The 72,089-nt window shown below is 34.8% G+C and overlaps 5 protein-coding genes and 1 pseudogene across 14 annotated transcripts in view; 4 read left to right on the top strand and 2 right to left on the bottom strand.

Annotated features, from left to right (window-relative positions):
- LOC144546746 (protein SPA1-RELATED 2-like) overlaps window positions 1-2,662 on the top strand; it is a 7,204-nt gene extending 4,542 nt beyond the window's left edge. For both annotated transcript variants that reach the window (XM_078295290.1, XM_078295291.1), the window contains exons 5-8: window positions 1-96; window positions 589-906; window positions 1,916-1,975; window positions 2,155-2,662. The exon at window positions 1-96 is cut by the window's left edge and continues 51 nt beyond it. In XM_078295290.1, the coding sequence (XP_078151416.1) occupies window positions 1-96; window positions 589-906; window positions 1,916-1,975; window positions 2,155-2,346 (666 nt within the window). In that variant the 3' untranslated portion in view covers window positions 2,347-2,662. The remainder of the gene's footprint in view (window positions 97-588; window positions 907-1,915; window positions 1,976-2,154) is intronic.
- Window positions 2,663-21,217: 18,555 nt separating this feature from the next.
- On the top strand, window positions 21,218-23,651 carry LOC144546863 (umecyanin-like). Of its 3 annotated transcripts, none has more exons than XM_078295449.1 (3): window positions 21,218-21,738; window positions 22,294-22,494; window positions 23,097-23,651. In XM_078295449.1, exons 2-3 carry the CDS (start codon window positions 22,314-22,316, stop codon window positions 23,399-23,401), a joined length of 486 nt encoding a protein of 161 aa, XP_078151575.1. In that variant the 5' UTR covers window positions 21,218-21,738; window positions 22,294-22,313; the 3' UTR covers window positions 23,402-23,651. The 3 variants fall into 3 exon arrangements, with proteins under 3 accessions (XP_078151575.1, XP_078151574.1, XP_078151576.1); XM_078295448.1 differs by having other exon boundaries at window positions 22,290-22,494; window positions 23,097-23,650; XM_078295450.1 differs by lacking the exon at window positions 21,218-21,738 and having other exon boundaries at window positions 22,290-22,494.
- A 4,290-nt stretch (window positions 23,652-27,941) lies between these two features.
- Window positions 27,942-29,345, top strand: LOC144546881 (ethylene-responsive transcription factor CRF2-like). Its single transcript, XM_078295466.1, has 2 exons — window positions 27,942-28,461; window positions 28,790-29,345. The coding sequence occupies exons 1-2, from the start codon at window positions 27,946-27,948 to the stop codon at window positions 29,102-29,104; spliced, it is 831 nt and encodes a 276-aa protein (XP_078151592.1). The 5' UTR covers window positions 27,942-27,945; the 3' UTR covers window positions 29,105-29,345.
- An 11,827-nt stretch (window positions 29,346-41,172) lies between these two features.
- Window positions 41,173-49,693, bottom strand: LOC144546757 (uncharacterized). Its single transcript, XM_078295308.1, has 5 exons — window positions 48,869-49,693; window positions 47,521-48,079; window positions 46,999-47,406; window positions 41,362-41,417; window positions 41,173-41,277 (listed from the first exon to the last, which is right to left on the bottom strand). Exons 1-5 carry the CDS (start codon window positions 49,691-49,693, stop codon window positions 41,173-41,175), a joined length of 1,953 nt encoding a protein of 650 aa, XP_078151434.1.
- A 13,585-nt stretch (window positions 49,694-63,278) lies between these two features.
- Window positions 63,279-64,297, top strand: LOC144546880 (sphinganine C4-monooxygenase 2 pseudogene; annotated as a pseudogene). 2 transcript variants are annotated; one of them, XR_013508897.1, is made up of 2 exons: window positions 63,279-63,506; window positions 63,722-64,297. The product of XR_013508897.1 is annotated as a sphinganine C4-monooxygenase 2 pseudogene, transcript variant X2 (transcript). The 2 variants fall into 2 exon arrangements; XR_013508896.1 differs by having other exon boundaries at window positions 63,279-63,516; window positions 63,726-64,297.
- An 896-nt stretch (window positions 64,298-65,193) lies between these two features.
- On the bottom strand, window positions 65,194-69,893 carry LOC144546803 (putative glucose-6-phosphate 1-epimerase). 5 transcript variants are annotated; one of them, XM_078295361.1, is made up of 9 exons: window positions 69,000-69,831; window positions 68,834-68,908; window positions 68,069-68,125; window positions 67,651-67,820; window positions 67,344-67,496; window positions 65,937-66,042; window positions 65,726-65,825; window positions 65,416-65,634; window positions 65,194-65,330 (listed from the first exon to the last, which is right to left on the bottom strand). In XM_078295361.1, exons 1-8 carry the CDS (start codon window positions 69,108-69,110, stop codon window positions 65,444-65,446), a joined length of 963 nt encoding a protein of 320 aa, XP_078151487.1. In that variant the 5' UTR covers window positions 69,111-69,831; the 3' UTR covers window positions 65,194-65,330; window positions 65,416-65,443. The 5 variants fall into 5 exon arrangements, with proteins under 5 accessions (XP_078151487.1, XP_078151489.1, XP_078151490.1 ...); XM_078295363.1 differs by having other exon boundaries at window positions 65,244-65,634; window positions 67,344-67,478; window positions 69,000-69,893; XM_078295364.1 differs by having other exon boundaries at window positions 65,244-65,634; window positions 65,937-66,039; window positions 67,344-67,478; window positions 69,000-69,883.
- Between the last annotated feature and the right edge of the window lie 2,196 nt (window positions 69,894-72,089).

The raw sequence follows: 72,089 nt of genomic DNA, 5'->3' as shown, positions 1-72,089 counted from the left end.
AAAAGGGCTTGGTCTGTAAGTTTCTCACAAGTGGACCCAACCAATCTTGCCAGTGGAAGTGATGATGGTTCTGTTAAAATATGGAGCATCAACGAGGTATGTCTCTCTTACTGGTATTATACCAGGATGAATACCCCTAACATAATGGAGTCCGGCTATGCTACTTATATAAGCATATCATATATACATTTTCAAGGTACAAATAGTCGATCCAAACGTTCAACACGATCTCCATATCAAAATGTGCTTGGACACCAAATTTTACATTTTTTGGAAATTGTTTACTACTCTTTTTTTTGAAAATGAAGATTTTTCAGAAAAATAATACATTAAGATGCGCACAAAAACATTCATTTTTTTTACCACTTGATTTTATACTAAATGATTTTGAAATTTTTAAAATTTTATATGCAAACAAAGCTCTCAAGAGGGAGATCAGTTTGAACGGTTTGGATTTGTACATTTGGACTTTGAAAATGGATAGATGACTTATAAGCATATGTCATGATATGCTTATATAAGTAGTGTAGCCGGACTCTATATGTACTGTTGGTAACATAAATTACAGTGTTGGTTGTTTGGATGCAGAGGAACACTGTAGACACAATAAAGAGTGGGCCAAATGTATGCTGCGTGCAGTACTCACCGTACTCGTCCCGATTACTTGCGTTTGGGTCGTCAAATTACAAGGTGTTCTGCTATGATTTGCGCAACACGCGCCTCCCCTGGTGCACCCTTTCCGGCCACTCCAAGGCCGTCAGCTATGTCCGCTTTCTTGACTCAAATACTCTTGTATCTGCCTCCACTGACAATACTTTGAAAGTCTGGGACCTTACGCGCACCACTAGCAATGAGCTCTCCACTGATGCCTGCCAGCTCACTCTTAGTGGCCATACTAATGAGAAGGTATTATTTCTCTTGCTGTGTGCAAGTGGAGTAGATTTGAATTTGCCTGATTATAAATTAGAAAATGAAACAAAAAATCCACAGATATATTCATTGAGGGTTAAAATGCCATGTGTCTTTCATGCCTCATCGTGCCTCATCGTGCCTCACATTCTTTATCTCTGTTTTCAAAGTCTAAACAGTCGATTCGAACCGATCAACATTATCTCCATGTCAAAATGTGCTTGGAGACCAAATTTTATATTTTTTTGAAATTTTTTACAATTTTTTCAGATAGATACAAAATCATGGTTTGGACCATCCAAAAACATTGATTTTACTATTTTATACGAGGCACTATGCATAGCGCGGATTGGTTTGTACTATTGATCAAGATTTTATAGTCCAACAGTCGATCTGAACCATTTAACATGATCTCCATACGAAAATGCATTTGTAGATCAAATTTTACATTTTTTAGAATCTTTTTTTACTATTTTTTTAGATATGTAGAAAATACTTGATCAGAAGATTTTAGACCATTCAAAAGTAGTGATTTTCTATGGATCTAAAAAAATTCTAAAAAATGTAAAATTAGTCTGCAAGTAAATTTTCATATGGAGATTGTATTGAACAGTTCTCGACTATTTGGAACTTTGAGAACAAAAGTATAAATTCATAGTACGGACCAATCTGCGCTATGCATAGTACCATAGCCTCATTCTTTCCCTTTTCTCTATACTGATAGGATACATTCTCTTGCTGTGTACAAGTCGAGTATTCCTGCTGTTGTCTTGTAAGGGTGGTAGATTTGAATTTGGCTGACTATAAATTAGAAAATAAAACAAAAAATCCACAGATAAATTCATTTGCTGTGTGAATATTTGTATGCTTGCAGGCACATTTGCTAATTAAATAGTCAATGCAAATTGATGCATGCTCAATAAATGTCAATTTAGCTTAATCCCCATATAGGTTTTGTAAATTTTGTCTGTATATTTTATTTGAACCTAATTTTTTTTTCTTCCAGAATTTTGTAGGTTTATCTGTCCATGACGGATACATCACTTGTGGGTCTGAAACCAACGAGGTAATTTTTTTTTTTTTTTTTAAAGTAAGCCACAGCTTTATAAAAAATTTCATTAATAGAAGTTGTTTGTTTTAAAACTGAAGTTCTCTTTCATGTCAGTGGTGAATTTTTATGATACAGCCCTCAATTCTTCCATTATTCCTTTTGCATTAATTGTGTTTTTTTTTTCTCACCTGCAGATTTATGCTTATTATAAATCATTTCCCATGCCAATAACCTCTCACAAATTTGGGTCAATTGACCCAATTACTGGCCGAGAAACTAGCTCCGACAACTCACTGTTTGTCTCCAGTGTTTGCTGGAGAGGAAGGTCAAACATGGTAGTTTCAGCTAACTCCAGTGGAAGCATTAAGGTATTAGAACTTGTATAAGAATTTAGTGGCAACATTGGAATCTCGGAAGTAATTATTGGAGTTATTTACTATTACTTCTGACTGAGGAAAATGGATGAGAGTAAATGGAGCGTAGGGACCGTGTGGACCGGGTTTTTGCACTTGAAAACAGGTGTTTTTTTGCCTCGGTGTCCACCAGATGAGAATGTGCTATCACAGTATGTACAGACTAGACTTAAAATTATTTTTCTTCTTTCTTTCTCTATGTAAAGGCTCTCTAGGGAGATTCCGATCCAGTTGATGTAACTATTTTTTTCGGCTGAAAGTTTTTTGGGGCTGAGATGCCTGTTCACTATTTCGTGAAAGGGGTGTGGATGCATACATACCGATTTTTTTATTAATAGAAATAAAATAAAATAAATATCGAAATACGGGATTACTTTTGGTTATTTTCGAAATATAGGATGACGGGTTGTGTAAACCCGTCCACCGGACGGGTCTAATTATCCCGTCCGGGTTAATTAATGGTTAGCGTCAAATTCAACGGAGAAAAGAAAAAAAAAAAACAAAATCCGGGCGGTACTACACAACCCATTCCGAGTCAAAAAAAAAAAAATCTGGACGGTCTACTTCAACCCGTCCCGAGTCAAAAAAAACGAAAGTGCTTCAACTCTGTCTGCTGCGCCCAATTTGACAGTTGATGAGGCCCTGTAAGTGCTTCTCTAGATACATGTCTCATGGAGAGAAAATCCTTCATGGACTGTGCAATTCTGACACATTCAGCTCCTATTTCATATGCCTTTCATGAGGGCAAATCTTGGAGATTGTTACCAGTAACCACATGTAGTCTAAGAATAGGTTGTCCTTTGTTGTTTCCCTTTTTGCCAACCTATATATACATCTTGATTGTGTTCAGTAAAGCCAAAGCTTCTGCATGGAAGGGATCCTCCGCATGCATATAGCCAAAAGCCATCCCTTCATCCCATCCTGCCCTTTTAGAACTGTCCCATGATGCATCTTTGCTTGAAAAATAAACTCGCTGCATGCTTTCCAGATACTCAAAATGAAATTACACAATGTCCTTCACCTCCACGGCCTATGTGAGATCCATTAAGGTTCTTGTGAAATCAAGTGACAGTTGATCCACATGGAGTGCCATAGGTGAGGCATACCAAGTAGCTTGGGTTAACGGGCAAAAAAAAGATTACATGGTTTACAAATTTGTTTTCTTGGCCACACCTAGTACTGTAGTACATGTCGGATTAATCGATTGTATCCTCCAATTTAAACCTGCCATCGTGGACACCCCTCTGTGTCTGGACTTCCATAAGAACATTTGGCACTCTTGATATTAATTAACCCTTTCCAAGACCAGACTTGTTTCCTGCCCTCTAGTTTTAAGTCATCAGTGTACCTGATGGTGGTTCTGTTGTACCAGTATTAAGTACCCTTCCTTGGTCTGAGCGGTATATCTTTCTTTTTTTTTTTTTTCTTTTTTTTTTAAACCGGGACGGGTTGAAGCAGACCGTCCAGATTTTCCTTTTTTTTTTTTTTTTCTTTTCTCCGCTGAGTTTAACGCTAACCATTAATTAATCCGGACGGGATAATTAGACCCGTCCACCGGACGGGTTTACACAACCCGTTGTACCTATATTTCGAAAATAACCAAAAGTAATCCCGTATTTCGATATTTTTTTTTATTTTATTTCTATTAATAAAAAAATCGGTGCATACATATCGTTTTTCAATGTTTTGGTTTAAAATAGTAGATTTGCAATTGTCGAGATGGCAATAGAAAATAAGAAGGTAGTTTTTAGGAGCCAAGAAGCAAAGAAGCTTTTTTATTTTAGCCGTGTAACAAAAAGAGTATTTTTCGAGATAAAAAAAAATGAGGATTAAGTTAATTAATTTTAAATATCTACAGGAGAATTTTAGTTGGATTTTGAATCTACGATATTTTAGACAGGAAAATATTTCAATCGCTAAATTAAAGTTCGTTTTCACTTTTTTTTGCACAATTTGTTAGTTTCATCACAATCTTTGAGGAACGAAATTAAGTTTGTATTTTTTTTAATAAAATAAGTTTGTATTCAATTGTCATTTTTTTATTGCATTACTCTTTGTTATTAGTTGCAAGCCCTAGATTTTTCTTTTAGGGCTTTTAATAAAGGGCAAATGAAAACGAAGACGGTGGTTTGAGAGTCGGTTTGTGACCAGTTGCATAGCTCGCAGATTACGTCGCGTTGAGTCCTTCCTTGAGGACGAAACATTTTCTTTTTTCCGAATGTTGCCCAGAGAAATTTATAGTCAAGAGGCACTGAATCAAACCGGATCGGGACAGTCATCACTCAGAGAGTAGGAAGAAGAGGGCACTAAATCAAATCGAACTAGGACAGTCACCACTCAGCTGAGATGGCACTAAATCAAACGAAAACCGGAAACTGAATTAACTGGACTGAGACAGTCACCACTCAGAGAGGAGGAAGAACAAAAAAGAGAGAAGGAATGAGACAACTCATCATCAGCAGACAACCAAAAAGCACATACCTTATTCACATATAGATATAGTAGGTACTACGGGGTGGAATGGATTCACAAACCCTCAGTCAAACCCGAAAAGTCAAGATGAACGGAAAAAACAATAAGCGGTGGAACCCTTAAACGGAGCCATTCGCTCAATTGAGATGAAATAAGATGAACCAAGCAGCAGTGTTGTAAAAAACACCCGTTTAGGTCGATTAGTCATTGGCGGTGACCAAACAGTTATGGATTTTTCCGACTAATCGATCATTTATTCCCGATTATGGCCGATTATTCCCGATTAATCGCTTGGCGGTACCCTGTCCATCCGACGACCGCATACCGTTATTTACAACACTGCCAGGCAGACGAGGGGTGGAGCAACCGGCCACAAATCGACTCTCAAACCACTGTCTTCGTTTTCACCTTCTGAGTCGCTTTTTCTAGCTCTGTGCGGAGCTCCTTAGGGACAGCGGAGCTTAATCAAAACTTTTGTCGTAAGTTACGCTATCCCAGGGAGCTCCGCACAGAGAGAAAAAAGCGACTCAGAAGGTGAAAACGAAGACAGTGGTTTGAGAGTCGATTTGTGGTCGGTTGCTCCACCCCGCCTCTCCACCCGCCCCCCCCCCCCTCGTCTGCCTGGTTCATCTTGCTTCGTCTCAATTGAGCGGATGGCTCCGTTTAAGGGTTCCGCCGCTTATTGTCTTTTCTGTTCGTCTTGACTTTCCGGGTTCGACTGAGGGTTTGTAAATCTATTCCACCCCGTAGTACCTACTAAATCTATATGTGAATAAGGTATGTATTTTTTGGTTGTCTGTTGATGATGAGTTGTCTCTTTTCTTCTTCTTCCTCCTCTCTGAGTGGTGACTGTCTTGGTCCACTTGATTCAGTTCCTGGTTCCGGTTTGATTCAGTGCCATCTCAGTTGAGTGGTGGTTGTCTTGGTTCGGTTTGATTCAGTGCCCTTTTCTTCCTACTCTCTAAGTGGTGACTTTCCCGATCCGGTTTCATTTAGTGCCTCTTGGCTGTGAATTCCTCTGGGCGACGTTCAGAAAGAAGAAGACGTTTTGTCCTCAAGGAAGGGCTCGAAGCGGCGTAGTCCGCGAGCTATGCAACTCGAAGAAATTACTATTGTGTCTACATTCTCAACAAAGAAAACCGGAAGGCCCACCTACTTACTATTTGGGCACGAATAGACAAATTCACATTCTCTGACTTCACGTATTTTTTTATTTTCTGACACAACAAATTAGATGATTGTACAAGTAGCTCAATGTATAGGTTTTAATGCTTCTTAATTTAAACGAAAGAAACATATGTAATAGCTACTTTGTAAATTATTGGATCAATGCAATCGGCTACATGCTTTCAACCAAAAAATAAAATAAAATAAAGGGCAAATGAAAAGCTAAATGATGTAGGGTTCTAATAGAAAGATGTAACAAATGCCAAACGTGAAAAGGCAATATTTGAAGAGTAGGTTTAAAATGTTTTAGTATTTTCATATCCGATTATATCTAACATTTTTATTTTATTTTTAAAGTTCAAATAGTTAATCTGAACTATCTAACATAATTTTGATATTAAAATATATTTGAAGTCCACATTTTATATTTTTTTTGGATTTTTTAATTATTTTAGTTAGATACAAAATGAAAAATAATAATTTTGTATTTATCTAAAAAGTAGTAAAAAAAATTTAAACATTATAAATTATGGTCTCCAAGAATATTTTAATATCAAAATTATTTTGAACAATTCAAATTAACTGTTTAAAATTTAAAAAAGACAATAAGCATGTGAGGCATGATTAAGACACATAAATAATTATGAGATTTTTAACTCTATTCCTATTTAAATGTGCATTGGATGGTTTTAAAGAAGAGCCAACATAATATTTGTTTATACAGGTTAAATTTCTTCTCTCTCTTAGTCTGTGTTAAGGATTTTCAAATTCTCTCATACATTATATGCGCACAGCATTAAACTATAGCAGCATTAACTAATGCAAAAATAACAACATTTCATCATGCTTGTAGACTTCATTCTCAATACAACATCTTCTTTCTTTTTTGATACTATCTTCTTGAGCGGAAAGGAGAATGAAAGAGAGGGGAGGAATTGGAGCCGAGCGGAGTCGAAAGTGTGGTATCATCGGAGCTCGGTGCGTAGAGTCTTATCTTGATCGGAGCACGACGGTGGATCCGGTTGTCGGAGTGCGACGGCGGTTGGAAGAGCGGATCCGGTCGTGGAGCGAGATGAAGATTAAGGTATTAGAGTGATTATGAGTGTATATATGTAAGATTAGAAGAGTAGATCTAAGAATTTAGAGGGTGATTAAGAGTGATTAGTATAATTTTGAGTAATTTAGAGAATTTTGTGAGAATAAATGAATATATTTAGGAATTAGAGTCGCTTGACTTGTTGTAAATACGATTTTTTTATCAATCAAATTGTTAGTAAGCATTGAAGCCGCTAACTTAAAAAAAAAAAAATTCATCCGAAGTTCGTATTTTATACCCTTTTTAGCCGGTATACTTGTACTTTGTATAGCATGTTGCTAAAAATTTGCATGAGTGCTACAAAGTCTTTCATTGTTATATATAAAAAGGGTTATTTTTTTCAATCATTAATTATAGAAAAATAGAAGAACTTTTAGTTTAATAGCAAAAGACAATGTCATGAGAGATCCCGGTTTGAAATTTCATAGAAAGTTCTTTATGAATATTAAATTTTTTAAAGTTAGACCTTATCTTTCTCTAAACCAAAAAAAGTTGAAAAATCCGTAAAATTTTTGTGGTAAAAATCCTGCGAAATTATATCGGGTCTAAATTCACTTTTCTATTTTTCATAACTTTTGCAAATTAATGATGCACAACTAATTGTAAATGTGAAACTGTCTCGAAAAATATATCTCGCATATAAAAATATATCGAAAAATTCAATTCAAAATTAATTAATATCACACTAAGTGTTATCTCACATATTAATAAACATTTACTAATATAAATTTATGTAATAAGCAGCCATAAAATTAATTTTTAATAATAATACTAATAATAATGGTTTATCTAACAATTGAAAATACTTAATCTGATTTGCTTTATAGGTTCTTGAAAGTCAACAATTGCCACGCATCCGTGTGTCAAATGAGATGTACATGATTAATCACAGAGAATTTCAATTCCACGAGAGAGATTTTACATCACATCTCTAACAGTGGAAGATCGGCATGCTTTATCAAGATAGACTTCGCCAAAGCGTTTGATTCAGTGAATTGGGATTACCTCAAGCGGGTAATGGCTGCACGAAGTTTCCCGACAAGATGGATAAGATGGATAGAGGTTTTACTAAATACAGCATCATCAAGAATGATCATGAATGGAGGTCAATCTGATTTTTTCTTTCATAAGAAGGGTTTGAGACAAGGAGACCCGCTATCCCCAATGTTATTCAACATAGTAGTGGATGTCCTAAGCCGAATGGTAGATACTCTAAATGGAACACTACATAGCAGCTTATCAAGAAAATTGAAAAAATCAGTAATTATTCACCAATATGCTAATGACACGGTTTTTATTGCTAATGCGGAGCCTAGTACTATTATCACTCTCAAAATTCTATTTCGGCTATTCACTGCAGTTTCAAAGCTTGCTATCAATTATGATAAGAGCATTTGGATACCGATTAACATAGCAAATGTTCATCTTCAGGTAATTACTGCAGTTCTCGGTTGCTCTATATCCGACTTCCCCATAGTGTATTTGGGACTCCCATTGACCTTGAAAAGACCTCAGAAAGAATTATTTCTACCCTTGATTGAAAAAATAGAATCTAAGTTAGCTGGCTGGAAGGGTCGGCTCATTTCAAGAGGTGATAGATTACAATTGATGAATTCAGTCTTGAGTTCAATCCCGATTTATTTTATGTCTTCTTTTCTTTTGCCAATTTGGGTGATTAAAAGGATCGACAAGATACGACGGGATTTTTTGTGGGGGAAAACGGATAATAGAAGAGGGATACCATTGATTAATTGGGATATGGCCTGCCTTCCAAAAGAATTAGGCGGGTTGGGAGCTGCTAATTTGATTATTAGAAATAAGGCTCTACTTCTAAGGTGGTGGTGGAAGGTATATAGGGTACCTGAATGTCTATGGGCATCAACAGTTCGCCAGTTATACAATCTGGCATATGACGGGCATTTACACCTTGTATGGCGAAAACAAGGTTTTTTTTTTCTGGTCAAATTTACAGAAAATTAGGCCTCTGTTTGACATGTCGGTTAGATGGATTATAACTAATGGTACGCTGGTATCATATTGGTTTGATTCGTAGACTTATCCAATAAGGGCTTCACAATCCACACCTGACAATGCGACCAGAATGATCTCCCTTCAAAATGCAATCTCCACTGGAATCTGTCAGACCCAACTGTTACCGGGTATACTGGTACCGGGTCAAACACAAGACCGAATTCAATGGTTATGGACAGTGGATAAGGAATACACTGCCAATTCATATTATAAAATGATAGTATCTACTGGTAATTTGAAGTGGGAATTCGGTTTCATTTGGAAACTTAAAATCCCATCTACTGTCAGAGTTTTTGTGTACCTGTTATTGCATGGCAGGCTATTAACTCATGACGTAATGATACGTAGAGGTTTGCAATGTGATACACGATTCGAGGCTTGTCAACAGTGCCCCTTTGAAACATCTCTGCATTTATTCTTTCAATGCAATCATGCAAGACAGGTATGGATGATATTGAGTACAATAATAGGTTTCAATATAGTATCCACTGGAGACGGTTCAAGCTGTGATTCATAACTCAATAAGGGCATGCCAAAGGAGATTTACAAAAGGACAATGGGGAATTTTGTTCTTTGCTGTGTGTTGGTTCCTTTGGCGAAGCAGGAATAGGAAGATATTTGATGGAATTGAAACAAGCCCCTATTGGATAGCTCATCACTCCTTTAAAGAAGCCGAGCTATGGAAAAAATTATGTTGATTATTATAATGAGGAGGGTTCAAATGCCTCCATGTTTTTGTGCCTCCATCATGCCTCCATCTCTCTCCATCATTTTCAAAGTTCAAACAGTCGATCCGAACCGCTCAACTTAACCTCCATACTAAAATATGTTTGGAGACCAAATTTTATATTTTTAGGAATTTTTTTACTATTTTTTTAGATAGGTACAAAAATACTGTTTTTAGATGGTTCAGATTTACTGATTTTGTACCTATCTAAAAAAATAGTAAAAAAATTCCTAAAAATATAAAATTTGGTCTCCAAACATATTTTAGTATGGAGGTTAGGTTGAGCGGTTCGGATCGACTGTTTGAATTTTGAAAATGATAGAAAGAGATGGAGGCATGATGGAGGCACAAAAACATGGAGGCATTTGAACCCTCCTCTATTATAATTGTTAGTTGTTTATTTTTTTTGCATGTTGTTACAGCTGTTCTTATAGGCAGTAGATGCTAGAAGTTGTAATTCTCAAGTTGTAATTTTACCCTGATAGCTACACTATCAGATATATCAAAAAAAAAAGAGATGTACATGATTAATTTATATTAACAGAGAACATTTAGAGGCGTGTAAATAATTTAAAAAATCCAGAACCGTTAAATTCTTCATATCGTCTTTCATTTAAATAGCAACGAAAGCAACTTCACCTTTAACTAAAAGTCTTAAAACACGTAACTTAATTAAAAAAAATTAACGAACAAAAATTCTTAGATCAATCAGGAAACAGTACATATCCCATATTCTAATCGGAAAATATAACTATAAAACTGATAATTATTGACGATACCATTAGAACTACCAACTTTCCTCATTTTATTCATTTTATTAAATAATTTAAATTTAATCTAATTTAGTCTATTGTCAGATAATTTTCATGCTCCATTTAAATTGTAAAAATTATTGTAAATACTGATGTGGTAATTGTAATGATAAGTTCATATGATCCAACATTGTAAACTACAAAATAAAATATGTTGAGGAATCATAAAGGTCAAACAATTACGCATTATCCAGAAATCAAACAATTACATCTTATCTAGGGGTCAAACACTTACACCCCGGGGAAGGAGAAACAGTTTTCCACCTTAACCTAAGGATCGTGCTATGCCAAAGAGACCCAAAACATAAATCATAAGTGCGGAACATAATACCTGATTCCATGTCGTTTGTCATGGAATAACCAAAGTCATAGCAGAGCAAGCCGTCTCCGTGAGCATGAGACAAGTCTTCAATGGCAAGAAGTCATTCTCGCCTTTTGTCGTCGGGTCGAGAAATAAGTCTTCCAAGACAGCAAGGTGTAGCCCTTGAGAAATCTTCTCCATATTTCCTAATATATTTCTCTTCTCTATTCTTTGATGGTGGAAGAAGAAGAGAAGGCACACAGAACTGTATTTTTCTTAAGAGAAAAACATATGTTCAGTTTCTGTGTTTTTCTTGGTTTCCTTGTAACCTTTATGGTTATCTGCCAAATTGAAAAAAGGTATAATGTGCTGTGCATCAAAAATTGTGTGACTGCATCGATATTCGTGCGGACAGCACAACCCTCCATAAAGGCAGATTTCTGAGTTGCAAATTTCTAAATCAATCCATCAATTATTTGATCTTTGCCTAAATTGTTCTACACATTTATGGATCACATTCTAATGAATATATTAATTATATATTACCTTATTTGATCACTTTAATTGACAATCATATATGACAATAAACAATACATAATTAGATTACATATATGTTCAATGTTGACATTAAATCCAACGAGGTTAACAATAAATCCAACAAAATAACCTCTTCTTTCTCCGTTTAAGCACTTGCTAATGTTTTTTACTCTGTTATTCCATCCTTTCTCCGAATCCAAATATGCACAAAGATAGTTCAGCTTTATGCGGCACACACACACACACACACATATATTTTTATTTTCATTTTGTCTCTATTGATTGTGCGCTGCGTGAAGCCAAAATGGCTTTGTAAATATCTTTACCTCCTAATCTTTAATGATAATATTCTTAATTTCTTAGCACAACTTATATTACAGGCTATTGACGTGTAAATCCATCCAATACTTACAACATGCCAACAACTAGTTAGCCAACAACTTGTAACAAGTAAAATCTAAGACTAGTAACTCAAGTTATAAATTATTACGATGACTTTGAAAAGGTAATGTGTTTAAAATTTCAATGGACACACCATAATTAGGGATTTATAAGATTTTTTTTTTCTTGCTCAGTTTCATATAAAACTTGCGAGGGATCTGGATGTGTCAAGAAGTTTGTAAAGAAAAACAAGTATTCTCATTCTCCTCCAAAATCTTTTATCTATTACGAATAATACTTGGATTACTAGACAAGACACCTATGACCAGAGACGGATCAAATAAGAGGCCTGCCTAGGCATGAAATTTTTTACTTATAGAAGTTAATATATAATAATATACGATATTAGAATGAGTATAGGTTGATTTAGAAGTGGTAGTCGGAATCGTAAAAAAATATTCGGCTTCCATCTTTGGAGCAAATTATTTTTTCAAATCCAATAAAATACATCACACACCATAGATGTTGTGTAAAGTATTCATTTAATTTTGTGTTGTCAAGTTAATTAAGTTAAAGCGAAATAGATATAAAACACATTAAATCATTAGTTTTTTTAATGGTAGGGAACATATCTTGTATTGAATAAAAACTGAAATTTAATTATCCGTATTCTAATGAAAAATCCCAATTAATGACATGCTTTAACATTACTCCAATTATAGAGTTTAACTCGCACTAATGATGACTAAATTAAGTAAATTACATGAGAAAAATTGGGAGTTTTTAAATAAAATGTGGATAATTACAAATTTACAATTCATAAAGCATAAACCACATTAAGAAAACATCGATTTTTAATTTGCTGCCGTTTTCCTTTGGAAGGAGGATTTAAAAACAACAGGAAAAAAACGAATCTAACTTACAGATTAAAAAAATATCAATTTAATTTTCACGTAAATTAATCAAGAAGCATTTTTTTTTTCTGGGGATGTGATTAAAAGTGCAAGCTTTAATTTGTTTTTGCCTCTTTGACTTTTGATTTCTTCTGACATCTAGCTCTTAATTTTCAATTTAAATTATCCTTTTTTTTTAATTTCTTGTGCTGATCTCTTTGTTTTTATTTCTTTTATTTGATTTGTTCGTTATAACTTTTTGTAAGGATTTTTTTTTTATTGAACAAGACACTGTTGCTACCCTTTAAAATTTTGTTTTTTGATGTAATATCCGTGGACTTTCACTATTTTATTCCTTACTCTGCTTTTCTCTCGACACTTGTAATATCTTACTACTAAATTACATCCATTATCCATTGTTCTATTTATTAAATTACAAAAAAAAGTTACAGTGACATTCGGATTTGGATCCTATCCTTCAGCAAAACCTTCTATTGTAACGCTCCAAAATTTTGCTTAAAAGTAATTTACTGCACAACTTGTTGAAATTGTTAATACTATGCGCAAATTGATTTATTACAAGTTATCGATCCCCTTGTCATCTTGAAGAAGATAGAACTCTTTCATCATGGGGCATATTTGGTCAAATTAGCAATAATTTTGGTGGCAAACACAAAAACATTTAAATTTAATATATTTTACTTAGCAATGCAGCGCATATCAACAACAAAAATTAATGCATGCCATCTAGTTTTCCTGTTTGCATTATTATATAAATCCCACGTATTGTCCACCTGGTTTGGCAAAATCCATCCGGATATTCAACGATCTACCCTTCATTTGTTCATGCTACACCATTTCATGACAGGCGGGCCCAGTGCTTAATGGTTCTCTTTGTCAGAGAAGACGGTCTATCCTGTGCCAATTCTTACTAATAAAATTACAAATTAAAAAAATATATGGTTGACCATTTCATTAACCAAATTAGACCAAAATGCTTGATGATGTTGCCTACCTGTACATTCCAGAATCCAGATTCTACCTATTACTTATTTCACTATATATATTGCCACTAACATACCATGATCTCTACAACACAAAAACCCTAATTAACTCATAGCCTCTCTCATCTTCTTCCCTCAAAAAAAAAAAATTAACCGAATGGAAACCGTAGAGACCATCATTGCACCCATCAAGCCTGCTAAGCCGAGCCCGATCCGGCCTTTGGCCCACAATGGCATACCTGAGAGGTGCTACGAGCACTTCCAGATGCCGTTGCACTACCCCAGGTTCACAAGGGAAGAGTACAAGAACATGCCCGAGTGGAAGCTCGATTGCCTGCTTATCCAATACGGCTTGCCGAGCAATGGAAACATCGAGGAGAAGCGGCGATTTGCCATCGGTGCCTTCTGCTGGACGACTCCGACTGTCGTGAAAGTAAGCAATGGATCAATCTGCAGCTCTAAACTTTGAATATTAATTTGAGAGTTGTACCTTAATTTGTTTGGGTCTTTTTTTGCCATGTTATGTTTGTATCTGAGATGCCATGTTTGGATTAAATTGTTTGAACACTGCAATTCAGAGTCAAACATTGCAATGCAATGCTCAAACAAACGGGTGCTTTAGTTCGGTTTTGGAACTTTCTGTGTCAGTTTTATACGGCGATTATAAGTTATACGCGCGTCTATGTTGTTTTGTTCAATCTGGTTCAAGTTTTGTTATGAGCAATATTCAAATTTTAGTGTTGGTACTTGATAATGGTATGAAGATGTTCATATTTCGGCCATCTCTAGAGGAGGGGCGGTTTAGATCATCTTTTAAGTATTAAGAAGTTTATATTACTGTCGTTTTAGCATTTTTGTTGTTCAAAAAGCTTACGGCGGTTCTTTTATGTTAGATTTTAACTAAAATTTTGCAGAATTTGGTCGTCATTAATATTTAATTTGTTCTATTATTCACTGACAGAACGGCTTTGCACATTATCTAGCTAATATCCGGTTCCTTAGGTTGTGATTATGATCATATATGGAAAAACCCACTGGTATATATTTCTAATGAGTTCATGACTTGTCACGGTAAAATTATCTAATTAAGCTTGAAGGGGTAATTTCGAAATTTCAATAATTATGTCCTCAGAAATTTGGTTAGAGATGAGATGTAGCTAGGTACGTTTAACCCCTTCATAAGAAACCTCTCTATAATTAACAATGATATAAACAGAAGCTACTTATACAAAATTACACCATTGTTGAGAAACATGAGAACTAGTTTCGCATGCCACTCATCTATTGAAATTAATTTGTTTAACTACATAACTTCTCCATTAACTAGATCTAATTTTGATTGGCAACTATCTCTTTGTCACTTTAACAAAGTTCCGCTTCTTTAATTATGATTTTTGCCAATCCATCCATTATATTTGTCATTTTAACTATTTTATTAATTAGATCTAACTTTGATATCTATATCTTGTTTATATTGGTATAGATATTTTTGCCAATCCATTCATGATGCATGGACGACATGTATCAAATGCAATATACAAAATCTTGATCTATATTACAACAACAACAACAACAACAACAATAATAATAATAATAATAATAATAAATCAAAGCTCTAGAGATAGAGCTAGAGGAGAGGATGAGCATACCTGCTAATTATGCATATAAACAAACAAGAGTGAGTCTATGGTACTATGCATATCACGGGTTGTTAGCGTGCTACGGCTCTATATTCGAATTTTCAAATCCTAACGGTCGATCCGAACCGTTCATCTTGTTCTCCATATTAATATGTGTTTTGAGACCAAATTTTACATTTTTTTGAAATTTTTTTACTATTTTTTTAGATATTTAGAAAATCACTTGATCTGAAAATTCTGGACCATCCAAAAACAGTGATTTTCAATAAATCTAAAAAAATTTCAAAAAATGTAAAATTTGGTCTCCAAACGCATATTAATATGGAGAGCAAGATGAACGATTCGGATCGACCATTAAGATTCGAAAACTCAAATATAGAGCCGTAGCATGGTGCCAAATCGTAATATGCATAGTACCATAGACTCACGCAACAAACAATACAGAAACTTATCCTAGTCTTGGTCCAAAAATAAAAGCACAATTTACCCCTTCTTTGTTTATAGGCTGGAATTTGAAATAATGGGCCAATCCAGAAAGGCCCAAAATTAGGCATTTGACATTCCTTTTATTGGGATACTTTTAACGCTCCCAAGAAATTTAAAACCGCTTTTAGTTAATATAAAGGTAGCAATTAATATGGTTGGTGTATACATGAGAACAATTCACTTGCCAGGAAATTTTTCTCTTGGTGCATGCATCGATACCTCTGTTGATTACTTGATTACATGCACATGGTTTCTTAAATAATTAACGGTTGTTATGTTGAAGACAATGTCAGGCAACTAACATGAAATCAAGAACTAAAAATAATAGCAATGCCTACTGCACTTGATCATAACACCCAGAAGATTATCTCCAAAAATACATGGCAAATACAAAATTAGACAAATAATTACAAATATAATCTGAACAATACTAGCTTGTCAGTGATAAGTTATTCTCATAAATACAATGTCTCGGTTTTTATGTGTAAAATAGATATGCTAACTACCGAATTCATGTCACCTAAGGTAACAAAAAATATTTATGTTTACATCTAGACCATCTGATCAAAATCCACACGAATATTAAATGAGCTCTGTACATTTCATCTCAGATTGGATTGATCTAGATTTTAATCGAATGTTCCGAATCTAAACTGAAATATTTTGTTGCCTCAAAGGATATGGATTCCTAACCATCAATGATATATTCCTTGCTGATTGCTTCTAGAATCCAAAATGTGGGATTCATTCCACATCAGCCTCCAGCTAGGAAAATTATCAGACTAATACCAAACCTTTATTAAAAGTTTAAAACAGCAATCTGTTCAAATTCCAGAGAAAATACCACAAGATCCCAACCTGTCAACTCAAACCTTAAAGCAAAATCAAGGAACCAAACCAAATAGACACATCACACATGTCATCCAGTCAACCGCAGAGCTTTCCAACCTACACTTTGTTTATTTTATCATATTCTGGCTAAATTTAGCCCCTGAAGGCCTGAACATCAAAGTATTTGATGAATAGACATGGTCTCATCAAGTTATACAAATAAATTAAATCTGGCTACATTCCAACCATTTGTCAGCGACTATGGTCTTACAATTTACAGTAAACCAGGTCCAGTTACATTCTGATAACAGGCTGGTTAGTGTACCGACCCTACTGGAAGGCATACACATGGGTGGGCCCCACAACCAACCTTCCGTTATTTTCGTATTACCTGTCAACTGTCGGATCTCTCGCTCTCTACTCTAACCATCAACCTATAAAATGCAAACCATTACTTGCCCTCAAATCCAAGAGGAAAAAAAGAGGGAAATAATAAAAAGCAGAGAAGAACATCTCTCTCTCTCTATCTTCGGCTGTTAGTGAAGGTCAAGGTAGAGAGAGAAATGGCAATGAAGAGAGCGTCTTCCTTGCGTACCGTGGCCGTCTTGGCCTTGATACTCGGGTTGGTATTGCCAGCCGTGCAGGCTCAGGCACCGGTCGCCACAAGCGATGGTAATTTCCATGTTTTTTGTTTCTTGTTTTCCCAATTCTAGTAATTTATGATCATATAAAAAAAATGGTACAGCTTTAGAAAATCAAAAGATGATTACGATACATTTTTTAAATATCATGTTCACATATTTGACCATTGAAGGAGGCAAAGACGTCTACTACCAGATGTCAGGCGTTAATTTTCAAACAAATTGAATAAAGAAATAATCAACGCTACAATCATTAACAATTCAGGGTTAAAAAAAAACAGAGAGAGAGTTTACTTTTTCTCTACTGATCGTGTGAAATTTTTTTTTTGAAAATCTTACGATGGCATTATTATTAGTTGGTCTCTGTTCCTAATTTTCATAAAGTGATAAGAAGAAATTTTGTTGGGAAAATGTTGCTATTTTATCAGCTGGTAAAGGTATAGTTGAGGGCTCCACATTTAGAAGACATTTTGTCTAACCATATACCAGCTTTCTGTTAGCAAATAACAAAAATAGTTAATTTATCCGAGTGCTTACCATAAATATGATGATATGATACTGTTACAGTTTAAAAATTAAGTCATTCAAAAATATTTCTCATATCGAAAATTCCTGCAGTGGCAGATCGATCTTAGTGCAAGCCAAGAGGTGCTTACCAAGCATCCCTGTAATTTTAAATTTTTAATTATGATATTAAAATTCAATTATATTTTATTGTTGTAAAATTTAAATGTGTGGATGTAGCCTATAGTGGTTAGAGTTTCAGTTTGCGGTGGTGGAGACTTGAGTTCAAATTCCAATTGTCACATATTATGTGACAATATGATGTTTCTAGTTCTGCCCCTGAATTTTTGGTAATAAATGAATGCAGGAACAACGGTTGATCAGGGAATTGCATACGTGCTAATGTTGGTGGCGTTGGTGTTGACGTATCTGATCCACCCTCTCGGCACCTCCTCTTCTTCCTCACCGGTTTCCAACCTCTTCTAGATTTTTGTTTTAATGGAACAGCTAATTTAAGTACAGTCGGAAAGTTATCAGTTTGTCAGTTTTTTTTGGTTATCGCTGTACATGGTTATATCTTCATCAATCGTGTGGGTTATTCATTTTCCCCTTTTTTCTAATATATATGGATCATATGATTAATGTACAATTTTTCTTATAATTCAATTACTTTTTTTTTTTTATGAGGAGATGTAACTTTTATGAGTTGTTTTGTCCTTTTAATATAATTTTGGAGGTTTTGCATTTAATATGTTTGATATATTTTAATATGCCAAAAGAAGAAGAAAGGGTTGATAAACCTCAAAAATCTGTTTTAAGGCAATGAATTAGTGCAAAAATGCAGTTAGTTGCATGTGTAAGTGGACCCATATATTTTAATATGCCAAAAGAAGAAGAAAGGGTTGATAAACCTCAAAAATCTGTTTTAAGGCAATGAATTAGTGCAAAAATGCAGTTAGTTGCATGTGTAAGTGAACCCAGGGGCGGACGCAGGATTTTTGTCAGGGCGGGGCAATAATTGGATGCAAATAGTTTATCGGGTTCAAACCCAATAGCTTATCGGGTACAATTCAACAACAATTCAACATTTACAGGGAATTTGAAATCAACATTTTGGTTCAACTTGACAGTCTCTGCCTTTGAATTTAAAAATAAAATAAAAAAATAAAAACATTTTGGTTCAACTAATTGTCGTTATTTGGGATCAGCGCCTATTTGGGCTCCGCTAATTTGTTTCGCTCAGAGTTTATATGGGCTCCGTTCCGTCTATTAAAATTCCAGAATGGGCTACAGGGGGCAATTTGAATTCCAGGGTTGGGGCAGAGGTCCGAAAAACAGATTTTTAGCACTATTTTTGAAAATCCAGCGAGGGGCAGCTGACCCCCCTGTGCTACAGTAGATCCGCTCCTGAGTGGACCTACTGGTCAGAGGTAATTGATATGGTCCCAAAGAGTAGCAAAGAAGCCCAATTTTATTGTTTACTTGTGCATTATTTTTCAGTCTCCAACTTTGCAATTGTTCTCTACACAATAATAGTCTCTAGTTTCATGTAGCCTAATTAGACTTGAACAAATTGGCTTTATAAATTAACGTACTTAGTTCCTCGAATGAAAGGTAAACTGATGATTTTGCTGATATTTTGTAATGATCAATTATGGAAAGTCACTGACATTCACAGACCATCTGCTAAACTGTTCTTGGTGATTCTCTTATCATGCAACTCAAAGTCAAAACTAAGTGACAATGAACATATAAGTGTATCAAACTAGGATGAAGCAACCACTTATTGTTAACAAACATATTTATCAACAATTTGAAGTATTTTTTTTCTTTTTTCGTTTTTGTCTTTAGAAAAAGGTGTCAAATGTCACCTGTTTCACAGTTTCAGTAAAAATAAAACCGGATATATACAAACTGGACTGAATATACACTGTACCCTTAAATTAAGTACCTGATATTTGGTCTCAGTAACCCACACTACTATGTAATGAAAATATATTTAACCATAGTTTGTTCTATTACCATGCACCAATTGGTTACCAAGCAAATAAGGAAGTGTTAAAGTTTCAACACACACCCTTTTATGTCCGCCTGGTAACCATTTAAACTCAACCCACTAAGAGCTCTGACGTTGTCACAAAGTCAAGCAGTAACCACATGAGCAACAACACAATCTGTGACATACATCCAACACTTCAACATCAATAAATTGTAATGTAAAACTTAGTCAAAATTAACTATTCCCATCAAAAGGACCTAATAATTGGCAAGACAATTGGAATCAACTTCATCTAGCTAGTACTGAGATCACTGGGAAACTTTATGATGCTGGATTGTGGGGCCAATGTGGATAGGGATCATCTCTAATATTCAGGCATCATGTCCAGTTTGGAGCAAACTATATATCAGTAAAATGAAATTTCTAGTAGTATGAGCATTTTTCTGAGTAAAACATATTGCATTCCTACTTCTCAAGATCATCCAACAAACTGCAATTAGCCCCAGTAAAAAACAAATAAATAAATAAAATAATAAATTGGTTCTCTTTTGTTTAAGCGAGTGCATACACAATCAAATCTTCAAACAAGTTCAATTTGATGTCTCATTCTGTTTTAATCCCATTCAAAGTTGTTACAAAAAAAAAATCATGTAATAATAGCTCATGACCGTCCATTTTTGCTAGTTTCATACTCAATTTACACATAAAAGTTTGATTTAAAATAAGGATGCTAAATAGAAATGAAAAGAAGGGAAGAAGTAAAATACAATGAAAAGGTAATTCTTCTCTCTGAACAATTTATATTGTTCATTCTCTTAGAGCTAACAATTTTCATTTCTTACGGGTAATAATCAATGGAACTTTTCTCAAGATAGTTAAAGTATTTGTATCTGTGAGTAAGGTAAAATAATGTATCAGTACATATGGCCACTCTGTTAACACTATAAAAGTCACTACATGCACATTGCAAATAAATTAAGATACTGCAAGCAGTCTTAATTTCTACTAATCATAAATTAACTTTTGTTAAATTTCAATCTAAACTATTAACTAAATTTCAGGTCATTTTAATTTGTGTATATATTCTTGAAACTTACTGACACTGATACCCTTACTAAAAATATCCAAAGCTGCATATTCTCAGAACATAAGAAATAAACAAATAAAACAAGGAAGAGATCAAGATTATATACTTAAAAAGTTGTGGTCACTAGAGAATAAAAAACAACAATGAAAACGAAGATGCAGATCATCCAAGCTAAGAGTGTTAAAACAAAACATAATGTGTTTTTTTTTAAGCCTCACAACTTAGCTAACTGGACAAGGAGAATGTCCCAACAGCGTGATACAACTGTAGATGTGAGGCCACTGATACATAGGATAGTTGAACAACAAATTGACCATTCCTTTTTCACTATTTCAGAGGGTTAGCAATTTAGCATTATAGGAATGTACTACAACTGTAACCTCTGTAATTTTATGATTAATGAAATATCACCTATGGATTTTAAGAAAAGAAAAACAGAGATGAAAATAGCAATGTAGAAATCTCCTAGAATAATCTATTGTTTTCAGGTGCAAGTTATCTACTATCGGCAGGCCAAGGTTTTTGAAGCAACTTAGATAGCTTTTTGGTGAGAGGTACCGATTCTGCTGTGTTTTAAAACAACACTTCAGCTCTACTCTTGTTTCAGATCTCCTCTTGTCACGCTAAGCTCAGTTTTCCTATTATCTCTATTAGCTTCATGAATAGGTGATACAGGTCTTCCATTTTAGCTTCATCAAACAGAGATGACCAGCCGGGGGAGAGGTTAGCGACAATATTTGATATTTCGAATAAAGGGTAAACTTGTCTTTTAAATTTTTTAAGTGATTAAAATGAAGAGATGGGTGTATTTATAAAATAAGTGAGTGTAGATGGGTACAAAACTAATTTTGAAGTTTTGATGGGGAAATATCTAAAAAGAGAAGTTATGACGGGTATGTATACAAATTTCTCAAAAATTAACTAAATTTCAGGTCATTTTAACCTGAGTATGTATTCTTGAAACTTACTGGCACTAGTACGCTTACCTGAGAATCCAAAGCTGCATATCCTCAAAGATCATATTCTTAAAAAGTTGTGGTCACTAGAAAATTAAAAAAGAAAAAAACAATGAAAATAAAGATGCAGATCATCCAAGTTCAGAGTGGTAAGACAAAACATCATATTAACCAAAAATAGGCAAACTTGATGTTCTTATTAGCGCATAAATTCCTGACAGTGAGTAACCAGTGCTATATTTAGTAAAAGAAAACCAAAACCGTTAATGGATGCTGTTCTCTTATCCTTTATCTGGGGCATATCATATCTTTTATTCTGATCTCCTCCAACCCTTCTTGCCTTATATGCAGAAAGGAAATAAACAAATCGGAGAAATGGCGAAAGAGATATTACTCGTCTTGGCAGCTGTTAGCTGCCTGTTGGTGGGGTCCACGGCTCAGCCGGCGCATGTTGTTCACATTGTAGGAGGAAGCAAGGGATGGTATACTCCCCCAAACACAACTTTCTATGATGAATGGGCTGCCAAAAAGAACTTCACAGTTGGTGACAAATTGAGTGAGTAATGATTTCAGGAAAATGAAACCCCATTTGCTTAATTGGCAGAACTTTTCAAAAATGTTTTCTCCATTGATTTTTCTTTGTGCGCGTAGTAAATTTTTTTTTTTTTAACATCTTATCAAGATTGCCGGTAAAGAAATTAAGATTGCAGGAAAACCGATACACATCTGTGTTATACGAGTTATTTTCCCTTGAATTTTTCTTGGCTGAATTTTTCAAAAATGTTTTTGACTTTTGAATTTTCTTTGTGCGTGTAAGAATTTTTTTTTTAACATCTTTGTATTATATGAGTTCTTTTCCCTTGAATCTTTCTTGGCTGAATTTGTCAAAAATGTTTCTGACTATTGAATTTTCTTTTGCGTGTAATAATTCTTTTTTAACATCTTATTGAGATTGCTGGTAAAGAAATTAAGATTGAAGGAAAACAAATACACAATCCCCTGAATTCCAACCAAGAATCAAGATCTAAAGATTAATATTTCTTTTCATTCTTATGTTATCAATTATAATTGCTTTGTTCGATGATTCTCATTATTGCGATAAAATTCCGCTGTAAAATATAAACTCTTTAATAATTTTTTGTTTACATTGATTGGCAGTGTTCCTTTTCCACTCCTCAGTTTACAACATCATGCAAGTGACAAAGGAAGACTTTGACAAATGTGATGATCGCCACGTCATCAACCGCTGGATTATCGGCCCCACCTTTATCAACCTAACAGAACCCGGCATGCATTACTACTATGACAGCATCGGTTTACACTGCGAAGCGGGCCAGAAGCTTAGCATCAATGTCCAAGAAAACAAACCCAGTGTGGCTGCTAGTGGGGCCCACGTAACCACCCCGAAGTTTGTTGGCCTTTTGGGTCTTTTCGCGTACTTGGCATGCTTGTTGTTCATGTAAGATCCGATAATTATACATTGCATTATGATTTGGATCCATTTTTGATTCGGTCCAGGTGAACGAGTTGTGTTGAGTTGGTTATATGAATCAAAAATGGTGTTTGATTTTCACAAGTTTATGTTTTCTAGGGGAGAATTTATTTGGCTTTGCCATTGGAATTAATGTAAAAAAAACTGTCATTACGAAAGTGCAAAAATGCAAAAGTTCTTTATTTACAATTTGCTTCAATGTGTATATGCACGGTGCAAAAGTATACATATTGCTAAACTACTAGCATGTGCTGCCAGTATATGCAAAAAAAGAAAGCGAGTTGTACAGATTTTGGAAGCTTTGTGTCATATGTAGATAATTGCATTCTTCTTTTCGTTTTTATGAACAAACTTCATATAACAGTACCCCCAAGATTTCGATCAAAATGTCATATGGTTTTAACTTAAAAAAATATTTAAAAGGCTTGTTGACAAAAATAATTAATTGAAGATTCAGAACTCAGAAACTAATAATTACCCAATAAAACCTACAATTCAAATTTTCAAGAAGATATACAAGTTGAAAATTAGATGAAAAGCTTACTGTAGCAAATGGAGCCTTTATGTCAGTGACCGTTACCTCATGAATCCTTTTTACCGTGGGTTATACTGGGTCTTTGTTCAAAAAACCCAACCCAGAACGCTTTATCTGCTTAACATTCTCCTACTTTCGCCTTTTACTCTATTTCACGACCTCGTGCAGCCGTGCAGGGAGATATACCTGAAGTACAAAATACCCATTTATGCCTCGCCACGTCATCACTTCACCCCGGCCTTTTCAAAAGTTGTGCACCGAGTGTTCCACTATACATATGGACTTCAAATTAAGTATTAAATCCAACCGATGGTCGAATACTCGAATGAAAACCGAGATCCGGAGATCGATTTTTATACCGACTGGTTCACGGTTAATAGAAAATGCTTGGTCCACGTAGAATTTAATATCCAGGCACTAGCGTTCTGACAGGGTTCTTAACCCAAGGATTTGACCGGATATTTTTGACCCGGTTTAACTGAGGGCCGGTCGAGTTATCTCACGTGACCGAACTCCAGTCCACGAGGAAGAGATCAGATCCGCTGTTACCGTTTGTATAGGAAAGGATACCAAGAGTCAATATTATATTAAAAAGCCGACCAATACAACAAGTCAATCGTCTCATCATCCAAAATAAATGATGGAAAAGATTTTGAATCAACTATTTCCTGAGTTTGGACATAATTATTTAAAATCATGCTCATGTCAAGTAAATAAATTTATATCAGTATAATACGAATCTAAATTGGATTATAACGCTTGGGCAAGGAAAAGAAATCGTCCGTCATTTGTTCATTTGTCCTTGACTGTTTTTCTAACTTATATCTCTTTTTTTAGACATGAAAAATTAATTGAATTATCTGAATAAGGAAAAACAAATTCATCTTGTGCTCCGGATCAAACCATTACCATATCGTTATAAGATGCAATAGCCACGCAACAAATATCTGAGATGGAACTTTATGATGAAATTTGTAGAATAAAATTTTCTAAATTTAAATAGCATATAAAGTACATAAACAGTTAGGCCTTCTCATTGACCAATATATTTATTTTTTATCTAATGGTGGCATTAGATGGTGTGGCCTCTCACACACTAAACACTAAATAAAACTCTTTAGTTTAAAGAAGTGTAACTCACTATAAGATGTTGTCTATCTCACTTGAAATTCTCTAGTTGAGGCAATCTATGAGCTGTCAATTTCAAAAGAAGAGAATCCATAAATAGAATTCAATTGTCTTATAAAGAAAAGTAGAAATATTATCAAGTGTTTGTTCCCTATAACCAAGTAATAAAATCTATCAAACACTGGTCATTGGCAAGTATAAGGAACTATTGGTTTTTTGGCCAGTGCAGTAAATATATCAATCTCGATTTGCAAAAGAACCCAGTTATGTATATTTGTGTCATAATACAAACATGCACCCCTAGTTAGAAAAAAGATATATATTATGCACCTTCCACTGACACCGAGTGAATAGTACACGCAGGAGTATTAATTTAACAAAAGAAAAAGTAGCATACATTCCAAATAAAATTTACATCTAAAAAAAAATTAATATTATATCGTAATTATTCCATTTCAGTTCAACTTAGTAGAATTACTAGTTATAACATAACTGATTATAATTATTTTTTACATAATATCCTTAATTAGATAGTCCAAAATTATTTTAAATTATTCTAGTGTGCTCAAAGAATTCTCTGTAATATTTAATCATCACAATATAAGTTTAAGTGATAAAATGAGCATGGGGCTTATATAAAGTTCGAATACCAAATCTCAACAAATGAATATCATCCTGATTTTAAAAATATTGTCTAATCCAGGAATCTTTATTATTATTTTACAAGAAATAAAATATCACGTTGCATCTAAAAATATTTTAAGTCTGTGCTTTTATATATTTTGATACAATTGGAACCTTCGATAATTTCAAGAGTTAAAGACATTGTTATTAGCAAAATATTGAAAAAATATAAAACATGTACCGTTTTACTAATATTAAATTTATGCACATTGTTTGATAGAAGTTTAGGGTTTAGGGTTAAGATCTTAACTAGCACATAAGGCACTTTAAAGAATTTCAAAACCTTTTCTGGAGATATTATGTTTGTACTTCAGTAACACAGTGATAATTCTAAACATTCTACGGATAAGACTTGATAATTTATCAGAAATTATAAAAGTCGCACATATAAAATAAATATAATAAGAAAATATTTTTATAATTCTTTAGTCTCATTTTAATATAACAAGATGTCTATGTTGTCAAGTTCGAAAGATAATTAATTAATTATCATATACAAGCATCCCCTCGATCTAATTTCTCGATCTAATTTGGTGTTACAAATTATTGACAATATATTATTTGAATTTAAAATTTTATATAAATCTCCTTAATAAATAAAATTTGCTAGACTTAATTGTCTGTGATACATCAGATACTATGTACTAAAAAATTTGTAATATGGAAATTTAAATGCTTATTTATACACAGGAGATAATCAACAGTTTTAAAATCTGACAACTTTTTTCCTAACAAATGCATAAGAATAAGAAATATTGACCATCAACGTACGGTTCAAAGAAGTTTTGAAATATTATTAAAATTCTCTTGTAATTATTTAATGATATAATAGCGTACTTAAAAATCTCAAATTACATTTTTGTGAAAAAAAAGAAATTGTTTAGTCAAAAATTAATAAACTACATATTAATAAAGTAGTTCACGACATATATTGTGGTTGGCTTCCATATGTCTCATCTGAGAAATTGGTTTATCTATAAATTTGAATGATAATTACGTTTTAATGCGGCAACAGTACATAATAACATAAATCTTCTGATAATTATATCCTTTGCACGAAAGACGATAAAAGCTAGTGATTGCATACGATCCGGGAGCGTCCAACCACGGCACGGCACCTATCTTTGGGCTCCGTGTAACCCCAACTCCAAAACCCGGATTCAGACTCCGTACTCTGTACCTCTAGTCTTTTTCTTCTTCTTTTACACACAAACTCGCTCTCCATTTACAAACTGGACATCTCCGCATCTTCATATCAGCAACCTTGTCATTCGGTGGTATTAAAAATGGATATCTCCATTTAGTTGGTAACTGCAGGGAATAATGACGATTCCAATGCGAGCGTTCCCGCCTTTCGACCTCTCACTATTGTCCATTGGTGTGCTCTGCGTACAATGCTGTTTACTGTGCGGAGATCAGAGCGGATCAGACACAGTTGGCCATCTCGAGCGATTTAAATCTCTAGGGTGTACAATTTGATGTTGTTACTTACTGCTCTCTGGGGGTGAACCCGCTTTACGAAAGACTATAGAAATCTGATAATATTTGAAATGGGAATCGACTCTGCTGGTTTAGTAAATGCGAGACAGAGAGGTAAAACAGATCGTGATCAACTGGACACTGAGCAGTAAATATTAATAACTAATCGGGCGTGGGTTCCCATTTACTCTGTCGGGTGAATTTGTATAAAGTAATACCGACCGTTTCACGCTCTCTCTCTCTCTCTTTCCTTTTTATCTTCTCCTCTCTACTTCTCTCTCTCAGTCACTCCCAATCCCCATAGAACCTCTCTAAAACCCCACCAAAACCTTCCATTTCTCTTTGAAAAACTACAAATAGAAAAAACAAATTCGTATTGCTCCACCTTAATCAATCTGCAAGAGAGCAAGAGCTCTGCTTATTATTCAGTATTCTGATTCCCAAAACCGTTAGTTTCATTCTCTTGGTTTTCTCTCTTTATTGCTTCCATTAATACAACCCCTCTTTCCTCTCCCTCCCTATTTCAAGACCGATTCTCTCCTAGGTTGTGTAGTTACTGCAACCACTTTAACTGTTGCATATTTTCTCACACACTTTCTATTAAAGCTGCTTCCATTATTCTCCTCCTGCCATCCCACTTTTTATTAAAACCCACAGAGGCGGTAAACTCACCGCCTCGGATCTTCCCAATGGCGAAACCTCGCACCTTGCGCATCATCTGGAGCGACCCGGATGCTACTGACACATCTGACACGGAATCACAGGACGCTTCCAGTCACCGTCGCGTCAGTCGGGCGGTGAGGCACCTTCCAGTCAACTCCGTGCACCGGACCACCACCGCCATTTCAAAAGTGCCCAAAAAAGCTACAAGTCGGAAAATGAAGAGTAAAACAAAACATGTAGGCAGTACAAAGTACAGAGGAGTGAGGCGGCGACCGTGGGGAAAGTATGCTGCTGAAATACGGGACCCGTTAAGGGGAGTAAGGGTTTGGCTTGGTACATTCAACACGGCTGAGGAGGCAGCTCTGGTGTACGACTCGGCAGCGATTCAGCTCAGGGGACCCACAGCACAGACTAACTTTCCAGCGGGGTCGAGCGGGTCTTCTGTGGCGGAGCCTGTGCAGACAATGGAGTGTGAGACAGGGTCAGGAGATGAGTCGCCAAAGGAGTTGGGTTTCTCCTCTCCAACTTCAGTGCTCAGAAAGGTATTGTTCAGTGTTCACTAATTTTTGTTGGTACCAGTATGTGTTGGTACTTGGTACTGGTATATTTCGGAGTGGTACTAAAAAAAGGTTGAACTTATTGGTGGGGTTACTACAGTCAAAGGAGCCGTTATGCTGTCATTACCTTATGTTTGACCATGTTGAAGCGCTAATTTTGTCCCAAATTAACAATTACTAAGGTCAATCTGTGATTAGTGCTGTTTAAGGGGAGATGTTTGTTACTAAATTTTTCTAGTTCAGTATGTTACAATGGTAATACAAGCCTTAAATCAGCAGTAGAAACTCTTTACTGATACTACATTGATTTCAGGTCGAGTCCTCATGCTCTCTATCTGAAGAAAAAATAGAACCGACAAAGGATATCAAGCCGAGTTCACCTACGGGGATTGAGTTGCCGCAAGAGCTCCTGCAGGAACTTGAAATGCCAATTTATGATGATTTCTTGGAGCTTGATTTCTCTGAACCAAGGTTGCTCTTAGAAAAGTCATCTGGGGTTGACGTGGCAGCTTCTGATTGGTCGTGGGGTTTGGATTTAGTATCCGGAGCAGACACTTGGCAGGACAATGATTATTTTGAGGAGTTGCATGATTTGTTTCCTCTAAATTCCCTCCCTGCTGTGTTTTGAAAGTAGAATGTGTTGTTTTACATTATTTAACAAAGTTATATTATTTTCTTGTTAGTAGAATGGAAAGTAATTTTTTGTTATTAGTTAATATTTAGAGAGAGTAAAGAAATACAAATCGGCTTTGTGTTTTATTGTAATTTTGCTGAATTGTTGGTGAAATGTAGTTCTTTTATTATTTTTATTTAGTTATGAACATTTAGGCCGTGTAATGAACTCAGTACTAACTGTCATTGTGTGAAATTCCTTTCATAATGTAATTTATTTTTATCTGTTCTTGTTTGGAGTTTGGTGCATGAATCATGATTATGTAATGAAGGTGATAAATTTCAAGTTGAAATTAGGTTACATCAAATTGAACCAAATAATTATTACTAATTTTAATTATAAATAATTGACCAACGTTAGTGGTTCATATGAACAAATCGAAATCATGCGTTCGATGTTATTAAATTAGAAAACAGAGAAGTATTTACATTATTTAGTAGCTGTTTGTTTTAAATATTTGTCGAGCTTAGTGCAAGAAAAATTAGAAAACTGTAAAATCGGAATTTTTTTATATACCAGAAAACTCGGATTAGTGGCAACCTTGGTGAGTGTGATGACTTAATTTATTTTGCTTTTGAAAAAACTTGTTTTGGGTTTTGTGAATGGCTGTGTTATACATATAATATTAGATTTTAGATTCTGCAAAATTTGGGGTTGTTTGTCTCTAATATTTGAACGTGCTGTAAAAATTATGTGCTTGATAGCAAGATAATATGATTATGAACAAATTAACCAAGGTTATTTTAGAGGAAGCTGGAAATGTTAGGGTATTAATTTCTCTAATGTATAAACATGCAAGATACAAATATTTTCATGATTACAAAGCAAATCTTTAAAATAGTCAGACTTGTTCCTGTTAAACATTTGGGGAAGTGAAAATATAAAATGAATCATTGGTGATTACTGATTCGGGTAGAAGGAATGAACCTTTACTAAGTGTATACCAACTTTATTTACTGACATATCTCTGTTGTACTACATACCGCATACGCTTCTTTTTCTTTTCATTTCGCCAGATAAAAACCCCTTTTTTCCCACTTCACAATTGCACGGATGAATTAGATAAGTTGGCTATTTACATTTTTGTTTTTCGTCTCTTATGACCCTTTGATTTCATTTTCGTATAATTTTTGTTGAAAAAAATGTTGGTTAGTACAGTATTATATATTATATCAAAATTCAGAAAGTACATTGTTTTCCTTACGACAGATACCGTATATTTCATGTACAAACATGTTGGATGTAAAATGCAATTTTCTATAAAGACGAGGGTCCAATTGAAAAGATACTGACAAAAATACATTACCTAACCATCGGATCAAAAGAAGAAAAGAAGACATCAGCTAAAAATCTGCCATTGCAGTTCTTTGACCTCCTTTGCCTCTTCAAAACAGTAAGGACAGGAAGTACTTAAAAAAGGAAAGATAAGGAAGAATCTAAAAAAAAAAAGAAAATTAACTATAAAAGTGACAGATAAAGTCATGAAACATCAAAGTTCAAATACATTGTGCTAATGATGTAATTTACAGCCTTTAATTTCTTTCTTTAAGTTGTATTTTAACTGGGTGAAACTTGATGATTAAATTTTTTTCCACACACCCTACTATCTAAATTAGGGGGTAAGATGTTTGATTTTTATAAGAATAAACTTATAAATTTTTTCGGTCATGTACATATTTTTGTTATTTATTACAATATTTATGAAGAATCACACTATCACGTGACATGAAGTGCAGTCTATATTTGCCGCATTAATGGTCCATTTAAGCCCATCGAGCCCATTTAAGAGAATCTGTAATCATCTGTATTGGGTAAGGATTTTAACTATATTAGTTTAGGCTTAATGCAGCGTTCATACCTTGTGCAGGCTGCAGCCCTGTTTTGATTCTATAATCGACGCGTTGCATGAAGGCGAAACTACTCCGTCAAAATCTTAATTCTTTTGATCCAACACAGAAGCGTCTTGGGGTGGCAACGAATCAAACCAAATCGAATTTATCCTAGTTTGAATTTGATTTGATTAAGATACGAACTTACCCTAGTTTGAGTTTGATTTGAATAAGATACGAATCGAATTGGGTTTGATTTGTTTCGAATCAAACTAATTTCGAATCGAATTAATTGCGAACTACACATTTTTCGAATCGAAGTCGAATCGAATTACGAATTATATGTTTTTTTAGCAGCCCTAATTATACCGGTAGTATATATATTAATTTTCTTCTCGCGGAACAAAATTCACACGGCTTCCTTTTACCGGTATGAAATGAGTGTTTTTAAGTTGAAAAATTGTTCATGAAAAAATACATCACAACAAATAATCGTAAAAAGATGATTAAGTACTAGAACTGGAATATGCAGTCAAATAAGTAATCGTATCTCAAGTGCTCACTCTATCAAACTCTTGATTGGACCATCTAATTAAGTGAGAATCCGAAAGGTAGAGAAGGCGGAGGAGAGACGGCCAGTCACCGAGAGCGTCGGCTAGGTTTTAGAGCGAGAGAGAGAGCGAGTTAGGAAGAGGCGGAGAGAGAACTAAGTTATTGAGATTTGAGAACGAGGATGCGTCGGCTAGGTTAAATTATGATTCTCTATCTTGGGTTTTAATTTAATCAGGTAAATGAGCGGCCGATGTTATTATGAGATTCGAACTATAAAAGTTCGCGAACCCATTTCGATCGAACCAGACTCAGTTTGAATTTGGTTTGAATTAATTTCAAACTGAACCTGATTTGGTTTGTTTCAATTCAAACTAATTTCGAATCTAATTAACTCGAATTAAACCCGAATCATAAGTACGAATTTTTTTGCCAACCCTAGAAGCGTCTGTTAAATTCCACGTGGATGAGTCTGAACCGTGAGATCTACGCGTTTTCAGAGAACGGCATAGTTTTGTTCAGATTTCCTTTCAGGATATTTTGCTGAAATGTCTGTCCACATGGACATGTAATGAGTCATTATTAAGTTGTTGACATATTCGGAAATTATAAGCCGTTTATATTTCTTATTGTACAATATGTTTTAATTAAAAAAAATGTTTTTTTTTTTTTAATTTTTGCAAAGGCTGCGAAAGTGATGAGAGAGACTCGAACTATCAACCTTTAAATATCCAACTGTGTTATCGCTCCATTCTCAAAAAAATATTAATTAATTGTACATAATAAAATATCGGGTATAAAACATATTTTTGTTTTGTGATCGGATTCACATGTTAAATTGTATTATAACCTGAAAAGAAAAACACAAGTTGAAACAGATGGGTTCCTGGCATTTAAGATGTTGAAAAACAAAGAATTAATTTCCTATGTACCCTTTAAGACTTTTTTAATTTTCTATTTACCCCATTCACTCTTTATTATGTTTCATATATCCTTTAACTCTTTTTATATTTTCCTATTTATTCTTAGAGTTAATTACTCATATTTAAATGTTATTAAGATTTATCTTTTCCAACTATATCTTTGCTCTTAATCAACTAATTATACTGGTATATAAATTGTGAAATTTCACTGAATTCAACTTAGTGTCACAAATACTTCACTAATGAGCAAAATTAACAACAAATGCGTAAAAACGAACATCAGAAATCTTGTTATAATAAAAACAGAATCAGCAACGAATGCGTCGAAGATCATAAAAATTCAAGACAAATGTTTGCACAAATCCTTCATTTTTCTTCAGTAGCTCTGCCGGTATCGTGGGCCCGAAATTTTTAGATACTATATTTTGAAAAATAATAAACCAAAACACAGGGGCGGATGCAGGATTTTTGTCAGGGCGGGGCAATAATCGGATGCAAATAGCTTATCGGGTTCATACCCAATAGCTTATCGGGTACAATTCAACATAACAAAAAAATACCAATCAATATAGTAAAAATCCTAAATTATTTGAAAAAAATCAACAATTCAACATTTATAGAGAATTTGAAATCAACATTTTGGTTTAACTTGGCAGCCTCTGCCTTTGAATTAAAAAAAAAATAAAAAATAAAAACATTTTGGTTCAACTAATTTTCGCTATTTGGGATCAGCGCCTATTTGGGCTCCGCTAATTTGTTTCGCTCAGAATTTATATGGGCTCCGTTCCATCTATTAGAATTTCAAAATGGGCTACATGAGGGCAATTTGAATTTCAGGGAGGGGCAGAGGTCCAAAAATCAGATTTTTAGCACTATTTTTGAAAATCCAGCGGTGGGCAGCTGACCCCCCTGTGCTACAGTAGATCCGCCCCTGCCAAAACACTATTTTTTTTTTCTGAAAATTTTAAAAATGATACGGCCGCATCCCCTAGAAGCGGCCACCTAAAATCTAGAGAAAGCGGGCATCTATTCTGGGCCGCTTTTACAGGATGCGACCACCTTATTTTTTTATTTTTCCAGGATATATATATTTATTTTGTTTTTTTTTAAATAGTTATTATATAGTTGTAATTGTGTTATTTGTTTGAAAATAGTTGTAATTGTGTTGTTTTTGTTTTAAAAATAGTTATAATTGTATTTTTTTTGTTTTAAAAATAGTTATAATTGTATTTTTTTTGTTCTATTCATTTGTTCGATATGTCGTTACGAAATAAAAACAACAAATAAAAAATCGAAATAGTATGATAAATAATTACTTTTGATAAAATAAACTAATTATTTTGGTCAATAACTAATTTTGGTACATAATGATATTTATTTTGGTCAATACGATGTGTCTCGGTTACAAATCTAAATCATAAATTTTAAACCCTAAATTCTAAACCCTACTCCTACTTCTACTGTTCTACACCTACTTAAAATTTGGACCTAATTTACTTGGTCTGGTAAAAATAAGTACTTTTTGAAAAATAAACTAATTATTTTGAGATATAACTAATTTTTGTACAATTCGATATTTATTTTGATCGATAACTAATTTTGGTACAGTTCGATATTTATTTTGGTCAATAACTAATAACTAAGTTTGGTTTAATTCTATATTTATTTTGGTAAATATCTAAATCACAAGTTCTAAATCCTAAATCCTAAACCCTAAATACTAAACTCTAATCCTACTTCTAATACTACTCCTAAACTAAAAATTGAAATTAGAAAGAAGAAGAAACTTACCTGATTCGAAGGGATTGAAAAATTTCTAAAATTGTGAGAAAATTCGGCACCAGCGGCCACTATTTATAGGGGCAGGGTGGCCGCATCTCTTAGAAACGGCCCAGAATAGGTGCCCGCTTTGCCTAGATGCAGTCACCCATAAGGTGGTCGCTTCTATGGGATGCGGCCATGTCATTTTTATAATTTTTAGAAAAAAATAGTGTTTTAATTTATTAATTTTCAGAATATATATTTAAAAATTTCATATCGTGGGCTAAGCACGGGTCTCAGTATCATCCAAAATTGAATTAATCATGTGAATTTCATCAATTATCCCCATAGTGACAAATGAATTATTCGGGTTCGGTTCGGCGAGATCAAAAATTCGTGATTCGGGTATAATTCGGATATAATTCGGGAATAATTCGGAATTATCCGGATCAGAAATCTCAGTCCTGCAAGGGAGCAAAAAAATAATTGTTCTTGGAAAAATTCAGGAAAAATTCGTAAAATTCGGAAAAAGTTCGTAAAATTCAGAAATTAGTCGGGTTTAATTCGGTCAAAGTTCAGTCAACCGAATAATTCGGTGTTCGGTTCGGCATCACCCCAAAAAAGAATTAAACGGGTATAATTCGGGTATCTTGTCACTATGATTACCCCCACCACCCAGATGCCATTGAATATTTTTTTTTTAATTTACTAATGCAAAAGTTGATCAGATTATCTCTAGCTTAAAAAACTACAAAATATTATGTTTTTTTTGTGTTTACTTATCAGATTCAATGCTTGTACTAAAAGTTCTCGAGTCAGATCTTGGAAAAGAACTAATAAAGCTGATGAATGTCATTGCCCCTGAATTTAGGGGTGCAAACGGATCAGATAGTGGTAAAACCATATCTATATCCATTTTTATTTTTTGAATACAGATACGGATTGGATATTAACTAGATACGGATGCGGATATCCGCTTTATAATAGTGAATAACATAATTTCTTTCATAATACATATTAAATTATATAATATATATCTACCATTCGAGTACGGATAATTACAATTCAAAATCATATCCGTATCCGTATTCACACGGATATTCGGATATTGAATATTCGTATTAAATTTTCGGATACGGAATCAGATACAGTCGGATAATATCCAACTCATTTGCACCCCTACCCCTGATTCCTCATCAGATTTGACTCGAATCTGAACCCTTTCAATAACCTGCACTCAATCAACTCATAACATTAAATTAAACACTAATTTTGCACAAGATTTGCTATCGGGAAAGAGAAGATAAAATTATACACCTCTTTCTCCAGCTGAGCATGACTATCGGACACCATTTCCATAGTACATTGGACCTCATTTCTTCAGTTGAATTCCGTAAAATTTCACAATTTATATACCAGTAAAATTGATTAGTTAAGAGTAAGAGTATAATCGGAAAACATAGATCTTAATAACACTTTAATGTGAGTAATTACCTCTAAGGATAAATAAGAAAATATAAAAAGAGTAAAGGATATATTAAACATAATAAAGAGTGCATGAATAAATAGGAAATTAAGAAAAGTATTTGAGAATACATAGAAAATTAACCCAAAAACAAAAGTTGAGCGCGGGGAACCCAACATAACGGACACCTCCGTTTTGAATTGTTGAACTATTCGGATAATCGGATCCGACATTATATAAGAGTTGGTTTCATAAAAGGGAGCATGTTTAACAAAACAGAAAAATAATGAAATTCTCCACTTCAAACTACATAATTAGGAGTGTTCAATTCAAACTGAATTAATTTTGTATAATCAAATCTATTATATATATATAATCCTCATAGATCTTGCTACAGTATATTCTACAGTAAGAATGACATATGGGTCCCACATAACAGAATATTTTATTGTTCTTCTCAAATCTCTCTCCTACTTTGGCTTTTCCAGCTTCTTTTAGAGAGAACCACCGAACTCCGAATCCGTATCCTCTGTAGTATTGTAGAGGATCACCCTCACTTTACGGTTTGCAATTAAATCTCAACCGGTTTGAGATTCGGGTCGCAATAGGAGGCAGTATTTTTGAGCTTTGAGATTTGTGCCAAGTTAAAAGAACGGTCCGGATTCATCAATTAGGGAATCATTGTAAAAGATTCCCTTGTGCGGTACTCTACTGGATCCGAATTCTCGAACTCCAGTCTTCGGGTCTGTTCGGCCAACAAATGGGAATGCGCATGGGAATTGAAATGGAAAACACTGTTCCGGTGAGAAAAAAAAAATTTAGTTCAACTGAATTTTTTTTTTCCCACGTGAACAGTGATTCGTCCGAACAAGCCCTTCTACTGTCGACTTTCACCCTTCCTTCCCTCCTCTCGAAGTTTTTGCTCTCTCCTGCTCTTCCTCTCTCTCTCTATCTCTCTTCTCTTCTCTCTCTCAGAGCCTTCCGAAGAGGCGATTAAACTTCCTTTTCCTTACGACTGTGCTGCGAGGTTTGTTTCTTTAGCGTCATTTCTAAATAAACTTTTTGAAGTATTAATTTTTTGTTCCTGTTTAATAAAAGGTTAGTTAATAGCAAAGCGTTAGCTTCTGGTTGTGTCTCTTGCTGTTTGTCTGTTTGTGTCAAGCTTAATTAATTAAAAAATTAAGTCTCTTGCTGTTTGTTTGGTCGTCTACAATCATAGACAAGAGGTCAATACTGACCTTCATTTTCTGCCCTATTATAAAAAAACATGCTCGGTAAAAACATGTTGGTAATTACAAAACTAATTATAAAAGAACTTCAGACATGTGTCAACACATAAAAACAATAGGTTTTGTCTTTTTTTTAACTATTAGTCAAATATTAAAACCTTTAACAGCCAACCAGTCATTATATTTACAAAACAATAGTAAGTCAAACAAATGACAAAACCAAATTTTTATTAGGTTTATATTACTCTTTGAACTTGATTCTTTCACTAACTATTCTCACATTTTCAAAAAATTTCAGATGACAACTCAAAGGAAGATAACACCGCTTGCAGAACTCAATCAAGAAATGCACCGTCCAATAATAATGGGGAGAGTAGTAAAGCTATGGACCGCTCGACACCCCGTAGACAACGTCATTTACTCTTATGATTTTGTATTGGTTGACAAACAGGCAAGTATTTTTTTTCTAATAATTAGTTATCTCATATTTTTTTTAATATTTCTAACAACCTGTATATATATGTTTAGGGCACCGCAATAGAAGGGTATGTTGATGCGGATGACCATATATAATGCAGATAGCATAGTGCAACAGATAGAAGAAGGTTGTGTTTATGAAATATACAAGTTCAAGCCATGCAAGAAAAGAGCAAACTTTGGAACAGCTCAACACGAAGTTCGTATCCAATTGACTGGAGCGACAATGATCACTCAACAAGAAAATCATGACTCGGCATTCCCAAGATACTATTTTGATTTCAAACCGCTCTGTACCCTTGGAGTTACTCTCAAAGAGATCACAATAGTTTCAAACCGCTCTGTACCCTTGCAATTTTTGTGCCATTAAAATATTATGCTCTTGATAATTTTGTATTGATTAGATAGTTACAAAAACACAATAGTTTTATTAGCTTTTATTGTCGTAATTAGTGTTGTAAAATGTGGCCGCATGATCCGCATATGTAGACTTGAAAAAAGACTAAAAAAATATTTTGCGGTGGAAAAAATTACAATTCATAATCTTTATAATATGGTAAAGAGTACAAATTACTAGATTAAACAAGTATTTAAATATAAATTAGTTTTATTTTATCTATATTTCTTTAACAAAACATAATAAAATTGCATATATATGTACTTCCGCAGACAAATTCGCATATGCGCGCGGCCACATACCGCATGCATATACAGTATGCATGAACAAAACTGCATTTTACAGCGCTTGTCATAATACAAGTTCGCTTGTTTATTTGATTATATGGCATAAACTGCATTAGATGGCTTGTTTTTGTTATTTAATATAAGTTCGCCTGTTTATTTGTTTTCCTTATTTGAACAAAGGTAAAATTATTACTTCAATTAAATTCTGATGAAACAATATTTATGATAATTTATTATATAAATAAAATACGTCCTAAGAAAATAATATATAAATATACCTCAAAATCAAACTCGTAATGTCCAATTTATGACGATTAAGTATGGATTCAAATCTGCTTCTTTTCTTAAGAAAATGAGCACTCTTCTATTCTTCTATCTGAACCGTTCAAAATTGATCACAAGACTTCAATTAGATCTGATTCATTTTAATATATTATATTGATATAAAAGAAAAAAATCATTGAAGCCGTGTGATCAATTTTGAATGGTTCGAATGAAAGAACAGGAGAATGCTCCTTTTCTTAACAGATTTGAATCCATAAAGTATTGACTATCGTCGAAACTTGATACGAAGAGAAAATCTTAAAATCATGTGGGAGTAGGCCTGATATCAGTCGGATTCAATTTGAATTCAATGGATATCATTTTTGTCTATCTGATATCAGTCGGATTCAATTTGGATTGAATAGATATTATTTTTGTCTACCTGTTTCAAAATATGTGTGCTCCGTTTTAATATTTATGTACACTCATTTTAATATATATCCATATGTATCAAACGAGCATATATCTTGAAGCTAATCAAATGAAAACATTTGTCCATCAAATTCAAATTTCAACATGATCAACATTGAACTTACCAATTTCCTGAAATCATAAACTCCAGCTCATACGTGTGAGTAGGAGTGCTCATTGGATCCGATTTAGTCGGTATTGAATCGAATCGACTTAATTTGGACCAAATAGTTCGGTTTTTTCGGTTTAATGTTTCGGTTTAGTTTGTTTTTTAAAACTGAATTATAATTTTAGTTCAGTTCGGTTTAGAAATTTTCAAAACTGAAATAACCGAATTGACTGAACTTTTAAGTATTATGAATTTGGTTTGGACTGCTCCGGTTTATTTCTTAATACTCTGATTTATTTCTTAATTAATTGCTTTAAATACTTCGATTTATTTCTTAATATCTTAGTTTATTTCTTAATATACTTCGGTTTATTATAAATCAATTGTTTTAAATAAAAAATTAATATATTTTGGTTTGAACCAAACAAACCAAAATAAAACTTTGATTCAGTTCAGTTCGGTTGCAATGCTAAATAAGTTCGGTTCGGTTCTATTTTGAAACCGAATTATAACTTTAGTTTATCTAGTTCAGTTCGATTTCAACCGAACCAAACCGACAAACACCCCTGCGTGCAAGTGCAGCAATATAGTTAACGTTGGTCAATCATAGACCAAGTCTCCAATAAATTCCAAATAAATAAATTTATAACCGTACTAGTCAAAACCTAGACACATCAGTAAATGCATCATAAAGACTCTAAACACATCAGTAAATGCATCCTAAAGACTCCGTCTCCGTCACAGCATCAAGTTTCTCATCAAAATATGATTCAAGTCTCTGATCAATGTAAGCAGGTAAAGTGGTCTCCACCGAGTCATAACATCAAGTCTCTCTTCTAGATAGAGGTTTTATTCTAGACGAATAAAAAAAAACAATTGAATAAAATTGTAAAAATTAGAAGAAAAAATTTGAGTTAAATTTTTTTACAGTCAAATACTCAAATTTGTGATTTTACAAATAGGTCTTTCTTCTTCATGAGCTAATTCTCTATACCAAGAATGATGGAATAAATAAATTGATATTTTTTAAGAGATGTTTATTTATTAGCCTTCTATTGTTTCATTTTTATTATTATTGAAACTGCATCTCTCTGTACAGATTTTAAAAAGAATCGGACGGACTCAAATTACTCCTCTTAATAAAATATATTTTAAATTCTATCTTTTCTATATTTTCCAGTGTTCTAAATAGCGCGCTATAGCGCATAGCGTGTAGCACAAATAGTGCGCGCTATGCAACATGAGCTTTTTTTTTTCCCTTTTCAATTTATATGGATTTTAAATAAAGACTCAGATTGGATTTTTAGCGTGATTTTTTTTTTTTTTTGCAATTGACGTATTAAGTTTTATATTAAACTATTAATTATTAAATGAGAGATCCATCAAACGAAATCAACTGAGGAAGCTACAGCGCGTTATGCAACATGAGCTGTTTTTTTTCTTTTCATTTTATATGTGCTTTAAATAAAGGCCGAGATTGAATATATTAAGATATTTTTTGAAGTAAAAAAATGATACTTACTATATGGTAGTTTGAATATTTTGAATAGATTAAGATAGTTAATTATGCCATGATGTCTAGGTTATTTTGAAATTTAAATAGAAAAAAGATAAATAATGTCATGATGTTGAATATATATTTTGACTAGAAAAAGATCGATAGTTTATGATTGTTGTACTCTAAAATGGTGCTAAATAAACAAATTGAAAATTGGCAATATTTTAATGCTTGGAAAATGCCAAATATGCATGAAGGTTCAACAAGATGAATGGGGAATAGCATGTTGGAGTTCATGATAATATTCTACATGCAAAACCATGAATTTTGATATATTATACAAATTCGAACTCAAAATGGTTGAAGAGTTATGAATTTTCAAAGGTTGTGATGACACGGCAGCCTCTGATTGGTGCCACGTGTCTTTGGGTACCCATAGCATTTACCCTAACATCTATATGGGAAAATTGGAGCATCAAAGCAATATTATAAACCCTGGGCCCACTAGTCAGTGAACCAATGAAGAAATTCGCTGAATTATGGATCTAGATAAACCTAGAACACAGGGAATGAACATGTGAACCGAAATGACAGTTGAACGGTTCATCGTGCACCAAGTTCAAGCAGGCTTGAGGCCAATTAAACCCTCAGCGCTTCAACGATCACTGACCCCTTCGGCGTATATGCATCTGGTGCTCTATGCACAATGTTATGACCTATGAGCGGCTCATAATGTGCCGAGCCCAAACAAGAGAGAGAAAGGATCACAGAGGGAGAGCTGGCATGCGGGCTCCACCTGACAGCTTTTCCTCTCTTCCTTCCTCCTCTTCTCCGGCAATGGAGAACGCCAATTCAGGTGGAATTAAAGCCTAAAAAGGGAAATTGAAAGCACAGAAATGCTTCTCACCTTCAGGCGATGCCCTTTGAACGAGCAATTTGATGAGAAATAGAACCCGATAAGCAGAAGCCGCTAAGGCATTGTGATAGATATGGTTTAAATGAAATTGAGCTAAATACACAAAATTATGGAATCTCTGAATAATAAAGATGGTTTATAGGGATTGCATAAGTCCCTGCAACCAATTAATTGATGTGCATTTAAGGGTATCACTCGAATTGAACTACTGGTGTACTGACATGCCCGAAAGTGTTGGCTTTTGGGAGTCCTCGACTTATCTGTTTGACTAGATTTGCAAAACATACATAATTGCATTTTACAGTTTTTCTTCTTCAGTATCTGTGTAGGTTCATGACAAGTGAAGGATTAGTAATTACACATCAATGATGAATTAATACATTGCAATACAACATCATGGATGTAGTCATGAAGCACAAGACACTGGATAGCAAAAGTATTAACTCAAGATTAAGGATAACATATATGTAAGATTGGTAAAATAAGCTTGAGATTGACCTAAGTGAAGCCTACCGTTGTCACGGTTCAGTAACCGTGATAACGGAATAAATAAATCCTGTACAAATCCTGTGACGCATAAAATAGGTTTTAGCATCACCAAAACACTAATCCTTCCAGAGGATTTTCGTGGTGGGCACCGTTGTCACGGTCATCTACCGTGATCAACAGTGACCACCGTTATACTCCAAACCACTTCGATTGACCTACCGTTGTGATGGTCCCCTATACCGTTACAACGGTCAGCACCACTTACTTCCTTTTTATTAGCTCTTTATAAATAGAAGCTATACCAAGATTTGGAGTATCACTTTAGCCGCCTCCAACTTTAATATTTCGTGTTTACAGATCTAGAGAAAGTCATTGTTGCTTGTGCACTCCAACTTCAATATATACAATCAATCTCAAGCTTATTCAATCAATCAACCAACTCTTAGAGTGATCCTGTGTGATCGAATCATTTACTACTTTGAGCTTTGTACTCACCTTTCAATCCTTGAAGTCCTTGCGACTCGAATTGTCCTGTTAGGGCCGTGTGACTTCCCAGAAGAATTGTAAGGGCTCACCGGTTTCACCTTGTACTCCTTTCAAATTGGGTAAAGAAAGGCACGCCATCTAGAAGGCCGCGAGCCTCGGAGACATAGGCGTTAGTGCCGAACTCCATAAACAACTCTCGTGTCAAGTGTTTCTAAACTCAACTATTTACTTTATATTTAGTTTAGGACAAAGTTATTCTAGTTTTCGCCAATAATAACTTATAGACACGTTAGAATATTATTACTTAGATCAAAAATATAAAAATATTTATTCACCCCCCCTCTAGGTGCCATTGGGACCAACAGAAAGATAGGGCACAGTGCATTCGAAATGAAAATTGGTCGTTAGGGATGGGTCTGACATCCAATTAATCCTATGCACAGCTGTCTTGACACTTTCACATGAAGACAAGATAGAATAATATTCCTCCTATACCTGAGGAAGAACATGACTCATAACATGATCAAATATGAGCCTTTAAATGATCTTAATCAAGGGCTATGCATATACTGTAGGGTTTTTGACGATTCAAACCCATTGATTTAGCTTAAGGTGCGGAAAGAGTAAAACAAAAATTTTTACATCTACCTTAAGCTACGGATTAAATGAATCAGGAAGATCCATTTAATCCTATTTACAGATCTACTCCATAATTGATTTTCTAAAGCTTTTAATCTATTTATCAATTAAATAGATTAATATAACATGCTTATACCTTGTTTCCAAATCACAGTTGGAATGCAAACCGAGCGAGAAGAGCTACACCAGGGAAGGAATCGACTCAGAGTATCACACGTGTGATACCTCTATCGGTTATCCACCAGGACTAACCGGAGAGCGGTTTATTTCTTCTGCCAGAAATACTATAAACCGCAGAATTCTGCAAAAACACTATTCACCAAAATAGGGACCGATTAAATATATTTAAGACTCCAAGTTATTCTGTTTCACTTAAAAGCAAAACAAGAAATACCGCAGAGTTTGCAAAAATATATTTTTTCGAATCTCGTAATAAACGAAACCGGGGAAGAGAGAAAAAACCGATTAACGAAGTAATCAGATTAACACGTGAATTAGTAAGTTTTCTCTCTACCCTCACCCCTCTATTTATAGTGTTTTGAGGAGGTTCGCAAAAGACCGAAATGTTGGGTTTCGAGGAACGGTTCAAACCCATTTAATTAGCTTAAGCTGCGGAAAGAGTAAAACAAAAATTTTACATCTAACTTAAGCTACGGATTAAATGAATCAAGAAGATTCGTTTAATCCTATTTACAGATCTACTCCATAATTGATTTCCTAAAGCATTAAATCTATTTACAAATTAAATAGATTAATATAACAATTTATACCTTGATTCCAAATCTCAGTTGAAATGCAGACCGAGCGAGTAGAGCCTCACCAGGGATGGAATCGACTCGCAGTATCACACGTGTGATATCTCTATTGGTTATCCACCAGGACTAACCGGAGAGCGATTTATTTCTTCTGCCAGAAATACCGTAAACCTCGGAATTCTGCAGAAACACTATTCATCGAAATAGGGACAGATTAAATATATTTAAGACTCCAAGTTATTCAGTTTCACTTAAAAAGCAAAACACGAAATACCGCAGAGTTTGCAAAAATATATTTTTCCGAATCTCGTAATAACCGAAATCAGGGAAGAGAGAAAAACCGATTAACAAAGTAATCAGATTAACATGTGAATTAGCAAGTCTTTCTCTCTACCCCTACCCCTCTATTTATAGACTTTTGAGGAGGTTGGCAAAAGACCAAAATACCCCTCAAAACAAATCTATTTACCAAAAGCCCTTGACACCTCATCCTTTTATCATGTGAAATGACCAAAATACCCTTGCCACCTCACATGACACATGTCAACACAAGGGAAGTCGGCATAGGGTGAAAATGACCAAAATACCCTTGGCCCATTAAGGCATGAATAGTGTTGGGCTTTGATTTTGGGCTTTGACTTTGGGCCTTTAATTTTAATTAAGGCTTTGATTATTTTGGGCTTTTAAATCCATAATTCAAGCCCATAATTAACAATTAAAATTCCAAATCATATATATATAATTGTCATGTACAATTATATTTCTTTTCGGTTATTGTTCGGTAACTTTTATACAACGTAACGTGTACGTTTATAAATTAACCGTTGTTTCTGCTTGTCATTCTAAATGACATTTATAATTTAATTATATCACGTATAATTAATTATAACCATCTTAATATTAATTATAATCAATTTATAATTAATCAGTAAGATTCTCCGAGTAGCTCCTATATGGTGTGACCCAATAGGATCTGTGTTATGTTGGTAAACAGAGTTAAAACTGTTTTAACTTCTGTTAGTCATGGGTGGCATCTGGCAACACATCATGACCATCCAATTACACAGATGATGCTGTACTGTACAATATCACGATCCAGTAAACAATTTACTTGTGTCAGTTATTCTGTCTCATAGCTATCAGATCAGTTTCAAGGTAGATGCGTGTCATCCTTGGTAACTGTATCTTTTCTTGATCTTGAGTAGATTATCAAATATAATTACTCTTGTAATTATACCGCATGCAGATAATCTAACTCTATCAAGGGGCCCAGTGATGCTATAGCTCGTATAGAGATACGAGGGACAAATAGTATTCTTGGCAGACTATCACTTCCTCAGCTAAGTTATATATATGGAAATGCTACCGTTATGGCTGCTTTTTACGGACAGCGTTAGATAACACTTACTCATATATATTTCTTAGTGGGAACGATAAATACCTCATACTGTAGAACTTTGACACTGAATGAAAACATAAATGACACGAACACAATTCTATTTAATGTTTCATTCGGGGTCTGTCAAATACCATGTTCCTAGAACATGTATCCATGTGATTAAAATGACATCTCGTGTCAGGTGGTTTGTAAAACTTAACCATCTTTTAATCCACATGCTAACCTTATCGCGGTAATTAGTGTTCCTGCTAATTACCTTGGTCAGTGACTTTTAAGAGTATATATTATCTATATTATGGAGTTTCACAATTTCAGTCATGAACTCGAAATGATCCATAATTTCAATAATACTCAAGGCAACAAAATGATATATAAATAAACATTCAATTCATGAACAAAGCTTTATGATTAACTTATCGTATTATTGACTTCTAGATTATTACAAACTAACAATCTCCCACTTAAGCTAGGAGCCAATCATCGTAGGCCCTAGTTACACAAATCTCTAGTATTCTAAAAATCTCGTAGATCTAAAGAAAAACTCATAGCCAGTCTCCTATGTGTCTTAGACCCATAGAGGCAATATGCATCTGGTGCTTGGCTTGAGGAAGAGGTTTCGTGAGTGGATCAGCTGTGTTGCTGACTGTGTCAACTCTACATATCTTTACATCACCTCTATTTACGATCTCTCGTATCAGGTGAAAACGCCGTAGAACATGCTTGGATTTCGAGTGCGATCTCGGTTCTTTGGCCTGAGCTATAGCTCCATTGTTGTCACAGTAGAGGTCCACATGGCCTTGAACACTGGGAACCACTCCAAGTTCGCTAAGGAACTTCTTGATCCAGAAACCCTCTTTAGCTGCCTCGGATGCAGCTATGTACTCTGCTTCGGTGGTTGAGTCTGCTGTAGTCTCTTGCTTTGAACTCTTCCAGCTCACAGCACCACCGTTGAGTATGAACACATACCCAGACTGTGATCTTGAGTCATCACGATCAGTTTGGAAACTGGCGTCAGTGTAACCATTAATCACAAGCTCGGAATCACCACCGTAGACGAGAAACATATCCTTAGTTCTTCTCAAGTACTTAAGGATATTCTTTGCAGCAATCCAGTGCTCTTTGCCTGGATTAGCCTGATATCTACTCGTCACACTCAAAGCGTACGAGACATCAGGGCGAGTGCACAACATGGCGTACATGATAGAGCCAATAGCCGAAGCGTATGGTACTCTACTCATAATGCTTCGCTCATCAGTTGTCGAAGGACACTGAGTCTTGCTTAGCTGAACACTATGAGACATTGGCAGGAATCCTCTCTTAGAATCCTGCATGCTGAACCGATTCAGCACTTTGTCAATGTACGTGCTTTGACTTAAACCTATAAGTCTATTTGATCTATCTCGATAGATCTTTATGCCTAGTATATAGACAGCCTCGCCCAAGTCTTTCATTGAAAAGACTTTCTTCAACGAAGACTTGGCTTGTTGCAAAAGAGGAATATCATTTCCCATTAGTAGTATGTCATCTACATATAGGATAAGAAAAGCGATGGCACTCCCACTAGTCTTTCTGTATACACATGGTTCTTCTTCGCATCTGACGAAGTCAAGCTTTTTGACTTCTTCGTCAAATCGAAGATTCCAACTCCGTGATGCTTGCTTCAGTCCATAAATGGATTTAAGAAGCTTGCACACCTTCCCAGCATTCTTTGAATCCTCAAAACCCTCAGGCTGTGTCATGTACACATCCTCTTCTAAATTTCCATTTAAGAAGGCGGTTTTGACATCCATTTGCCATATTTCATAATCATGAAATGCGGCAATTGCTAGGAGTATCCGAATTGACTTAAACATAGCCACGGGCGAAAAAGTTTCATCATAATCTACACCGAGAATCTGTTTGAAACCTTTCGCTACTAGCCGTGCTTTGTATACAGTCATCTTACCATCCATGTCTGTTTTTATTTTGAAAACCCACTTGTTAGCTATGGGTTTTATCCCATCAGGTGGTACAACTAGGTTCCAGACCGTGTTGTCATACATGGACTGTATTTCGGATCTCATGGCCTCCAGCCATTTATCAGAGTCGGGCCTATCCAATGCTTCCGCATAGGTCAAAGGATCTTCAGTGTCATAGGCTGAGATCTCGTGCAGTCCCAAGTACCTTTCAGGTGCATGGACTACTCTTGTTGACCTACGTAGTACTCTTTCTTCGGGCTGTTGAACTTGATCCACAACTGTCTGCGGATCCAGTTCTACTTCAACTTGCGTTGAAGTACTTGAGCTCGGGACTAGAACCTCATCCACAGCTACTTGTGGATTTGGAACTTCCAGATGCTCATCAGCCGAAGTATCAAGAGGTGGGTTAATCTGATCTGGTTCAGATATTGTATTATGTGATGTATCTTGAATTTCTTCAAGTATTACATTACTCCCACTACTTCCTTTTGCGAGAAACTCGTTCTCCAAAAATATACCATGACGAGCAACAACTATTTTGTTCTCGGATTGGTAATAGAAGTAATATCCTTTCGTTTCCTTAGGATATCCTACGAAGAAGCATTTGTCAGCTTTGGGATCAAGTTTGCCAGACGTCGGACGTTTGACAAATACTTCGCAACCCCAAATTTTAAGATAAGACATAGTTGGGATTTTCCCAAACCATAACTCGTATGGAGTCTTTTCTACTGACTTGGATGGAACCATGTTTATTGTTCGTGCAGCAGTTTCTAGTGCGTGCCCCCAGAAGGATTTCGGCAGAGTGGCTTCACTCATCATGGATCGAACCATATCTAGTAGAGTTCGATTCCGTCTCTCAGAAACACCATTCCATTGTGGTGTCCCTGGAGGTGTGAGCTGTGAGACTATCCCACATTCCTTTAAGTATTCTTTAAACTCAAAACTCAAGTATTCGCCTCCACGGTCAGAACGTAGAGTCTTAATACTTTTGTTCAATTGATTTTCTACTTCAGTCTTGAATTCTTTGAACTTGTCAAAAGATTCAGACTTATGTCTCATCAAGTAGACATAACCGTATCTACTGTAATCATCAGTAAACGTGATAAAGTAAGAAAAACTATTTCTTGTGCAAGTACTCATAGGTCCACATACATCCGTGTGTATAAGACTTAACAAGTCACTTGCCCTTTCGCCCTTTTTGGAGAAAGGCGCTTTGGTCATTTTACCTCGTATACAAGATTTGCATGTGTCAATTGATTCCAGATCAAATTTACCAAGAAGTCCATTTTTATGTAACTTCTTGATGCGTTTCTCATTTATATGACCAAGGCGACAATGCCACATGTAAGTCGTGCTTTCATGTGATGCTTTGAGTCGTTTGTTATTTATGTTAAACACGGGTTTATTCATTTCCAGTATATAAAGACCATTCATCATATAAGAAGATCCATAATATAATTCATCTTTGTATATAGAACATCTATTGTCCTTTATCACAAAAGAGAAACCATTCATCTCTAAACATGAGATTGAAATGATGTTTCTGGAAATGCTAGGAACAAAATATACATTTTCTAATTCCATTACAAGCCCGCTGGGCAAATACAACTCTATACTACCAGCTATTACGGCTGCAACTCGTGCTCCGTTTCCAACTTGGAGTTGTATCTCCTTGTTACGTAGCTTCCTTCTATTCTTTAGTACCTGCATATTTGAACAAATATGAGCACATGATCCAGTATCCAATACCCAATCATTTATAGAGGTAGCAACGTTAACTTCAATAACAAAAATACCTGAGGTTGAAGCCTTGGAAACCTTTCCAGACTTCAGATCCGCTAGGTACTTCAGGCAGTTCCTCTTCCAATGACCCTTGCTATTGCAGTAATAGCATTCAGAGGAAGCAGCAACCTTTATCTTGGGAGGATTCGGTTTAAGAATCTTTTTCCCTTTGCCTTGATACTTGGGAGCCACCTTCTTTGGGGCTTTCTTTATCTTTTTCCCACCAGCTTGGATCATGAGAACAGAAGACTTTTTCTTCATGTCCCCATCAGCGATCCGAAGCATCCCTTGGAGCTCTTGCAAACTTTTATCCATACCAAGCATATGGAAATTCATGATGAATCCCGAAAAGCTTGGAGGAAGTGAGTGCAGGATAATGTCCGTAGCAAATTCCTTGCTTATCGGAGCATTCAGCTTCTCGAGCTGCTCAACATCGCTCGTCATACGGAGCATGTGAGTTCCCATAGAGCCTCCCTCGGCCAACCTGTGACCAAGTAGAGATTTTGTCACTTTAAATCTCTCGATACGCGCTTGCTCTTGAAACATGTTCTTGAGCTGATCGCATATGATATAAGTTTTGGTATCCATGAATCGGCGCTGCAATTCAGGACCCATAATACTTACTACGAGACCTTGTACATCAAGCTCATCCTCTTTGTGCTTGTTGTACTTAGTGATATCCTCTGGTTTGCCATTTGTTCCTGGCTCAGCAGGGACAGGTGAGTTTAAGACATATTCTTTCTTTTCACGTCTTAGTACAATGGTGAGAGTACGGAACCAATCAGTGAAATTGGATCCGTCCTCTTTCAGTGTTTGTTTCTCGAGCAGGGAGCGTAGAGAGAAGGATGTTTCTTTAGCCATATTACTACAATGTTTAAAATGTAAAGATTTTAGCTTTGTTCATGTAATGTTTTATTCTAATGATAAAACTCCCACTGCAAATTTGTTCTATTCCCGTTTTGCAGTAGGACCAAGATCCCTATTTTCACCAATAACCAAGGCAGTGTATGCATATCATGGCTATCAGTTATCTTAGGTAAGCAAACTTGCTAATCACACCTCTTTGTGATTCTTGGTTTCGTTAAAACATCACGTGTATTTAACGAAGACTTTGCCCCAAGCCCAAAACTGTTTTGGAAATCATTGGTAAGTAACCTCACTCTATTTGGTTTGATATGTCGGACATAACCCTCGACCACCAAAGGTAAAAGGCGATGTCTACTGAGTAGTTTAATCATCAACCAATGAACAATGGTTTGAGGAGGATAGAGTGGGAAGGGCATACTACTTAGTATTTAATGGGTTGGTGTTTATGCTTAACAGTGCCAGCAATCTAAAAGAGATATGTCAGGAAGAATGATTAATGTGATTCTATTCGTATCTTTAAGCGACCTCTTTCATATGCTTCATTAAGCAGTCGTGGAAAGGAAGTCTAGAGTACGAAATGTGATCGCATTTATTTTCTATCCTTAACGTGCCAGAAAGAACGACTAATGTGATTTTATTCGTATCTAAAGAGACCTCTTTCATATGCTTCATTAAGCAGTCGTGGAAAGGAAGTCTAGAAAGGATACCGAATATGATCTCCATTACTTTCTATTCTTAGCGTGCCAGAAAGAACGACTAATGTGATTTTATTCGTATTTAAAGAGACCTCTTTCATATGCTTCATTAAGCAGTCGTGGAAAGAAAGTCTAGAAAGAATACCGAATATGATCTCCATTACTTTCATTTCTTTTAGCAGTATCTCTTTCATATACTTAGCTTTTGTTAAGCAGTCAGTTCTTGCAACTGACTTTAGAAATTCTAGCGGACACGTGAAAGTCGTCTGCCAGAAAGACAACGGTGAGTTCCTTCACAAATCTTTCTTTGACATCACGTTCTTTCACGGTTCCATGAAAGCGATAAATCTAATTTATTCAGTTCATATCAAAGCAGTAAATCTAATTTACTTATATACGGGACCAAGTCAGGTATATTTATTTATCAGTTCCTAATTCTTTATTTTGCAGCTATGCTCAGTTCTTTATTCTATACCGTTTAAAGCATATAAACAGTTTACATGTTTTTAAAACAGATATTCTTTTCGTTCCATAAAGCAATTTGGTAACGTGACAAAGTTCCTTTTCGGCCAGCCATTAGGACATGTAAAAGGGGCTCCCAGGAAAGATTGGGGTCACGAGGACCGCTTAGACTCAATCTTTCCTAGACAGAACCATCTCTTTTACGGTGTGGAAATGACAGTTCTTACTAAGGTACTTTATTGCTTCATCACATTCTTCGATGAACTTTATTTTTCGAAGGTTTTCGAAAAGACGAAAGATTTACACTAAATTTTGCCATTTCAAAAGCGTTAAAGCAATTTGGTAACGTGACAAAGTTCCTTTTCGGCCAGCCATTAGGACGTGTAAAAGGGGCTCCCAGGAAAGATCGGGGTCACAAGGACCGCTTAGACTCAATCTTTCCTAGACAGAACCATCTCTTTTACGGTGTGGAAATGACAGCTCTTACTAAGGTACTTTATTGCTTCATCACATTCTTCGATGAACTTTAACGCGATCAAAAGTTTTTGAAAACGAAAATATAAAGAAAGCATAAAGAAAGCGTAAATCTAATTTAACTTTCTTAGTCGGAAAAACCGAACCAAGAAAATCTCATTTCTAATCGGTTTTGGACTTGTGCTGCAAATGTAAGAATTTAAACCGATACGCGGTACATGCACCTTATTTGCATAAGTTATAACTTTAGAAAATCAATCAGCGGGAGAGCCTTGAGCTCTGATACCACTGTTGGGTTTCGAGGAACGGTTCAAACCCATTTAATTAGCTTAAGCTGCGGAAAGAGTAAAACAAAAATTTTACATCTAACTTAAGCTACGGATTAAATGAATCAAGAAGATTCGTTTAATCCTATTTACAGATCTACTCCATAATTGATTTCCTAAAGCATTAAATCTATTTACAAATTAAATAGATTAATATAACAATTTATACCTTGATTCCAAATCTCAGTTGGAATGCAGACCGAGCGAGTAGAGCCTCACCAGGGATGGAATCGACTCGCAGTATCACACGTGTGATACCTCTATTGGTTATCCACCAGGACTAACCAGAGAGCGATTTATTTCTTCTGCCAGAAATACCGTAAACCGCGGAATTCTGCAGAAACACTATTCACCGAAATAGGGACAGATTAAATATATTTAAGACTCCAAGTTATTCAGTTTCACTTAAAAAGCAAAACACGAAATACCGCAGAGTTTGCAAAAATATATTTTTCCGAATCTCGTAATAACCGAAATCAGGGAAGAGAGAAAAACCGATTAACAAAGTAATCAGATTAACATGTGAATTAGCAAGTCTTTCTCTCTACCCCTACCCCTCTATTTATAGACTTTTGAGGAGGTTGGCAAAAGACCAAAATACCCCTCAAAACAAATCTATTTACCAAAAGCCCTTGACACCTCATCCTTTTATCATGTGAAATGACCAAAATACCCTTGCCACCTCACATGACACATGTCAACACAAGGGAAGTCGGCATAGGGTGAAAATGACCAAAATACCCTTGGCCCATTAAGGCATGAATAGTGTTGGGCTTTGATTTTGGGCTTTGACTTTGGGCCTTTAATTTTAATTAAGGCTTTGATTATTTTGGGCTTTTAAATCCATAATTCAAGCCCATAATTAACAATTAAAATTCCAAATCATATATATATAATTGTCATGTACAATTATATTTCTTTTCGGTTATTGTTCGGTAACTTTTATACAACGTAACGTGTACGTTTATAAATTAACCGTTGTTTCTGCTTGTCATTCTAAATGACATTTATAATTTAATTATATCACGTATAATTAATTATAACCATCTTAATATTAATTATAATCAATTTATAATTAATCAGTAAGATTCTCCGAGTAGCTCCTATATGGTGTGACCCAATAGGATCTGTGTTATGTTGGTAAACAGAGTTAAAACTGTTTTAACTTCTGTTAGTCATGGGTGGCATCTGGCAACACATCATGACCATCCAATTACACAGATGATGCTGTACTGTACAATATCACGATCCAGTAAACAATTTACTTGTGTCAGTTATTCTGTCTCATAGCTATCAGATCAGTTTCAAGGTAGATGCGTGTCATCCTTGGTAACTGTATCTTTTCTTGATCTTGAGTAGATTATCAAATATAATTACTCTTGTAATTATACCGCATGCAGATAATCTAACTCTATCAAGGGGCCCAGTGATGCTATAGCTCGTATAGAGATACGAGGGACAAATAGTATTCTTGGCAGACTATCACTTCCTCAGCTAAGTTATATATATGGAAATGCTACCGTTATGGCTGCTTTTTACGGACAGCGTTAGATAACACTTACTCATATATATTTCTTAGTGGGAACGATAAATACCTCATACTGTAGAACTTTGACACTGAATGAAAACATAAATGACACGAACACAATTCTATTTAATGTTTCATTCGGGGTCTGTCAAATACCATGTTCCTAGAACATGTATCCATGTGATTAAAATGACATCTCGTGTCAGGTGGTTTGTAAAACTTAACCATCTTTTAATCCACATGCTAACCTTATCGCGGTAATTAGTGTTCCTGCTAATTACCTTGGTCAGTGACTTTTAAGAGTATATATTATCTATATTATGGAGTTTCACAATTTCAGTCATGAACTCGAAATGATCCATAATTTCAATAATACTCAAGGCAACAAAATGATATATAAATAAACATTCAATTCATGAACAAAGCTTTATGATTAACTTATCGTATTATTGACTTCTAGATTATTACAAACTAACACGAAATACCCCTTAAAACAAATCTATTTACCAAAATAACTTGACACCTCATGCTTTAATATGTGAAATGACCAAAATACCCCTTCCACACTTTTCTCCATGCTTCTACATCCTAAGGTGTCATGCAAGGTGGCATAGGTGTGAAATGACCATTTTGCCATTGGCCCATTAAGGCATGAATAGTAAAAGGCTTTGATTTTGGGCTTTGACTTTGGGCTTTTAATTTTAATTAAAGCTTTGATTATTTTTGGGCTTTTAAACCCATAATTCAAATCCATAATTAACAAATTAAAATCCAAATCAAATATATATAATTGTCATATACAATTATATTTCTTTTCGGTTGTTGTTCGGTAACTTTTATACAACGTAACGTGTACGTTTATAAATTAACTGTTGTTTTTGCTTGTCATTCTAAATGACATTTATAATTTAATTATATCACGTATAATTAATTATAACCATCTTAATATTAATTATAATCAATTTATAATTAATCAGTAAGATTCTCCGAGTAGCTCCTATATGGTGTGACCCAATAAGATCTGTGTTATGTTGGTAAACAGAGTTAAAACTGTTTTAACTTCTATAATCATGAGTGGTATCTGGCAACACATCATGACCATCCAATTACACAGATGATGCTGTACTGTACAATATCACGATCCAGTAAACTATTTACTTGTGTCTGTTCTTCTGTCTCATAGCTATCAGATCAGTTTCAAGGTAGATGTGTGTCATCCTTGCTAACTGAATCTTTTCTTGATCTTGAGTAGATTATCAAATATAATTACTCTTGTAATTATACCGCATGCAGATAATCTAACTCTACAAAGGGGCCCAGTGATGCTATAGCTCGTATAGAGATACGAGGGACAAATAGTATTCTTGGCAGACTATCACTTCCTCAGCTAAGCTATACATATGGAAATGCTACCGTTATGACTGCTTTTTATGGACAGCGGTAGATAGCAATCACACATACATATTTCTCAGTGGGAACGATAAATACCTCATACTTTAGAACGTGACACTGAATGAAAACATAAATGACACAAACACAATTCTATTTAATATCTCATTCGGGGTCTGTCAAATACCATGTTCCTAGAACATGTATCTATGTGATTAAAATGACATCTCGTGTCTGGTGGTTTGTAAAACTTAACCATCTTTTAATCCACATACTAACCTTATAGCGGTAATTAGTGTTCCTGCTAATTACCTTGGTCAGTGACCTTTTAAGAGTATATATCATCTATATTATGGAGTTTCACAATTTCAGTCATGAACTCGAAATGATCCATAAATGCAATAATACTCAAGGCAACAAAATGATATAAACATTCAATTCATGAACAAAGCTTTATGATAATTTATCGTATTATTGACTTCTAGATTATTACACTAACATATACCACCCCATGGACTGCCAACATGGCTAAATGTGATTGGTCTACAGCTCTGCAAATGGTGCCTTGAAGGCTGGAGCTCAAATCAAGACCATTAAAATCAAATTGGTAAAATTGAAGGGCACAGATGCATGCCAGCATAGGCCATCAAACCCTACACCTCTCCATGCCTTGAAGTCTATATAAAGACAGGAAATGAAGCTCAAATGGCACCAAGTTACAAGCCCTCAACATCTATATACCCATATACACATATATTGTGATAAGAACAGTAGAAACCAGTATACCAGAGAGCCTAAAATCTATCTCTCTCCCTTCTTCCTCTGCAAAAAACCTGATAATTAGGTAATAAGAGTTTAGAGAAGATGTAAGGCCCTCAAGGGCCATGATTTGTATTTTTTTTCTTGATGAATAAAGTTTCTCCTTTTAGATTTGATGTTTATTTTTGTATTTTTCTTCTTCTTTGCTGTTTCTGCTCTGATGCTTTGTTCTAAAATCATCTAAATGAGTATAAAAATGTATATAATCCTTTAAAATACAAACTGTTTTATTATAAAACTTTCATTAAATATCATCTTTTAGCATGTTTTAGTGTACATTTTCTGTATTTTTCCTTTCTTTGCCTCCCTTAATTATTTTTATAAGTTGATTAAGAATAAAGATGAGTGTAGTGAGTCAGCTGACATCCTTGCTCATCAGACCTCCATAATTTCTTTATAAAAATGATTAAAAAAGGGAAATAAGTGACTTAAATAAAAATATAAACACACAAGGATTGTTTAAAGTGAGCCAGCTGGCATCATTTGTAATTCTTAACCCTATGTCCACTTGAGAGAGTCTATTTGTGCTTAAAACCATAAAGATAACATAATTATGCCCTTGAAATAGTTAATTTTGCTATTATGAAGGGTTTAAGTACAAATAGTGAAAAGATGAGGGCTTAGATGTAAAAATGCAGCTGTTATGCTGCCAAAATGTCATTTACATCCTTTCTCCATGAAGCTTTAATGATATTGCTCTCAAAAATCAAGTGGACATACTCAAAAATATGATTTTCAGAAAACCAGGGACCTCCCTGCATAAAGTCATGCTCTGACAATCTTAAAAATGTTTTAAAATGATGATTTAATGATGTCTTGATACTTGAATCTCTTTCTTTTGAGTACTGTCATGAAACAGTGGCCTTAAAGCCCTTGAAAACCTGTTCTGAACCAAACGAGACTCTTAAATTTGCATATGGTACTCATTGATATCTTGTTGAGTGATATTGAACCAATATTCAGTGCTTCTATGCACAATGCATGCTACTGTTATAGCTTAATGCACTAAAATGTGTTATTTTGACCTCTTCTGACAAATATGGCAATACAGATCAGCCTATTAACCAAATTGAGAAATGGACTTCACAAATGGATAGAGGACTGGAAAACATATAAAATGGACCTAAATTTCATATTTTTCTGAATGTTCTACATTTAGTTATGAATTTTAGAAGTTCAGATTTTAAAAATTGAAAAATATATAAATATCTTGTCAATTTTGACCTTTCATGCCCCTGACAGTGATTAAATCTTTAAAAATGTAAATAAATCCCCTAAAATGGTAAAAAAAAATGGTATGCAAGTTCTCGATACATGTTACTTTGATTTTGTAAAATAAAATTTACAACTTATGTACAAAATTCATGAGTAATGAATTAAATAGATCTAAAATACATGGTCACATGACCCAAGCTTTGCCAGAATCCAATTCAAGTTGAATTAGAGCTCTTGCAATGATTAAACCCCTTTAAAATGATCAAAACAAGTTCTTAAAACCTTTGAACCAGACCCAATGCTTCTATACCGATTATCGGTACCAAATCCGTGCACTGACAGCACCTGAAACCCTCAAATCATGGTGAAACTCATACAAGTTCCAAATTGATCCTTCTAATGTCTTCCATGACTCTGTAAAGGCCCAAATGACCTAATCCTTGAAGGAAATGACGATCAAATCAACCAAAATCAGTTCAAAGCTCAAACGGTACCGATTGGTATTGTTCATGCCAAAATTACCGCCTCTAAAAGTTGTCGGCGGCTGACAACACCACATTTGGACTCCTGACACTCTCACGATCACATCCATGCCCTTGGTCGGCGCTGTCGTGACCAAAAATGGCCGGGCCCTAACTTGTCAGGGCCAACCTTAAGCTGTATCGGGTTTGCACAGTTATTGATGTGTCCGTTTGATCCAATGGTCTATATTCAAACCAAATCCAACGGATCCTAACATGCATACCCCATTTGTCAGTTGCTTGATTTAATTAAAAGAATTTAGTGCGAATCTTAAAGCCCAAACGAGTGGTATCTAATATATGTGCACTAATTGATGGTCCAGTGCGCTTATTGAGGCCCAAAAGCCCAATCTCAAAGCCCTTTGAGTAAACCAAACCCTAGTGCCAATCATAAAGCCCAAATGGCAAACATCCAAATCTTTGTACACATTCCAAAGGCCCAGTACACATCTTGATGCATAAAGCCCAAATCTCAGAGGCCCAGCACCAATCTCAAAGCCCAAAAATCATTAAATATATCCCCGTTGCATATATACCCCTCTATTTATATAAAATTAACAAAGAAGCCCTTGGAAATTTACAAACAAGCCCCTGACCATATAAAATCCTTTCAAATAGGCCCTTGGAGGCCCAATATTCACTCTAGACCCTGTCGAAAGCTCAAATTATGGCTTCAGGTCTCTGGAAATTTACAAATAGGTCCCTGGAAGTATAAAAACTTCACAGACAAGTCCTTTTTCAGTCCTTTTTGGCCATAACTTCTTCGTTTTAAGTCTAAATCGACTCAAACTAGTTCCAAATGAACTCAAATTCAATTCTCTACAACTTTAAGTAGTAATTGAACATGTCCAAACTTCAGCCATCACCTGAAATTACCAAAATGTCCCTTTCTTGACATACTTTTATAAATAAAAATATAAAAATAATGTTTAAACATATTTTCTTGAATATAAATCCTACAAATGATAAAATGCACATGCACATAGGACCAAAATAAATATCTGAATCATGTCCAAACAAACTGAGAACCTACCAGATGACCAAATAGACCTTACATGAGCCATTTTTAGCCCTAATTACCCAGTTTACACCAAAATAGGCGCAAATCCTGGAAGGAACAAGGTATTCAGCACTGACCTAGAGGGTCGCCTGATGTAATTAACGGCGGGAGCTTGCGTCCGCTAGGAGTTAAACGTCCCCACAATCAATAAAACTCCTACAGACCGATTATGAATTGTAGGCCTGTCATAAGGGTGAACCAGAAGGAAAGCCAAGAGAAATCTCGGGACATATGTTCTCCATTGCACTGAAAGAGACCAGCACATACACAATACAAAAATCTGATCTCTTATTCAGGACAGCTCTTAGCCACCTACAATGATATTAGTATTACTATGGATATTTTGAATTGTAATTTGGACTTTGTATTGGTTCATTATGAATATTATAATTTTTATCAATTTGATGTTATTTATTGTTCTATGAAACTTAGATAATGTTGATATTTAGTACAAATATATATTTTATAAAAATAAAAAAAATACTATGTAATATAGTTTTTTCTATAGCGACACAATTCGCTATAACTTTTTTTGCATGTTTCCGCTGTGACACAATTTTCTCGCTATTCCACCTACGATCAAACAGATATGAAAATGTCTACAAACAGGCGAGTGTACTGTACAGCACAGCACCGTCTCCCACCAGCACGGATTGAATTGAATGTCTATGCTCAATAAAGGCAGGTCAAAGGATTTTGCAGCGAGCAGCGACATTGGCATGACCCACATTTTTTTTATACAATTTAAGAAACAAACAGCAAACAGACAAACTAGGACTGCACAAAAAATTCGTAGTTCGTGATTCGATTCGAGTTTGATTAGAAAAAGTTCGTAAAAAATTTAATTCGAAATAGTTCGAAATTAATTCAAACCAAATTCAAACTGGATCTGGTTCGTTCAAAATAGGTTCGCGAACTATTCTAGTTTGAATCTCAAAGTAACGTGAAGCGTTGATTTCCACTGATGACTTGAGTTCACTGATGATTTAAAAGTTAAAACATAAGGCTGCCCAGCCATATCATAACTCGTAAGTCGTAACCCTTGCTCTCAGTTCTAAAACTCTAGACGACTTTCACCTCTCGTTTTTGGCGACTATGATCACTCTTCTTTGTCATAAAAAAATTCGTAAAAAAATCGAAATTGAATTTGTAAAAAATTCGATTCGAAATTAATTTAAACCAAACTCAAACCGGAGTAAATTCAATTCGTTTGCAACCCTAAGACAAACATAAGTTTTAAAAGTTAAAACTATAAACCGAGCAAGAAGTTTTTATTAATAGTTTATTATATTAAAATTAAGATATTGAGAGCTATCTATTAAATAATTAGAGTTCGAGGAATAAGTAAGATCATTCAATGTTGTTTTCTTTTATTTTTCTAGCAAATTAATACTGAAAAATGTATATTAAGGAACCTTTTAACTTTTTTGGACAGTCAAATATTAAATTCTTTTATGTATTTTGGACTTTTTGATTAACGAAATTCAATTTCAAATCTATTCTAGTTATATCTTTTCTATTGAAATGAAACCTATTCTCATTAATACATACCAATGATAATGATTAAAAAGAAAATGAGGTCTGCGTGGAACTCCTGATTTATGCGCATATTCAATCTGCGTGAAATGTAAGAACTAAAATTTTCAAAATTTTATGAGAAATTCATAATTTTAAAATAATAAAATGGTAATTACAAAAATATCGGAAATTCTAATATTCACAAAGACTTTTAATTTCGAATTAATTTTAAACCTGTAATTTTTAAATCTTAAAAGTAGCTGCTATTCACATTGGAAAATATCTGTTATTCCATCCAATACAAGGAACAACGAACCAGTGAGAATAGCAGCTATTTCTAATTTCAAGTTCTTTGTTTGAATTATATATATATGTGTGTAGCTATTTGGGTAGTATTTTTTTTTTTTTGAAATCATGAGTTGGAAGTCAAGCCATCCAATACACTTTCAAATTCCTATGTATATTATAGAAGATTTCTTTACTTTGTAGATTTCGAATTCATGACCTCCCATATGAAAGTCATGTACCTTTGCCACTAGACCAAAAGCAATTTCTTATTTCGAATAATAGTTATTCTTAGTGTTCTAAACATACTCTGATTTTCTTAACTAACAAATGAACCATCTACAATTTTAACATACAAATAACCAGCGATCGCGTTACCGAAGATGCTAAGCGTCTCTAGAATCACCTTAGGCAATTACTGGTGCTTCCATCTAGCGGATTTGGCCACCGTTTTTGGTGCTTTCGCTTCGTGGGTCTAGTCATTGCTTCTCGCATTGTCCTTCTGGGGTTTTTTTTCTCCAAAATAAGCGGTTCACTTTTTTCTTCTCTTCTCCTAAGCTCTTCTCCTTGTCTTTGGCAATGGAAGAGTGGGTGAAATAAGTTGTACATATAGTTACTTACTTTATATGTTGTTGTCTGTTTTGGTTGTTTGTGTTGGGATTTGTTATGCACTCTCTTTCTTCTCCTCCTCTTCTCCCTCCCTTTTCTACCTCCCACACTGACGATTCTTCATTTGGACATCTAAATGGTGATTGTCACTGTCCGGTTTGATTCAGTGCCTCCACTAGGACTTCTTGAGTGGATGTCTTGGTCCAATTGATTTAGTTTCCGGTCTGATTTGATTCAATGCTTTCTATGATGAAATCTGCCCGCAAGAGAACTATGTGCACAGAGAAATTCATCACTAGACTCTTATCACTTCCATCAAGCAATGATGATCAAATTTGTATCCACAAAATACACATATCTCTATACGTTTTTAATTAATTTATTTACAGCTAAATGTTTTTTAAAACACTTGTTGTTTTATTTTATGTAATAACTAGTTTGTAACTCTTATTAATAAAATCTCCTACTGACTTTCCAACAACAAAAATAAAAAAATTAACATACAGTGAAATTATGACATCAATTGTTTTGTAGATTGTTTCCAACTTATACCAGCGAAGATATATAGTATAAAAAGAAGATACGCAGCAAGTGGAAATTCTGGATCGGACAAAAAAACACTAAATATATGTTCGCAGTAAGCAAGTGCAGTCTTTGAAGAACAATTAATCAAAGACAACGACGCCCCTACGCCTAATTAAGCTGCATGCTTACATTCCAAAAAACACTAAATACTAATTAAAGCTTACAGATTTTGATTGACATTTTGATGGGAAAATAAATGTTCGCAGTTAGCAAGTGCAGTCTTTGAAGAACAAATCAAAGACAACGACGCCCCTACGCCTAATTAAGCTGCATGCTTAAATTCCCGATATATATGATTCATATCACAAGATATCATACGGTTCAAACCTCTCTCGATCCCACTTTGCGTAGAATTTGTAACATTATTAATGAGGCATATATATTAATATAATTTGATCGCCGATTGATCAATCATCTAATGGTATTAAAAAATAATTATTCAATTTTAATAACAATAATCTATTGATGATAATTGATAAACACTCCCACTTTGAGTCGTCTTTTCTTCGGCTAATTCTATGTGCAAAGAGAAAAGGAAAAGATTCTAGTATATAAATTTATAAATAACCATCTTTTCTTGAAAACATCATAACATCCAATATCTCAGAAAATCTTAATATTCTTTTTTTTTATCTCTTTTAATTATTTAATATTTTATTGTATTTAAATGGAGGTGTCCTGTAATTGTCTTCTTCCTCTCCTCTGCCTTCTCTCCCCTTAAAAGTTGCACTATCTCATGGCTACAGTGTACCAAGCCAAAAATATACTCTTATGATGATACAATTGTGCCATCATTGATCTGAGTTGTTTAGTTGAAAATGAACTTCTCAGATTTGACAAGGAGTCCAACCTAATTATAAAATAGCAGGGCAGTTTGCCTCTGATTAGATTAGATCAAATGGTTTTAGTTTCATCAATCACAACATGCATATCTCTAATATTTTTGTGGGGCTGCGAATCAAATTATGTCATAGAATGTGGGAAGATTTTAAGAGAAAAGATGTACCTCATTAACGTGAACCAACTGAAAAATTAGTAAAAGTGTGATGTAAGAAATTTGTTTTGGTTTTATTCTTTGTCAGTATTCTCAAAGACGAAAAAAAGTCTCTCTTTTTGTGATTTTCTTGCTTAGGAGAAAGCATTGATGTGAACCATCAATTGGTTAGTTCCTTGGCACAATCATTGGGCTCTTGTCATCATCTAGATTAAATGATGTCGGCTCAATTTGATCTCTAGCTAGAAAAAGCTAAAAGAATTAATGAGCAAAGGTTAAGTCCAGAAAATTTTACAAAAAAAAAAGCATGTTTGGTCGTGAATGTACGGAGATCATCTCAAGTAATCAAATTTCGAGATAAAATGCATAGGCCTGTTTAGTTTTTTTTTTTATATAATTAATATTCTTATTTCGGTTCAACTAAACAAATCAAATTTTAGTTCAGTTTGTTCAATTCGGTTTTAGTTCGGTGAATAAATTTATTTTGGTTGGTCCGGTTGTATTTTTGAAAACCGAATAAAATTTGGGTTCACCTATATTATTTCGATTTTAACCAAATCGAACCAATGAACACTCCTAAATGCATAGGTCAGGCCTCTTTAATATTCGTGCTAAAGCAGATTGGACGGTCCGAGTTTTGAGTTAAGTGATATGAATTCGTCGGCTGGCGCACTCTGACTACTACGCACCTGATGACTTGAGTTGCTTTCGTTTTTCATCACCCAATTAATGTCTTCTTTGGTGATGACTTGAGTCACTTTCGTTTTTCACCCAATGTCTTCTTTGGCGGTGTAATAAGGTATCACCTAACTCACCGTCGAATTAATATGTGATCAATCTCTATCTGTTTAATTATTCTTAACTATTAGTCTATTACTAGATGAAGATACTTTAAATCTTTACTATCCATGCAGCTTGCATGCATGATTTTAATTTCTCTTCAAAGAAAAAAATAGTTCAATTCTTACGGCCGTCGTAGAACGTACGTTATATTATATATATATGAATGATATATTTTTCTATAAAAAGCAACATATATATGATCATTTCTCTCCCCCTCTCTTTGTCACGTACACTCACACACACACAAATTACAAACAACACAATGAAGTTGATTGAATCCGATGAATTATTGGTGGTATTAGGACCGATTGCAGTTTACTGGATATACTCAGGGATTTATGAGTGGTTTGGTTGCATGGAAAAGTACAGATTGCACTCAAAAAAGGATGAAGATACCAAGAATTTAGTCTCAAAAAGGGACGTAATGATATGTGTTCTCTTTCAGCAGGCAATTCAAGCAAGTTTAACTTTTCTGCTTATTCAGGTACGTAGCCGTTACCCTGTAGGATCTAAAGTCAATTAAATGAAAATGACATTGATCATACAAAATATTCTATTTAAGAAAAACCTGTGGCAACGCCCGGCCGGACTATATACTGATCTAATTAATTATTAATTATGTTTTTTCATGTTAATAATTGCAACGCATAACAACTCAACTATTGATATATAGTCTTTTGAAATGTATGCGTTGAACAGATAGATGACAATAGCAGCAACACCAACAATCCGTGAACTGGAATTCATCAACTGCTCCGCCCGGTTTATAATCGCCATGTTCATCTTTGACACATGGCAGTATTTCGTGCACCGCTACATGCACTCCAACCGCTACCTCTACCGCCATGTGCACTCGTGGCATCACCGAATTGTGGCCCCTTACCCCTACGCTGCGCAATACAACCATCCAATTGATGGCATTGTGACTGAGACTCTGGCAGGTGCAGTTGCGTTATTCATCTCAAGGATGACACCTGGGACCTCTATCATTTTCTTTATATTTGCCACGATCAAAGGGATCGATGATCACTGCGGGTTCATGCTTCCTTGGAACCCTTTCCATGTATTTTTTGGTAACAACACAGCTTACCATGATATTCACCATCAAGTAAAGGGTCACAAGTACAATTTTTCTCAGCCATTTTTTGTTCATTGGGATAAGATACTTGGGACATACAAACCATTCACGGTTGAGAGAAGAGAAGACGGTGGCCTTGAAGCACGAATAATAAAAAGTTAATTAATAGATGATGCATGATCGACCATCGACTTGTGAGGAATAGGTGTTTTTGCTATAAAATTGTTAGCGTGGTTGCTTGTTATAATTATATACGAATTAATAGATCAACTTTAGATTTTAGTTGCCGAGTACTGCTATGTTTATGTCTAAATAAAAAAAAAAGATATTTTTTTAATGTTAATTCAATTTTCATAGTATATCTAACTTCTATAATACATAATTAAAAAATATATATTATTTAAATTTAAAAATTAAAATTGTAGATGTATTTTTGGTTATTTAATTAGTTAGGTCGTGTATCAAATTTAAATAAAGTTAATAAATTATTGGTTATTCATCATAAAGTCAAAATTCTACCATTAAAAATATTTAATTATTTGATTTCACGTCCTACCTAAAATAATTGAGAAGATATTTATCATTTTTACTTTTTTAGTTTCTTAAGTTGAATAGAATTTTTCAGATATAGACTTTATAAAATTTGAATGTTCGATAAAAAAAAGGTTGAATGTACGTTAAAATTATTATTAAAAAAAAGTACCTCGGTTTAAAAATATCGTATATCTGAATTTTCATGATTGTTACATATATGATGATGAAATGTCAAAAGCTCATCATTGTTCCATGGGTTGGATGGGTACTGCCGGACTGGAACCTTAGCATTGCGAAGTGAGCAGGGATGCGAAGTGATTTGAAAGAATTGTAAGCCCAAAAATAATGAGATATTCAGCCTGACAGTGACACTAATCAAATTGATAAATTTTGAAATCGTTCCACCACTGGTCCAAAGCCCCGAACCCAAGCCCGTTACACGACGAACATCCCTTATTTACTGTGATGCATGATTTATTTTGGAGCATCTCAGACCGATGGTCCGTTTGAATTATTTGTCCTATGTCAACAAAATACCAGCCTCCTTAACAAATCATAATAGAGTAAAATTAGAGTTTTATAGTACACTATTTTATCGTTTGTTTCTCTGACAAAACAAAATCTAAGTTTACCCCAGAGCTGGAATTCACATAGAACAAAACAAATGAAAAAGAAAAACAACTAAATTCTACACAACTTTCTCTCTCTCTCTCTAACTCGCATAGAATAAGTACAACAATAAAAAAAATAATAATAATAATAAAAAAACAACATAAACCACACGGTATTCTACACAATCTCTCCCGCTTTCAATCAAGATGGTCATGGCAACAAGTTGACGGGACGCTAGAGAGCTCCAGCCTGCCTGTCCATTCCTCATTTGGTTTTAAAGTTATCGGCTTCTCTATAGCAGCAGCATCTACACACAGCATTTGTTTGTACTCTTCATCTCCCAAATCCATCATTGATCTTGATTTCTTCTCCCATGGATTCCATACCACTTCAAGAAGTTTATTTGAAAGTTAGAAATATCCTATGTTTGTTACCATACACAATTTATATCTATTTGTATGATCAGGTTGGATCTGTACCAGTGTCAGGGAGGCCTTCTTTCCTAATAAGGAAAGTGCGCTTCTTTTCATGGTCAAGAACAGCTATCACAGTTGGTGAGCCAACGTAAACTCTGTCAACCTGTTGAGAGAGAATATGTAAAAAAAAAAAAAAATAAAGCAAATGAAATCAATATATCTAAATGTGAATGGAAAACTATTTTCAAAGAATGACATCAAATGTAATATCTACCTCGGATTCAAAGGTGATGGCATCCCCTTGCTCGGTGAAGCGTTCCCTTTGGGAAAGATTGTCGAGGTAATCTAGGGTTTCTAGGCCCTCTATTCTTACCTCACTTCTCCAAATTCATATCAAATTTATCAACAATCCTCATATTAGATAAGGATATGGTAACAAAAAAGAAAAAAAATGAAAAAGAGGGAAATTCACGTTGCTGTTCCCCAACCATTCCAAAAGAAAGAAAGAAAGATAAAAATAATTTGAACCTAGTCAGATACATGGGTTAATATTGCAAACATGGACCACGTTTTCTATGTTCAAACAAAAATAAGGAAAATCAAGAGGGTTGGTTCAGCTACACGTATTATAGAACAGGGTAGGGGCGGAGCCAGGATATGTATTTGGGCAGGCAAAAATTTTAGGATAGGGCATAATTTTACAATAATTAACTTCAAGTATATTTTGCCATTTTTTCTTAAAAAAATAGAAATATAAGCATGTTTTTGAAAGTTTTTTTGGGCCAACGGGTGGGAAATAAATATGCTGTTATTCCAAAAAAGGAATAGCAGGATCCTGTTATTCTGATTCCAACTATTGATTTTCGTCGAGATTCGCACAATAAAATTTTCGTTTGTTGAGATTCGCACGTGGAAAACTTTGAACGGCTGGGATCGGAATAACAGCAGATTTATTTCCCAAGAGGTGGCAAGTGGACCCTTGAACAGTGTTCCATGTAGCAAGTCAACATCAGCACCAAGTAACAGCGTTAGCAAGGAACAAATGGTTTTTTTTTTTGAGAGTTAGGGGCCGATTTGGTTCTGATAGAATATAGAGATTATAACAGGTTTTGATTGAATTCTTGGTACAAGAACATTGTATTTATAGACACTGGTTTACAAAACATAACAGTCTAGTTAACTAACTAACTATTCATCTGTTGAGTGTGGTATGCACCAGTTGACTTGGTCGACTTTGGGACTTCTTCTACCATAACTAATCCTTCAATCTGATCCTCTATTAGTTCTTTTGGAGCTTTGGGACAAATAACTGAATTTCCCTCTTAACAAAGTATTAGTCATGGTTTGACATAGTTTGAACCACGACATAATGCTTCTAATATTTTTCAACTGGACCCAACAATTTTGAAATATTTGCAATAATCAACTGCCCACTGTAAGGGCATTTGAAGAAAAATATGTCATGTTAAATATTGACAACGTAGTTCCTGACTATGGTCAGTTAATAAGTATTACATTTTTCTTGACATAACTTTAGTTTTGTCGGTTCAATGATATTCCCAAATGCCCAAAACTGTTGGCTGTTTCGACAAAACAAATGGGTCTTTTATGCAAGTACAATAAACCCTAGAAGAAATTTGAAAAAAATCTTAAAGGTTTACTTGTGGTGCTTAATTCATACCTGATGTCAGAAACTGAGAGGTAAGTGTGGTACGCAAAAGAGAAGCTGAAAGGCTTCCCATTGACATTTCTGACCCGTGATGTCATGCAGAGGTGGCCATCCATGAAGAGGCAAATTCTGAGCCGAAACTCAAAGCTGCTTCCATTGCAACAACTAAATTTTAAGTTGATCTAAATTTAAATCAAATGCAACTCCACAACAAGTATAAATAATACAAATAGGGTGTTATTGAAATTCTCAAATGTACCTTTGGAAACTCCATTATAATAGAATATAAAAATTAAAAAACCAAAGTTGAGGTGCATACCAGTGAGGCCAGCTTTTGAGGTCATCATCAGTTGGTTTAAGAAGAAGATTTATTGTAGCCTTGCCACTTTCAAATTTTGAGTTTGTATTTAGTGGTGGTGGATCATTTTCTATGCTCCAAATTCTGTTCCTGGCAAATCCATGTTGTTCTAAAGAACCACAATTGCCAAACTACATATGTATAAGATTCAACTTAGATATAATGCACGCATGACTTAATGGTATCCCTAAATAGTAGTAAGGCCCTTGACGGAGAGAATATTAAAATCAGGACTTGTTAAATCTCTATTTAACCTTGACAATTAAGCCAAAAATTAATCCAAATTTTCATAAATTATAAACTTATGAATAAGGCCCCCCTTCATTATTTAAACTTTTGAACGAGTCCAGAAAGATTAGATAAACAATTAAGTACATACCTGAGGAAAGCAAATTGGAATCCCACCACGCATTGCTTTTGGTGGCTTGAAAATTGCCTTCATTATGTTAAAAGAAAGTTTAAGAAAACAAAATTCATAGATTAAAAAATACGATGTCAACTAAGGAAATGTACTCCGCATCATCTCTAATCTTGAACTTAATTAAAAACATCTCTCAATAAATTGTAGTGAAATTAAACATTTTCAAATAAGATTTATTTCTCTTCTTGAATCGGTGCAATATTTTCTGGGTTGTTTGCAACTAAGCAAATGTTTAAGTTGACCCAAAAATCCCCAACTTGCCCCGACTTTTTTTGGTGACAAGGATAAAAGAAAAAGGAACAATATTCTCTAATTTCACCCTCCCTTTTCTTATAGACAGGACTGAATCACTTCACGAGTCATGTAAACAGAATTATAAAAACTAAACAGCTTTGTGTAATTATACTTTAATCTGGCACTTCTATTGAAAGACGGTCTCATCAAAGTTTGGGGTAAATCGGTCAATATTTTACAGAATAAACCTCTTTCCATGATACCAATTTAATATAGGTGCCAAATTTCTGCATACTAACTGTGGTGAAAAAGATGTAAGGTGATGCTTGCACATAGAATAAAAACCGAAATATTACAATTGTTCTTTAGATATTTTGAATTTTCTTCATCCAAATGACAAGACAGAGGCACTTTTAAACTTCATTCTTGGGGTCCACAAATGGATAATAAAATGATTAAAAGAAGTAGAAATATGTATAAACCTGGTACCTTGCTACTAGTAAAGAGATGCTCTTCTCCCTTCTCATTTCTCCATGAAACCACTTGACCTCCATGCAAACTAACCTGATATAAAAAAAAAAAAAAAATTATTGCCTGATTTCAAGCAAATATACAAACACCGTAATCAAGTAAAAAAAAAGGAATTTGCACTCACTCTTACAGAAGCTCCCGAGGGAACTTTAAGCACGATTTGATCAATTCCATTCCAGTCTTTTACCACCTCAAAATCCGAATTTTTATCCAAATTTACAGCGGGATGAACCATTTTCACTCAAAAACGAAAAAGAGCAATAGAAATCTCAATTTTTCCTTTTGGAAAGAACTATCTCAAAGATTGAAGCCCCAGAAACTAATTATCAACATAAACTCTAAACCTGTCCCGATCAAGCAGTTGAGATTTGAATAATACACTCAAAGCACACACTCTTTCCCTGTGAACAAGTCTATTTCTCGTGACTAAAAAAGCTTTTTCACCTTTTGTCAACTCTCTCTCTCTCTCTCTCTCTCTCTCTATTTATCAGACAACACACACGCACACGCACACGCACGCACACAGATTAAAGAAAGAAAAATGCAGGGAGCTTAAACCCAAGACAATCGAGACCTTACAAAAAGTTTCCCTTAACCTTGATTTCACGAAACACGCAATTTTACAGCTGGATTCGTACTTCTAGACAAAATCAACTTATATTCCTAAACATTTTCATGGATAATAGGAAACAATCCACCGCCTAAAACATGCACGGACCCCCAAATCTCTCGAAATATACTTTGGAATGAAATCTAGTTAAATCCCGGGAAACTCCAGCTCAAAACCTATTAAAGATCTCAACTGAAAATCCAGCAAGAGGCGCGCGAGATCCGCCAGTGAAGACACGTGCATGGCGGGCGCCGCTTTTACTAATTGGATTAAAACTCGATAAATATTGGTGGAAGCGGAGGTTTTAAAAGGGAAAGGTGCCTAGAGATAAAAGTTGAGTTTAGAAGAGAGAGAGTCGAAGAAAATTAAAAATAAAATAACAAAACGAAACGAAACGGGCCAAAAAAAGCGGGTTTTTTTATTTCTAAAATGTATTGTGTGTGCAAGTACGGTTTCCAATATTTTGGTAGACCGCTGGCTATAACGGTCAAAATTGAAAGTCTGACACGCTCGTGCTTTTTGCAATTTTCTCCGTTTTTTATGTATACGCTAGGCTGTAAACAAGCTGGCTCGGGCCGAGCTCGGCCTTAGCTTAGTTCGTTTATTTTGGCCCGAGTTTGAACCGAGTGAGCTGGACTTAGGACACCTGAGTCAAAACTCCTGACTCAGCTTGTGACAAGTCAGTCCGAACTAGCTCGCGAGCTGACGAGCTGGCTTGTTAGACTTTATTGGGTTGTTATTATACAAATTAAAAAAAAATAAAATAAGAAATCTCATTCAAAAAATTTAAGAAATTGTCCAGCATGCACATCATCAAGCAACTAAAGTCATATCATTTCTTCCCAAATCGAAAATACATCAATTTTGCATAATTGCGCATTTAAAAATAGGACTGGACTTAAAATTATACGGGACTAAACCCTAAATTCACTGTAGCTTAACGAGCCGAGCTGGCCCGGTCCGAGCTGACCCCTGGCTCAGCTCGTTTATTTTGGCTCGAGCCTGAGCCAAGCTGACTCGTTAACAGCTCGGTCCACTACCGAGCGAGCTGTTAGCGAGCGAGGTAGAGGCGAGCCACGAGCTTTTTTGACAGCCCTATACTTGTATGCTATGTTGCATGGATACGGATACGGGTATCGTGTCGGACATGACACGGATACGACGATACGATAATTCTCAAAAATCAAAGATACGACACGCTTATTATATTATATGATGAGGAGGAATCAAGTCACAACAATTTTTGAGTTACAATAAGCATTTTCTATATTTTGAAAGTCCAAATCGTCGACACGCTACGTAAGGCGACGCTCCAGCTAGCGTGTCTGACACGTATCATGGCCGTGTCTGCGGTGTGTCTGTGTCGGATACGTGCCGGATACGGGTACGATGAGTTTCTAGGAGTGTCAGGGTAACATAGCTTGTATGTCACTTGATTAATAGATTTATTATTGCCAAGTCTTGGAGTTAGGGCTGGCAAAAAAATTTGTAGTTTGTGATTCGATTCGAAATTAGTTTGAATTGAAATGAATCAAAACAGGTTCAGTTTGAAATTAATTCGAACAAAATTCAAACTGAATGGGTTCGTGAACTTTTATGGTTCGAATCTCATAATAACATCGGCCGTTCATTTATCTGATGAAATTAAAACTCAAGATAGGGAGTCATAATTTACCCTATGATCGGAAGCGTTTCTTTATCCTACAAACGCGAATTGGATTTTGAATTCGAATCATTTTCTTGATCGGAAACCTTACGAAGACACGAAATGAATAGAAACGACAGGATTTGCCAATGAAAAAGTCGCGTGGTGAAATCGCGTGAAAAGACTGCAGTATCTTCTTCTTCTTGATTCCCAATGCTACCGAGATAAGTCAGATGAGAACTTTTGACAAAGACACAAGTTCCGATCACATAACGAGTGTGTTCTCCTTATCGATTTTTACCTATTTGTCTATTCTCCGCTACTGTTATCTTTCTTTCTGTATTGGTTAAACAAATTCTAATTAAGATCTTTAATGGCATTCTTAGTAAACCGAATGAGTATGCCTGCTCCAGAAGAGAGAAATCTGAAAGGGAACTAAGGGAAAGAAAAGGGATAGAGCACTGTTCGGAGGTGACACTCATGTAGAATTTTAGAAGTTCACTTTCAAATCGGAATGTAGGACTTAATGTGCGAAGGGGAGTCAGACTTCGCCTCCTTCCTTTCTCTTTCTTTCTCTTTCTTTTGCCTCCTTCCTTCCTCTTTCTTTCTCTTTCTCTGCGTGGTGCTTTTGTGAAGCACAGCTTAAAAATCTATTATTTTATCCTACACAATTTTTGGAGATATACGAACGTACTTCCATAATTTTTTTAAAAAGCTGAGCAATAAAGCACACGTATGAATATTAAAAAAATTTAAAATTGAATAATAACTCGACAATAAAATACATGGACACATAGTAGAGTTTGGCTAATATAACATCAGTGTCATTTTAGCTTATATAATACCAATTCTAAAACTTATCAAATCGACTTTGAACGACTAATTCAAACCGTTTAAACCGATTTACAATATGAGTGATGCGTTTACATACAATTTTTTTTATACTTTCAAGTTATTTT

Source organism: Carex rostrata, chromosome 30 (genome assembly GCF_964058835.1).
Source record: "Carex rostrata chromosome 30, lpCarRost1.2, whole genome shotgun sequence".
In the NCBI taxonomy this organism is placed as follows: domain Eukaryota; kingdom Viridiplantae; phylum Streptophyta; class Magnoliopsida; order Poales; family Cyperaceae; genus Carex; species Carex rostrata.
Note: the sequence above shows the minus strand (reverse complement) of the source record. Positions and strands in the feature narration are given on the sequence as shown.

Excerpts from the sequence above, each read along its gene's own strand:
- LOC144546863 (XM_078295449.1), top strand. The coding sequence starts at position 22,314 with ATGGCGAAAGAGATATTACTCGTCTTGGCAGCTGTTAGCTGCCTGTTG. Across the intron at positions 22,495-23,096 it reads CACAGTTGGTGACAAATTGA|TGTTCCTTTTCCACTCCTCA; the intron begins GTGAGTAATGAT and ends ATTGATTGGCAG.
- LOC144546881 (XM_078295466.1), top strand. The coding sequence starts at position 27,946 with ATGGCGAAACCTCGCACCTTGCGCATCATCTGGAGCGACCCGGATGCT. Across the intron at positions 28,462-28,789 it reads CAACTTCAGTGCTCAGAAAG|GTCGAGTCCTCATGCTCTCT; the intron begins GTATTGTTCAGT and ends CATTGATTTCAG.
- LOC144546757 (XM_078295308.1), bottom strand. The coding sequence starts at position 49,693 with ATGGCTAAAGAAACATCCTTCTCTCTACGCTCCCTGCTCGAGAAACAA. Across the intron at positions 47,407-47,520 it reads AAAAGGAAGTAGTGGGAGTA|AAGTAGCTGTGGATGAGGTT; the intron begins ATGTAATACTTG and ends TTCCAAATCCAC. Across the intron at positions 41,418-46,998 it reads AGCACGGCTAGTAGCGAAAG|CTCAATTTCATTTAAACCAT; the intron begins GTTTCAAACAGA and ends TTGTGTATTTAG.
- LOC144546803 (XM_078295360.1), bottom strand. The coding sequence starts at position 69,110 with ATGGTTCATCCCGCTGTAAATTTGGATAAAAATTCGGATTTTGAGGTG. Across the intron at positions 67,821-68,068 it reads TTCCAATTTGCTTTCCTCAG|TTTGGCAATTGTGGTTCTTT; the intron begins GTATGTACTTAA and ends ATACATATGTAG. Across the intron at positions 66,043-67,343 it reads CTCTCAGTTTCTGACATCAG|AAGTGAGGTAAGAATAGAGG; the intron begins GTATGAATTAAG and ends ATGAATTTGGAG.